The 60,948-nt window shown below is 37.5% G+C and overlaps 2 long non-coding RNA genes across 2 annotated transcripts; one reads left to right on the top strand and one right to left on the bottom strand.

The window, feature by feature from the left end:
- The first annotated feature begins 13,450 nt into the window (after positions 1 to 13,450).
- LOC147481352 (uncharacterized) lies at positions 13,451 to 23,929 on the top strand. Its single transcript, XR_015205228.1, has 3 exons — positions 13,451 to 13,755; positions 13,849 to 13,912; positions 23,339 to 23,929. It is a non-coding gene; the product is annotated as an uncharacterized LOC147481352 (long non-coding RNA).
- A 2,395-nt stretch (positions 23,930 to 26,324) lies between these two features.
- On the bottom strand, positions 26,325 to 32,676 carry LOC147481351 (uncharacterized). The gene is made up of 2 exons (XR_015206100.1): positions 32,429 to 32,676; positions 26,325 to 26,657 (listed from the first exon to the last, which is right to left on the bottom strand). It is a non-coding gene; the product is annotated as an uncharacterized LOC147481351 (long non-coding RNA).
- Between the last annotated feature and the right edge of the window lie 28,272 nt (positions 32,677 to 60,948).

Here is a 60,948-nt window from a genome sequence, read left to right as displayed (position 1 = left end):
GAATACACAATCAGTGCTAAAATATAAGGAATCATTGTATTCATACGTATTAGAGTATAAACAAATATTGTTCATAGTTCCTATGGGTATGAAATATGATTTTTCATAGCTATCTGATCATCTGATGCATGAAAAGTCATTGTTCATACCTATTGTATACCTAAATTTAGAGAGTACACAGTCAATTTAGAATACACAGTCAAATCACAATCATTTCTAAATATGACGAATCATTGTATTCATAATTTTTCATACCTATCTGAGGCATGAACAACCACTGTTCATAGCTATTTGAGGTATGATCACTCATTGTTCATACCCAATAGGTATGAACAATCATAGTTCACACATGTAACACAGGAGTATAAATAAATAATTACCTATTGTTTTGCTGCGGATATTTTGGTGAAAGTATTCTTCCTTTATTACTGACAAGCTGGATTTTCAAATCCCCCTTTCTGATAAGATTGTTTATTGACTCAACTAGTACCTTCTTCTGCAAAATTACAATAAGTTATTTCTTTTTATTTCAACATAAAAAATTTTATGTAATTTAAGTGTTTATTGTCGAACTCACAAATTCTTTTGCAACTTCCAACTCTTTTTTTTGTGTGGCTTAGGGAGTTGAAGTAATACCATCTTGCTTGTTGTCCCTCCACCAACTCCAACACAAGAAGAGTCCAATGATTGCCCGAACGAATTGGAATGGCAATGAATTTCAAAGAGAAGTTGATGCTTTTCAATATGGTTTCCAATCCTACTTCTTCCAACAATTTCTGTGTCAACAATTGTGTGAAATAATAAGAATGAGACAATAATAATAGATGAAACAATATTTTTTTGTAATAAAAAATTCACCTTAGAGTTTGTAGATACTAGACAAGTCTCTGATTTTCCAGTCTTCCTTTGTTGAAGTTCTATCGCCCACCAGTCGATGACCTGTCAAATGGATAAGTTTTTTTTTAAAAAAATTGGCATCACATAAATAGCTTATGACTATGAACAAAGAATGTTCATAGTCCAATTGTGGTATGAATATTGAATGTTCATACCCATTGTTGGAGTATGAACAAATAATGTTCATAATCCAATTGTGGTATGAACAATATATGAGTGTTCATAGCTACCAGATTCTTGGCAAGTTGCTCGAGTATGAACAATGATTGTTCATACCCATTGTTGGAGTATGAACAATGAGTGTTCATAGCTAAAGACTATGAACAATGATTGTTCATAGTCTAATTGTGGGTATGAACAATGAGTGTTCATAGCTAAAGACTATGAACAATAATTGTTCATATATAGTCCAATTGTGGTATGAATAAAATTTACCTGGTGATCAATTTCTCTATCAAAGAGAATATCTTTAACTAGAACACCTTGAGTTTCTAATGTTCCATTTGACCAAGCAATACCTCTTCAAAAAACCATAAGAAATAACCATTAGTCAAACAAGATATTTACTCAAAATATTATTTTTTGGTATCTTAAACTTACCCACTGTCCGCAATTTTGAAGAACGTGTCAATGACTTCTCGATGAGTTTCTTCCAAACCCACATAGTATCGACACGTCTTCAGGTCAAGCAGAGGATGAACGGTATTGTCATCAACAAGAGTTTGCTTGCCAATGTCACCTTTTTTTTTTTTTTTTTCCGACCATCTCCAGTGAAATCCTCACCAATCACTTTACTTTTCCTTTCTTTATTTTGCTTCACTCACTTTACAAGTGAGCAAGGTTTCTTGGCTTCCTCGACATCCTTATCCTCATCTTTATCTGGAGGTGACAAGGTTAGGCGTAGATCAAATGATGGACCATCAAAGGGTTCTGCGACATTCTTACTCTGTTGAACTTCATCCGCAACTTCAATTGTGACTTCGTCAGAATGCCCCTGCTGCACTTCAGCCAGGTGGACTGCATCCGTGACTTCATCAGGATGCCCCTACTGCACTTCTTTAGGTGGGTGAACTTCATCCGTTACTTCAGTTGTGACTTCGTCAGAATGCCCCTGCTGAACTTCAGCCTGGTGGACTGCATCCGTGACTTCATCAATATGCCCCTGCTGCACTTCAGCCTAGTGGACTGCATCTGTGACTTCATCAGGATGCCCATGCTGCACTTCTTTAGGTGGGTGGACTTCATCCGTTACTTCATTAGGTTGCAATTCAACCTCATCAGACATATCCCATTCTTGCTGCTCCTTTAACTTTTCCTTTAAATTTTTAATTTCATCTCTGGAAGACATAATTTGCTTTTCAAGCTCGATGACCCTCTCCTTCAATTCTTTGTTCTCCAGTTTCAATGCATCAATGTTTTATGTAGTAGACTGGATTGTTACTTCATTATTTGTGACTAAATCACTATACATGTCATGAAGTAAAGTCTTTTCAGCCTCCATTGCTACTTTAGCATCAACAATAATCTGACTTGTAGCTAGTTCTGTTATTGGTGTCTTTCGGAATGCATCAAGCAAGGTCTTCAAATTCCACCTTGCACACCTCGGGAATTTGGTTTCATGGTTCTCTACCTTCTTGATGACTACAGAGTGCTCACAAAACCAAAACTATAATGCCCGTGATGAAAGCCATATTAGTTCACACACCAATAAACCAAAACATTAAACCAATCAATGTTTATACCCTAATAATAGATATGAACATTGGTTGTTCATACCCACCAATAGCTAGACCATTGGTTGTTCATATCCACCGGCCAATAGGTATCCATGTATGAACATTCATTGTTCATACCCACCAATAGCTATGAACATTGATTGTTCATACCCACCATTAACTATCCACCAATAGGTATCCATGTATGAACATTCATTGTTCATATCCACCAATAGCTATGAACATTGAGTGTTCATACCCACCATTAGCTATGAACATTGGTTGTTCATACCCACCAATAGGCATCCATGTATGAACATTCATTGTTCATACCCACCAATAGCTATGAACATTAATTTATTGTTCATACTCACAAATTGTTATAAAAACAGACAAACAACCATAAATTAAGGATATTGAGTTAAAGAAATATACCAAAAACATTATAGTGCATCCATTGATCGTCTATTTTTTTGCTTCTTTGTATTCAATGGCAGCATCAATTAACTCCTTGTGTATGGCAGTTGGCTAAGACAGACTTCTAAGTGTATCCAAGCTGTCAACAGCCTTAATCAATGGCCATGATGCTCTGTAAATCTGTAATTGGCATTGCTGAAGAAACAAGTAACCAACATGAAAAGCGACATCAGCCTTGCAAAATCTTCAACTGCAGATTGCTCATCAGTGGTTGCCTAAGTCCTCATTATGCCATCTTCAACATGAAACTTGGAATACCTCATGTTGGCATCACCAAAATACTTTTTAATGAAGCTGGTTTTCTTTTCATCATCTCCAACAGTCCTATTTAACTGCACCAAAGTATCTGTGATAGGCAGCCCAAACATGAGACTAACCTCCTCTACAGTTAGCTTTATCATTCTTTTAACAATCTTAAATGCCTCTTCAGGTACTGATTTGAAATTGTCCAAGAGATAAAATATTTATTTGTTTGGTTTGAATTTGTTTCTTTCAACAATCCCACTGTTGTATAACTCATAAAACATAAACCAGAATGGTGTCTTCTTCATTTCATCGACATGTTTTTTTTGGAATTACCACTTCTTTGAGTTTTTGTACCAAACTTATCATGTGTGAGAAGGTACTTTGCACCTGTTCTACCTTTAACATTCTCTTTCTCATTTTCCTTCTCTTCCACCACCTTCCCTTTCCTAGTATTCTTGACCACAACCTTCCCTTTACTAGTTTTCTCTTCCACCAGCTTCCCTTTCCTAGTATTCTTGACCACAACCTTCCCTTTACTAGTTTTCTCTTCCACCAACTTCCCTTTACTAGTATTATTTGTCTTAAGTTTTTTAGATTGGCCTGCAGCGCTGCTCGACTCCGGTTTCCTTTTTTTGGATGCAGATCTCAAACTTAAATTTTTGTTTGGTGTGTCAGATCTCAAACATAACCTTCTACTCATAGGGGACTTATCGACTTTCTTTTTCTTCTCCATATTGCTTTTCTTCCTTCCTCGGATTAAGGACTTAAATAATTGAAGGTCGGACATGCAAATTATAAACATACTTTAGGTGGGTGGACTTCATCCGTTACTTCATTAGGTTGCAATTCAACCTCATCGGACATATCCCATTCTTTGCGCTCCTTTAACTTTTCCTTTAAATTTTAATTTCATCTCTGGAAGACATAATTTGCTTTTCAAGCTCGATGACCCTCTCCTTCAATTATTTGTTCTCCGGTTCAATGCATCAATGTTTTATGTAGTAGATCGGATTGTTACTTCATTATTTGTGACTAAATCACTATACATGTCATGAAGTAAAGTCTTTTCAGCCTCCATTGCTACTTTAGCATCAACAATAATCTGACTTGTAGCTAGTTCTGTTATTGGTGTCTTTCGGAATGCATCAAGCAAGGTCTTCAAATTCCACCTTGCACCCTCGAATTTGGTTTCATGGTTCTCTACCTTCTTGATGACTACAGAGTGCTCACAAAACCAAAACTATAATGCCCGTGATGAAAGCCATATTAGTTCACACACCAATAAACCAAAACATTAAACCAATCAATGTTTATACCCTAATAATAGATATGAACATTGGTTGTTCATACCCACCAATAGCTAGACCATTGGTTGTTCATATCCACCGCCAATAGGTATCCATGTATGAACATTCATTGTTCATACCCACCAATAGCTATGAACATTGATTGTTCATACCACCATTAACTATCCACCAATAGGTATCCATGTATGAACATTCATTGTTCATATCCACTCAATAGCTATGAACATTGAGTGTTCATACCCACCATTAGCTATGAACATTGGTTGTTCATACCCACCAATAGGCATCCATGTATGAACATTCATTGTTCATACCCGCACCAATAGCTATGAACATTAATTTATTGTTCATACTCACAAATTGTTATAAAAAATGACAAACAACCATAAATTAAGGATATTGAGTTAAAGAAATATACCAAAAACATTATAGTGCATCCATTGATCGTCTATTTTTTGCTTCTTTGTATTCAATGGCAGCATCAATTAACTCCTTGTGTATGGCGGTTGGCTAAAGACAGGACTTCTAAGTGTATCCAAGTTGTCAATGCGGCCTTAATCAATGGCCATGATGCTCAGAAATCAGAATTGGCATTCTTTGAAAAACAAGTAACCAACATGAAAAGCGACATCAGCCTTGCAAAATCTTCAAAACCGCAGATTGCTCATCGGTGGTTGCCTAAGTCCTCATTATGCCATCTTCAACATGAAACTTGGAATACCTCATGTTGGCATCACCAAAATACTTTTAATGAAGGTTTTCTTTTCATCATCTCCAATGGTCCTATTTAAGCGCACCAAAGTATCTCGTGATAGCAGCAGCCAAACATGAGACTAACCTCCTCTACAGTTAGCTTTATCATTCTTTTAACAATCTTAAATGCCTCTTCAGGTACTGATTTGAAATTGTCCAAGAGATAAAATATTTATTTGTTTGGTTTGAATTTGTTTCTTTCAACAATCCCACTGTTGTATAACTCATAAAACATAAACCAGAATGGTGTCTTCTTCATTTCATCGACATGTTTTTTTTGGAATTACCACTTCTTTGAGTTTTTGTACCAAACTTATCATGTGTGAGAAGGTACTTTGCACCTGTTCTACCTTTAACATTCTCTTTCTCATTTTCCTTCTCTTCCACCACCTTCCCTTTCCTAGTATTCTTGACCACAACCTTCCCTTTACTAGTTTTCTCTTCCACCAGCTTCCCTTTCCTAGTATTCTTGACCACAACCTTCCCTTTACTAGTTTTCTCTTCTACCAACTTCCCTTTACTAGTATTATTTGTCTTAAGTTTTTTAGATTGGCCTGCAGCGCTGCTCGACTCCGGTTTCCTTTTTTTGGATGCAGATCTCAAACTTAACTTTTTGTTTGGTGTGTCAGATCTCAAACATAACCTTCTACTCATAGGGGACTTATCGACTTTCTTTTTCTTCTCCATATTGCTTTTCTTCCTTCCTCGGATTAAGGACTGCAAATAATTGAAGGTCAGACATGCAAATTATAAACATAGTTTTGTTATTATAAAGGTATGAAATCAATGTTCATACCTAGGGACTATGAACAATAATTGTTTATAGTGTGTAACCAATGTTCATACCCAGTGGACTATGAACCCAGTGGACTATAAAATCATTAATTGTTCATAGTCCACTGGGTATGAACATTGGTTACACACAATGAACAATTATTGTTCATACAGAGTTATGAGTAATCACTAATATAAATGTACCTTTAATGGAACCTCCAAATCATCTTCTCCTCCATCTTGTTGTTGCTGTGCTTCTTGATTTCCAACATTCAAATCCTAACATGCAAAACAAAGTTAAGAAAAATCAGTATTCATACATATTTACTATCATGCTATACTACATGAATATGAGTATTCATAGTTTAATATGAGTATGAACAATAAATGTTCATGCCTATTTCCTATTCTACGCGGTCCTAACATATTCAAATCCTAACATGCAAAAACAGACGTATGAACACTCATTGTTCATACCACTTTCTTGCATAAAATAAAATCAATAATTAAAAAAAAAAAAAAACTCTAAATCTTCTTCTTCTTCTGCATCTTCTTCCCCTTGTTCTTCTTGTTCTTCTTATTTTCCTTGTTCTTTTTCTTTTTCTTTTTCTTCATCTTCTTTTGCATTTCCATCATCATCATCGGTATCTGTTTTCTTGTCATCTTCACTCTCAACAACTTCTTCTTTTGTTCAATCCTCCTCCTCATCTCCTCCACCTTGTTATTTAACAGTTTCATTTACAATACTTTGTACGACATTTGATATTTCTTGTTTGTGTTCTTCACAGTAAATGCCGTTCTCATACCTAGGGTTCTTGCAATTTTCAGTATTGCACAAGTTTTTGTGTTAGTTTTCTTTTTGCTTTCACTATTTTTTGGAAATGTGTGCAAAATGAGAAGTTAGTTTAAAAAGGAACCGTATTTGAAGTGGACACTAAACTTTTTATTTAGGACGTGACACATACTACCGTACCCTAAATTTAGTGGGTATGAACATCCATTGTTCATACACGAAATAGGTATGAACACTTATTGTTCATACCCAAACAATCACTGTGTTTCTCACTGTTTCATTCCCAAACAATGGTATGAAAAATCAAAGTTCATTGTTCATAAATAGGTATGAACATTAATTCTTCATACCTATACATGTATGAACATTGATTGTTCATACCCACCAATTGTTATATCCACGAATGAACATTGAACTTTGAATTGTTAAATGAACATTGATTGTTCATACCCACCAATTGTTATATCCATGAATGAACATTGAACTTTGAATTGATATATCAACATTGATTATTCATACCATGTATGAACATTGAGTTCATACCCTAAATAGGTATGAACATTGATTGTTCATACCCTAAATAGGTATGAACATTGGTTGTTCATACCTATCCATGCATGAACATTGGTTGTTCATACCCTAAATAGGTATCATTCAATCAAAATTAAATAAATGAATGAAATCATAAGAGACTTTAAAAATGGATTCCAAAACTGTATTAATAACTATCATTCAATAAAAAAATATTTAATACAAAAACATCAAATAGCCTCACTAGTGCTTCCCACATTAAAAAATTGCCAAGACCTTAATACCATATCACCACTACCACTAGGCAACTTATCCCTTGCACTAGTCAACTCATCCCTTGCTCTAGATTCCACATCAGCAGTGTCAGAAGTTTCCCCACGACAAGTCTTTCAATTCAGTCATGCCGGTCGGTTTTATGGCATTTTTTGCATTTGTGGGTAGTATAACGCATAGCACCCGTGCTCTCAATCCTCTTAACTCGTGGTCTATCCGGAGCCCTCTTCACATATGGAGGAAGAATTTCTACTTCATCATATACATCCGAACAGATCTCATTATGGCTAATTGCAGTGATGCCATGAGAGTACGTGTTGCTGAACGAAGTGGCGAGAAATGCAACTTCAATGTATGAATACACTGAATCCCCTTTGCAATAAATACTCGCAATTGCATGTCGGCAAGGAAACCCGTTTATTCCCCAATTCTTACAAGTGCAATATCTACTAAGCAAGTCAACTCGATACTCATGCTTCTCCGTAAACAACTTGATACACATGCTCATCTGACCTTGCCACAGTCACAGAACGAGCCTCTTCAATCCTCTCAGCCAATTTCACTTCCATTTTAGGACAAGGAATAGTTTTCCAATTCTTGCATTCCATCCTCCGGTCCGATGCCATTTTCATCATCTTCATGCAAATTTCATCTAACATGGTTGTGATGGGCAGCGCTCTTTGTCTATCCAGCTATTGAAACATTCTGCCAAAGAAGAGCACATCTCACCATACCAGGCACCACAGAAGTATGCATTAGCCTAATTATCATAAGGTGCCCTAGATAAAAAATTAGATACTGCATCTCCACCTATATTCAACAATTCAGCCATGTGCTCCTGAAATTCATGCGTGGAAGCATAAGCACATTTCTTGAATAAGCACACCAAAAATTTCGAAACACCATATGTCTTTGACAAAGCTGTTCGAAGGTTGTTCTCCATGTGCCACAAGAAGAAACTGTGATATGAATCAAAAAATACAAGAGGAATGTTCACAAGCAAACCATGATGTCTATCACTCAAAAAGGTATACCTTCTCTCATACCCAAAAACCTTCTTAAACATATTAAGAAACCAAAACCAATTGGATTCATTTTAAATATTAACAACACCAACAGCAAGAGGGAATAATCCTACAAACCCACAAAAAATAACCAAATATGAGATAACTGAAAAGTTATGAACAATACATGTTCATATCCAAAACAGATATGAACAATGAGTGTTCATACCCACAACAAACATAAACAATGATTGTTCATACCTCTAAGCATATATGAACAATAATACATGTTCAATAATAAAACATGAAAGTAAAAATAAAGGAACACCTTGATCTCCATTTTTGGCAGTAGCAGCCAACAAACACCCTTTACACTCTGATCTCAATAAGGTTCCATCTAAATACACCATTGCTCGACAGTATTTAAAACCATTAATACTCAATTCAAAAGCAACAAACACCCTCTCAAACTTCCCACTCTCTTCATTCACCTGAAGATCAACACAATTCCCAGGATCTCTTCGCTTCAACTCCTTCGTATACCACAAAAGTTCATTATAGGATAAAGCAACATCACCATACAACTCTGTCAATTCCAACTTCTTACCCGCATAACTCATATGTTTAGAAATCTTAAGCCTATACTCACGACTATAAAAAGAAGTAATATCTCCCAATGACAAAGATGGTTTATCTCTAGCAAAATCCAAAATATGAGTCATTACAAGATAAGAAGTGAGAGGAGGATGGTTGTAGTCTTTAAATGCAAAACCACAAGTGTGTATGAGATTAATCTTCTTAATTTCAAAACTTCCATATGTATCGCAAGAGTGTATACACCATTCACAGTTTCCCTCATTCTTATTCTCACAAACCGCGGTCACTCTAAACTCATCATTCTTGATTAATTCATATTTGTAACCACTGACAATCGAATACTCTATCAATTTACAGCGAAACTCAGGCGCACCTAAAGAAAATCACTGCCCAATACCACCATCAAAGTTTCTTGTCCAAAAATCAGACTTGTAAGGTTTATGAACAACAACCACACCACCACCACCACCACCACCAACCAAGAACTTGATGAACTTGAAGAACTTGTAGAAGTAGAACCACTAGAGGTAATCAACGAAGTGACACAAACAACCACTCTGATCTCAACAATTACAATCTTCTTTGCAAAGCAATAATACGCCAAAGAATGCAACTCCCCATCAGATTCAATCAGGTTATCTTTCTCGTCACGGTTGAAATACATATTATAGTATTTTAATCCCAATCAGGCCATTTCCCATGTAACTCTTGTACAACACCATTAATAGAAGAATCCAACCCGATACGAATGGAAAGACTACCACAATTGTAACAAAAAACTCCAATCACACTATGATCCATATAAACTGCAAAATCATAATAAAAAATGCATCGTCAAATGTATTTACAACTACTATGAACATTGGTTGTTCATAGCTGTTTGTGTATGAACAATGATTGTTCATACAACAAATATGTATGAACAATAATTGTTCATAGCAAAAAGCAAAATCAAAACCTAAAGTTCAATTAAGAAAAAATTCATCGTCAAATGTATTTACAACTACTATGAACATTGGTTGTTCATAGCTGTTTGTGTATGAACAATGATTGTTCATACAACAAATACGTATGAACAATAATTGTTCATAGTAAAAATCAAAATCAAAACCTAAAATTCAATTAAGAAAAGTACATAAAACAGCGTTTTCAAAACAAACATGATATAAAAACTATATCATTGTGTAAGCACAAAAATGTGTACCTAAGTCTATGCAATTGCTTTTAGAGTCGCCACTAACTTTATTAAGGAAAAGTTGAGTAAAACCTCTGTGAAGGACTAGCCCTCGAAACTAGATGATTATTGGGTTCGGGAGTCAAGGTACGATGTGGGAAGGTGTTAGGCACCCACAATCGCCTGGTAAAAACCAGCCTTACTTCTATTGAGGTGTAACGTGTTAAGATAGGCAGACGAAGAAAGCTTGAAAAATTAATCTATCAAGTTGGATGATCCTCACTAAATTATAAAAAAACTAATAACTATATGCTATAATAAAACTAAAAAAAATAACCTAATATGCAATGCTAAAGGAAATAAAAGAAAAGGAAAGATGTCACCTGGTTTGGAATGTTGCCTCATACTTGATTGTAGATTGATTGATTGATTGATGATAAACTTGATCTTGAATTGACAACCGGTGATTTTTGATTGAAATAGGTGATTTGAGGAAAAAAAACAACTTTTGGTGAAAAGAAGTTTCTACTCAAGATCGACAAGAAGAAAAAGAAGGATAAAATGAAGAACTAGAAGAAAAAAAAAAGAACACTAAAGAGAAGAAGGCTATTAGCTCTGAATAACTAGGTCCAGATTATTAACTCCGAATTCCTAGCTCTAGCTTGCTCTAGATTATTTTTTTATGGGTGAATGAGACCCATATTTATAGCTTTTTGGGATGGATTTCAATATGGTAATGAGTTTGATCTAATGGCTGAGTGTTGATGAAGAAAAAAATCCAATGGCTTGATCTCTTTCTGGTTGCACCTCCTAAATCTGGCCCTTGATTCAAGAGGTGGGATAAGGGGTGCGATCTTGGCCCTTGGTTTTTGGATATTTCAGATGGATTAGGGCAAAAAATCAAGCCCTACACGTCCTTAATGAGCCCATAATCCAGGGTTTCCAAACTTGGCTCCAAAATGGCATATTCTCTAGAATATTCTTGATTTTAGGGATCAAATCAAATCAAACAATTAAGGAAGGTTCTCTAGGTTTTTGGAGGCTTGAAAATGGGCTAGAAACCCTAATAAAAAGGTCCAACTCGAGCTGGATCCACAGTCCATGAGCACGGGTCCAAAATCCACAAAAAGGCCCACTTTGACCATATTTTCAAATACTGCAAATTCCCTTTGACTGGGTCAAAATTAGGCAAACTCTTCTTCACAAAAATTGTTAACTAATCCATTAGGAAGGTCCATGAACTCTTAAAAATACCCTTGGGTCGAAATCTTACTCCAAAAAAAACGTTGCACTCAACAGTCAACAATCCAAATTTGAAAACGGGATATGGCAAGATTAGGGTTTCCAAAATCCAAAAGGAACCTAGGAAAGCTTGTACTCATTTCCAAGGATTTTTCAAGGGGAATTCAAATATGAAATAATCTCATCCAAAGAAAGAGTGGAAAAAACGAGATTTGGGCTCCAAAGGGTTATAGGGGCATTTTGGTCATTTTCAGCTCAAAACTCAGAAAGCAACGAAACTTCAGCCATAGCTAGAACATGATGAGGAGAGTCTAAAGACGCTAAAAGAAGATGAAAAGAAAGAAGTTTGATATAGAAAAAAAAGACTCTAGAAAGCAAATCACCTTATATGATCAAATTTAATTAAAGGCAAAATCGTGAATGAATTATGCCTGGGGTGCAAAAATGGGGTGTCTACAGTTGCCCCTCTTTGGCGGAGGAGGTTGCTTTGCAACTGAACGGCAAAACCATGGAGACAAAACATTTTTGCCAAGCTCCGGTAAAAGATCTCATGCAATTTTTGAAAATTCATTTGAAAAATATTTTTTGAAATAGGGCTTTTCCCTAGATATTTGAAATCCTTGATTTTTTTCAAGTTGTTTGTGAGGGCTTAAAACTGATTGAATGTTGGTGGATGCATCGAACGGACTTATACCACGCAACATGGCAACTGGATTATCTGTGGAAGCATCGGACGGACTTATACCACAAGACAAAATATCAATGCTAGCGGAAGCATCGGACGGACTTACACCGCGTAACATGATATTGGTTGATTGAAAAATATTTTCTGAAAATGATGAACAACTTTTTTGAAATTAAGGGGCAAATTTTTTTTTTTTTTTTTCTAATATTTTCAAATTCATTTTGGAAAACTGGTGAAATTAAATGGATAGATCAATTCATTCATGATTTTGACTTGGATTAAAGATTCTCATATAATGGTGATAACCAAACACTGACGAAAGGAAAGACTCACCGGGGAGAGCAAGAAGATCCACTGGGGATAGGAGATTCTAAAGAAGATGGACGAAGACACAGACGAACACTGCTAGGGAAGATAAGAGATGTGCTGGAGATGAAAGATGGATGCTGGGGATGATGATATTCAAGTTCAATCAATCAATCAATCAATTACGTTCAAGTACACTTGGGTTGGAAAAGACTGTCACTATGAGTTCAGGCTGATCCATCCGTGAGGCTGTCAGTAAAAACTGACATTGTTCTCGCGAACAATTTTAATGTTGCACAAATGGAGTTACCGAAATGATATTAATGATCAAGTGGTTACCAATAGTGCGGTGTGAAAACAAAACTTGATAAATATTTTCTCATACTGGAGGGTAAGAACCCCATGGTACTAATATTTATCATTTTTTTATTTTTGAAAAGTTTTTGGAATTTTTTTTTTCAAACTTGGTCAACTGTCAAAACTGGTCAAAACCGGGTCAACTGGTGAGAACCGGGTCAAACAGCTCAAACCCGGGTCAGTCTAGACCAACCGGGTCAACCTGGGCCAACCGGATCAAACGGGTCCAAAACTGGTTGAACAGGACCGAATGATAAAAAAGGTTAGGGGCACCGACTTCCAATTCTGGTGCTTGCACCGAATCATTCTTTTGGGAAACAGTTGTTGGTTTAAAAGGAAGGAATCTTTGAAGAGTCAAATAGTTTTGTCTTTTCTCAAAATCAAATCATTTGTTTCTGAAACCCAAACGAACAGTTTTCTTTTGGAAACAAAATCCACCGACTTCTTAAACAAACAAAGTCACGTGTACTTTCTAATTGGACGGTCCAACCAAACCTATATAAACAGGACCAAAGGAGGAATAAACATACCTTGCCACCGTCCAGTGAAGAATGGGAGAGCCGTACCTTAGATGTCCAGGAGAGAAGAAGCGATGGCACGCCACACAGTACAAACCACGCGATGGTAACGCATTTTTTTCTTTTTCTTTTCGAACTAACAGTGATTCTTTGGGGCAATCTATAATGGAATCTCACTTATCTTATTCACCAATGGCAGCCTTGCTCTCACGTGTTCTTGGCATTTAGCAACTATAAATCTTGGAGACACTTTCTCGGCAAAGGTTAGACAATTTATTTCTCACTACACATATTACAATGGAGTGAAATATACATGATATGCATGAAAACAATGCAACTATGTTAGCGTGAATAGTTAGAAAAATTGTGGTGTATGCATGCTATGTTAGTAAAACAAGTACATGGTTTAGTTAGGAATATTGGCTTCAGAATTTTCTACGTGCTCGAAATCCTAGATTTTTCATCATAAGCCATCCAAAGCAAACCAAGTTTTCGAAAACAATTTTTTTTTTTTTTTTTTTTTTTTTTTTTTTTGAAAACAATGTAAAACAAAACATTTTTTTTTTTTTTTATCCGCAGAACAAAAAATACCACAAATGATTGAATAATAAGTAAATGTGTGGGAACGAGTTACCGACAAGAAGATCCTCACGAGAACGACCTCAGGATAGGAGTACGATTAATCTTAGCACCAAAAGTAGTAAGCACACACCACCCTTTTCCCTATCTGATTGCATGATCTCCACTATATGCTGAAAACCAACCATAAATCCTTTCCACCGCTCAACCCACTATATGCTGAAAACCAACCATAAATCCTTTCCACCACTCACAATGATCATAAAGTACGCATAGGACAACTTCTTAGAGACACTTCCGAAAACATCCCTTCTGGCCTTGATAACCTCTGAATGGATCACACTGTATTGGTGTATCTTCCAATGCCAAACCCCATTTTTTTTTTTTTACCTTGAACGTTTCTCAACTAGGAGACATAGTGGATCTAAAGATCAAAAGCGGACTTTCATGGGACTGTAATGTAGGCTTAGGTAGTGGGTTAAAAGAATAAGGATTTTTTTTTTTTTTTTTTTAGGGTAGAACTTGTCACGAAACGAAAATGATAAAGTATCCTAAACTTCCTATGAACCACCCTTTGAATTGATTTGTACTGCCCCTTGCATGGATTTTTTTCTGCCCCTTGCATGATTTTTTTTTTTTTTTTTTTTTTTTTTTTCTCTTGGGGGTAACCATTGGGGTAATCATAGCATATTGTAGATTGGGACCATAGTAGATACTTAACGATCAATAATTGGTGATGAAAATGATTTTCCTGATCATGACAAGTTCTATAAAATGGGATTGGGGTATCTATGGGTAGGCTAAGGGTAAAACTGGTTTCCTAAAGGACATAGGTCAAATCGTGGGGATGAAAGAAAAGGCCAAGGCTCAAAATGGCTTCTAGAGGAAACATACGACATTGGGTGGGCTTTTTAGGCTAATATATCGGGAAAAAAAAAAGGCCTGTCCCATCATTTCTCTAAGATTTCCACTATACTCTTTGTCTCAAAAAAAACAAGGTTGGGTCACAAAAAGTACCTCTTTAACTGGTCGGCATTGGTAGGATTGGAGAACTCAACACCGTCAAGATCAGTGAGGATCACAGCTTTCCCAGGTAGAATCTTCTTAATAATGAAGGGCCCCTCCCAATTAGGTCTGAACTTCCCTCGTGGGTCTGGCAGATGTTTAGGCCTAATTTCTTTCAGGACCAAATACCCTTCCTTCAAATCTCTCGGACGAACTTTCTTATTAAATGCTCGGGCGATTCTTTCTTTAATAGCTTCGTGCATGATGTGTAGCTTTAAAGTCGCTTTTTACGTGATTAGGTTCAAAGATTCCACTCGGCTTGGATCCATTCCTCCTCTAAAGGCGGCACCCTCCCCGCAAAACACGTAGAGTAGGCATTTCTACTTGGTGGCAAAACGGCCTCCATTCCATAGACTAGTGCATAGGGAGTAGACCACGTGGGTCGCATCTGGCCGAAGTTCGATAAGCCCATAGTGCATATGGTAACTTCTCATGCCGGTCTTTGTATGTCTCGATCATCTTCTCTACAATCCTCGACAAGTGTCTTGTTTGCCGCTTCAAACTGCCCCATTAGTGCGAGTGCGTAGGGTGAAGACAAATGTCGCCAATTTTGAACTGCTGCGATTATAGCATTAAACTCCTTCCCTTGGAAGCATGTACCATTATCGGTGATAACCTCATGCGGTATCCCATACCGACAAAATAATGTTGGTGCGCAAGAACTTCCACATTCAATGCCGTAACACTACTTAAAGATATAGCTTCGACCCATTTAGTGAAGTAATCAATGGCAACAAGGACAAAGCCGTGTCCGTTGGATCTTTGAAGGATTTAACTTGCCAATGACATCGAGCCCCAAACGAGAGAAGGGCCAAGGCGCCAGAAAATGGGTTTAACTTCGGCGGTGGTCGCGGCGCATCAAATTCCGTGAATCGACACTTATGACACTTTCTAACGTACTTGCAACAATCTGTCTCCATAGTTGTCCAATAGTATCCCAGTCTCATGATCTTCTTAGCTAACATGTGCCCACTCATGTGAGGGCCACAAATTCCTTCATGTATTTCAGTCATAACTGTCCGAGCTTCATTCTCATTCAAGCATCTGAGTAAAATCCCGTCGTACGACCTCTTGTATAGAACATCTCCACATATGATAAACTGGCAAGCTAAAAGCCGAAGTGATCGTCGTTCTCTTTTAATCAGACCATTAGGGAGTCGTTGATGCTGAAGATACTCACGAATGTCGTGGTACCACGGCTCTCCATCAGAGGACTCAGCCGCTATATCAATAGCAAAGCAATACGCTGGCTCACTTTGAGATATAATCTCGATGGGCCTAAACGTTTCACCTTCCGGAATCTTGAGCATAGAGGCTAAAGTAGCCAAAGCATCGGCAAAGCTATTGCCTTTCCGCCCGAAGGTGAGTGAAAATATCTGGTCAAACTTCGCCAACCGGTTTCTCTCAAGCACTTGTGATAAGGAAGGAGGTTGGCATGCTTAACTTTCCATTCTTACGTGATCCGGCTGATAATTAGCAAGGAGTCTCCAAAACATCAATCTCCTTTATCACGGAGCTGTAGTGCATTTCGAAGACCCGACAATACAAGCCTCATACTCTGCCATATTATTGGTGCACTCAAACTCGAAGTCGATAGAAACGCAGGTCGCGTACTCGCCGGGGAGATAAGAACTGCCCTACTCCATTTCAGTTGATTCATAGCACCATCAAAATATAGAGTCCATTTGGTTCTACCAATTCCGTTAATGCGGCTCGATTTGCTAGAATATACTCATCACGGGAACTTCGGTCTGGCGGCTGATAATCCGGCAAAGGGTGTGCTGCTAGGTGATCTGCCAATGCCTTTCCCCTGATAGATTTCTGTGTGTGACATCGTAATCTCGAACTCTGCCAAAGCGGTATAACGTGAGGTTGACCCGGTGATCATAGGCTTCTCCATCGGTACTTGGCGGATCTATCCTTGATAATAACAAAACTGAATATGCAAGCATGTAGTGTCTAAGGCGTTGTGTTGCCCGGACTAGTGCGGACATGTCTTCTCAATAGGAGTGTAGTTTGCCGTGCTTGTGAAGACACTTGCTCAAATAGTAAATAGCTTCGCTCAACTCTACTGTCCGTCATGTTGTCCAAGCTTTGCTCCCATAGAAGTTTACGTGGAGCCGAGATGTAAAGTAACAATGGTTTGCCGGGGTCGGGGAACAAGTACCGGCTTCAACAAATATTGCTTAATCTTGTCGAAGGCCCTTTGACCTCCTCATTCCATTCCTTAGGTTGATCCTTTCCTTAGCAACTTGAAGATAGGCTCACAAATGGGCGTGGTATGTCGCAATGAATCTGGCGATATCTTGAAATTAAGCCCTAAGAATCCTCTGACTTCCTTCTCCGTAGCGGGAGCGGGCATTTCCACAATGGCTTTGACCTTAGCCTGATCAACTTCAATGCCCTTTTTGCTAACCATGAAACCAAGCAACTTTCCGGACGTGGCTCCAAAAACACACTTCTGAGGATTTAACCGTAACTTGAACTTACGAAGCCGTTCAAACAACTTCTTCAGATTCACATAGTGGTCATCTCGACTCCATGACTTAACAATCATATCATCCACATACACCTCTACTTCCACATGCATCATGTCGTGGAGTAAAGCAGTCATGGCCCTTTGATGCGTAGCTCCCGTTCTTCAAACCAAATGGCATAACTTTGTAGCAAAAGGTCCCCATGGGGTGATAAACGAGGTCTTCTCTCACGTCTTCTTCTGCCATCTTGATTTGGTTATATCCAGAGAATCCGTCCATGAATGATAATAGTTCATGACCAGCAGTGTTATCTACCAGCATATCAATGCTAGGCAACGGGAAGTCATCCTTCGGGCTTGCCTTATTAAGATCTCTGTAATCGACGCACATCCTTACTCGACCATCTTTCTTGGTGACTGGGACGATGTTAGCCAACCAAGTAGGATAGTGAGTTACCATCAGAAAACCAGCATTGTATTGCTTGATTACTTCCTCTCTAATCTTCAGCATCCATTCCGGTCTAAGCCTCCTCAGTTTCTGCTTAACCGGTTTCTTTTCTGGAGATAGTGGCAACTTGTGAACTACTATATTGGTGTCCAGCCCCGGCATATCATCATAGGACCAAGCAAACACGTCTTTGTATTCCTTTAGCAATTCAATCAGGTTTCTGCGCTCAGAGAGGGTTAGAGTTGTACCAATCTTCACATCGCGTGGTTCTTCTGTGGTGCTAAGATTAATTGTCTCTGTTTCCTCAATGACTGGCGTCGATCGGTCTTCATAATGTTCGTGAGGAAGAATGGACTCAGCAACTTCATTGTCCATTTCTTCTTCATCGTCGGGGGAAAAGGGGTCATAACCTGCACAAATCATCCAATCATCTTGCCCTAAGGCAAGGGGGTAAATCAAATCTGCGGGAGTTTTAAAACTTTTTTGATTTTTTTGGATTTTTAAAATATTTGAATTTTTTTGGATTTTCGAAATATTCGAATTTTTTTGGATTTTTGAAATATTTGAATTTTTTTGGATTTTTGAAATATGATTATATACATGGGTTGAAACAGAAAGTCTCACGGGCTTTTTTTGGGCCATATCGGATTCATCCGAAGGCTCAAAGAGAGGACTATGTTGGCTGGGGACCGGATCGGTCATGGATATTTGGGTTCCCCAATCATCATAGTGTCCATCAATGAATGGATCCTCATCAGAATCTAAAGTATCTAGAAACCTTTCCCAAATTTCATATTATTAATGCGGGAATTCGAAAGTGGCATGTTCTCAACATCCACCTGGGCTGGGTCAATAAGAGATTCCATATTCAACAAATCATCCGAATCAAGTATGGTCCGGGGTCCAACTGGACATGATAAGGAGTGGCGATCTCGTCTCACAGGTGACATCTAACCGGGAACTGGCCAAAGTAAAAGATGGAGTATAGTCCATACGGCGAGGAGGATGTCGATCCAACCTCATTTATCAATTAAACCTGTCTAGCCTCATGATCCAACCTAAGTTGGCGATATCTGAATAGGAATTAACATCCGCTCTGAAATAGTAACCGAAGTTTGGATCACGGGTCGTCGTCTTAAGCCCCAAAATATATTGGAATCAATAATAGCCTCAATCTCTGCCCCTAGATCAGGTAGAGCCAATCTGAGATGATTCACCGTGGCACTAGAATTGATAAACAATTCTGACAGTCCTTCCACAACCTCCTCAGTATAGCCTAGTCCTTTTCGATCATCTTGACTAGGAATCTGCAGCGGTTCTAAAATGCCATTTTGGTTTTTTCCTAATCCAAGTCCTGGAAAATAGTTACGCTCCGCGGAACAACCGAAGTCGCCTTAGGATTTCCATTGCAAAATGGGGTAGGGAGCTTCTCCTTGTCGGGTGCCCTAAACTCCACAATCTCTAATGGTTCCTCGATTGTAGTTACACTTTTCTTCAATCATTGGTATTACCTTATGCTCTTCTGAAGAATCCAAATCATCCGAATCACCAGTGATGCAGATAATCTTCCCTTGCCATAAGAACTTAAGCTTTCTGTGAAGTGTAGAGGGAATTGCACCGGCCTGGTGTAGCCATGGTCTGCCCAAAAGGAAATTGTAATTAGCCTCGATGTCCATAGCCAAGAATGTGACTTTGAACGTGACTGGACCTATTTGGACGTCGGTTGTAAACTTCGCCAAGGACTTCTCTTCTCGATTATCAAACCCATGAACTGCTCTCTATCCTTAGTGAAAGTGAAGTCTTACGGCATGATTCCAATAGCTTTCGCATATAATTTGTAGGCAGATATTCAAACCGATCCATTGTCAATTAGTACAAATGGTACTTTATGGTTGTTACAATGCACCGTAATAGTCAATGCTTTCGTGTGGGTTATACCATCTGGGGTCAGATCATCATCAGAAAATGCTATGGAGTTTGTCTTCCTGAGGGGAAGCGATGGTACGCGCCAAAATCGTTAAATTTGGATGGAAGCCGGAACATGAGCTTGGTTCAAGGTTTGAAGAACTGCTTGCCTATGTTGGGGTGGCGCCATGAGTAAGCCCATATGGAAATATTGGACTTGGTTTTCTGCAATTGTTGGATTACTTCATTACCCTCTCCTGTTTTCGGTTCGATGGCGTGGGTGGGTGGGTGTTGTTGGGCCAAGACGATCCTTCAGTAAGTGTGGTGGCTTGTATATCCTTCCTCCTCTTGTCAAACCGTGAGTCTCAACACATTCCCCGCCAAATTAGGTTCTAATTGCTTCAACTGATGTAGTGAGATTGTTGAGTCATCCGTACTTTTCTCGCTCAATTAATTTCTTCCCTAGAACCTCCTCGGTATCATGACTCTTGGTAGCCTGGCCCGGACCTTGGGGATTGTGATCGGAGTTAGGATCACCTCTTCTTGCCGAGTTGGATTACGGCGAATCATGGGTCCTTGAGGTTGACCCCCACTCGTGATGTCATAGATTGAGATGTATTCAAAGGATCTACCCATTTTGTAATGGGCCTCTGCATCATAAAGGATTCAGTGCTCTCTAGTCAACTTGAATGGCTTTTGAATCTGTGGAGTATGAAGAAATGGTGCTACCACCTCATTTAATTGGATACCTCTAGGCTTTGTTTGCTCCATGCATCTTCTGACTGCATCTTGAAGATTAACAGGCCTTGTGGTGTTAACATTGGATGTCTGTCTAATCGGAATGATGAATGATGCTGGATCTTTTTTGACAGCTTCCAAACTATTAACTCTCCCATTATGCATTGGTAGTGGATTTGTCGATATATTGGGAGTGCCGAGACTGGACGCATCTATCTTACCCTCATCAATTAAGTTTTGGATAAGATGTTTAAGGAGCATGCACCTCTCCGTCGTGTGACCTGGAGCCTGATGGAAGTCACAATGTTTTGAAGCGTCATACCGTAGCGGCACCGGTTTGGAGGAGGCCTCCGGCTGCATTAACGTAATCAAACCCTGTTGGACTAAAAGCCTTCAATACAACTTGTAATGGAAACCCAATTCGTGAACTGCTGTCTCGTTTGCACAGGAAAACCCCGTCTTCTTTGTCTTGGAGGGAAACCCGACTTGATGGGAAAAAGGATGAGTTGTCACCTCATTTGAATTTGCGTATGTGGTGAGGTTGAACTTGTGCAAAGAACCACATTGGCTTCTTTGTTGTTCACCGTTCACGATGGGAGGTTTCTTCTTCTGGCGGTTAGATCCTATAGACATTGGTGATGGGAGAAATATTGCGGATGATAACCCATCTTCTATTTGTGATCCAGTGGCAACTAAGGCTTGATATGTCGGATGATAACTAGCACTTAGCACGGTTGCATACTCTTGGTTCAAACTCTTCATAACCATCCTAATTTGCTCTGTTCCGCGGGCCTATCGATGATTTGGGCGCTTTTGTCCTCCATCTTGTAATGTACTCTGTAAAACTTTCATTCGGACCTTGCTTCAAAGCTTCAAGTTGCCTTGGCCCATTTGGATGTCGGTGTTGTAAGAGAAGTGAGCTCTGAAAGCATTTACCGTTCAGGCCAAGTCTTGATTTTTTATGCTTTGGATTCATCCACCAAGTAAAGGGCTGCACCCTTAAGACTCCTCTGGAATAGTTGAACCATTAGTTCTGGCCCGATTCCCATCGGTTGTAGATAACTTGCATACATACGAATGTGGGCCTTTGGACAGCCGGTTCCCTCATATCGCTCCATCTTTGGAAATTCGAATCCATGTGGTACTCTGATCTGTGGATATGGACCGCATTATCAAGGTCCAGTCTTCACCTTTCATCTTGGTCATTGCTTCTTTCAATTTCTTAATCTCCTCCATTCTGAGGGTCAACCGGGTTTGGATTGGGTTTTGTGCTTGGTATTGTGGGTTCGTGTAGAAACGATGGTTGTGGAGTTTGTGGAAAATAGGTTGGGGTTGGTAACATAAATGGGTTGGACATCATGGTTGTAGTTGGGATTTGGTTTGGGCTTTGAAAAGTTTGATGAGTGGATGGTTGAGGCATGTAGGTTGTGTTATCTGAGGAAAAATTTGGGACGAGTATGGGTTGACATAGGAACATGCAATTGGGTTGATCTATGTGTCGCATATGGAGTGGGTAATGAGGTTGGTAGAATGGTAGGGTTAGGACTAACCATGGGGGTAGTGTGATACACGGTTGTTGTGGTTGACCCGGACTTGGAGTTATTGCAAATTTTGACATCATCTTGAGAAACATCTTTTCCATCGCCTTCTCCATCAATTCCTCTTGACTGGTAGGGATTGACGATTCACCAGAATTACTTGTATGTGGACCTCGAATGTTCGCTGATAAAATTTGTCCCTCGGATGGAGTCTTTGGTGGAGAACTTCCTTGTGGCACATACATCTGTGATGAAGGTATAGGTGGCAGCGATAACTCTTGAGAAGAACCGTCTGGTAGATTCTCCATTTGAATCAGTGAGTTAATGGTTGCACGAGATAACCTTAACCCTGGTCTTCTATTCCAACTAGCTTATGGATAAGCCTTCTTCTTTCCTATCTTAACTGAAACACCTCAAAGAAAATGTAAGTCGACTCTCTAGGGATTTCCCGGTGAGTCGCCAAAACTGTAAGCACAAAAATGTGTACCTAAGTCTATGCAATTGCTTTTAGAGTAAGCCACTAACTTTATTAAGGAAAAGTTGAGTAAAACCTCTGTGAAGGACTAGCCCTCGAAACTAGATGATTATTGGGTTGAGTCAAGGTACGATGTGGGAAGGTGTTAGGCACCCACAATCGCTGGTAAAACCGACCTTTACTTCTATTGAGGTGTAGCGTGTTAAGATAAAGGCAACAAGAAAGAAAGCTTGAAAAATTAATCTATCAAGTTGGATGATCCTCACTAAATTATAAAAAAACTAATAACTATATGCTATAATAAAACTAAAAAAATAACCTAATATGCAATGCTAAAGGAAATAAAAGAAAAGGAAAGATGTCACCTGGTTTGGAATGTTGCCTCATACTTGATTGTAGATTGATTGATTGATTGATGATAAACTTGATCTTGAATTGACAACTGTGATTTTTGGATTGAAACAGGTGATTTGAGGAAAAAAACAACTTTTGGTGAAAAGAAGTTTCTACTCAAGATCGACAAGAAGAAAAGAAGGATAAAATGAAGAACTAGAAGAAAAAATGAAGAACACTAAAGAGAAGAAGGCTATTAGCTCTGAATAACTAGGTCCAGATTATTAACTCCGAATTCCTAGCTCTAGCTTGCTCTAGATTATTTTTTTATGGGTGAATGAGACCCATATTTATAGCTTTTTGGGATGGATTTCAATATGGTAATGAGTTTGATCTAATGGCTGAGTGTTGATGAAGAAAAATCCAATGGCTTGATCTCTTTCTGGTTGCACCTCCTAAATCTGGCCCTTGATTCAAGAGGTGGGATAAGGGGTGCGATCTTGGCCCTTGGTTTTTGGATATTTCAGATGGATTAGGGCAAAAAATCAAGCCCTACACGTCCTTAATGAGCCCATAATCCAGGGTTTCCAAACTTGGCTCCAAAATGGCATATTCTCTAGAATATTCTTGATTTTAGGGATCAAATCAAATCAAACAATTAAGGAAGGTTCTCTAGGTTTTTGGAGGCTTGAAAATGGGCTAGAAACCCTAATAAAAAGGTCCAACTCGAGCTGGATCCACAGCCCATGAGCATATGGTCCAAAATCCACAAAAGGCCCACTTTGACCATATTTTCAAATCTCACAAATTCCCTTTTGACCGGGTCAAAATTAGGCAAACTCTTCTTCACAAAAATTGTTAACTAATCCATTAGGAAGGTCCATGAACTCTTAAAAATACCCTTGGGTCGAAATCTTACTCCAAAAAAACGTTGCACTCAACAGTGCGCATAACGGGCTGAAACGGGATAGGGCAAGATTAGGGTTTCCAAAATCCAAAAGGAACCTAGGCAAGCTTGTACTCATTTCGAAGGATTTTTCAAGGGGAATTCAAATATGAAATAATCTCATCCAAAGAAAGAGTGGAAAAAACGAGATTTGGGCTCCAAAGGGTTACAGGGGCATTTTGGTCATTTTCAACTCAAAACTCAGAAAGCAACGAAACTTCAGCCATAGCTAGAACATGATGAGGAGAGTCTAAAGACGCTAAAAGAAGATGAAAAGAAAGAAGTTTGATATAGAAATGAAGACTCTAGAAAGCAAATCACCTTATATGATCAAATTTAATTCAAGGCAAAATCGTGAATGAATTATGCCTGAGGTGCAAAAATGGGGTGTCTAGACATTGCTATAAACAAATTATATCTCAAAATCACAGATCTGATCTAAAATATGAACAAACAAAACATGATATAAAAACTAATGTTTTTAGACATCATTACAACACATAATATCATTGCTATAAATAATAGATGATTTCAAAACAAAATCAAATGAATATTTCAAAATACTATAAACATATAGGTTATAAATACAAAGTTTGAATAAGAACCTTTTTAGACGGCAAGAAGAAGAAGCTATAGATTGAAACTTTCAGTTGAGGAACCCACTCAATTTTCAATTGAGGCAGAAGAAGTAATCGATTGAACCGAGAGCGCGTTGTTTATTTCTAATTTTGAAAACATCTTGGGATAATTTGAGATACCCCCCTGTTTTGCATTTTTTTTTAGATACCCCCCTGTTTTCAAATTCATTTGATATACCCCTTACTGATGACACATTTATTTGACACAGTGACGTTGCAGATGATACATGTCTTGTATCATCGTGATATATGTCATGTATCATTGTGTAAGAGGATGATATATGTCATATATCGTGATGATACATGTCATGTATCATCACGATATATGACATATATCATCCACCACGTTAATTTCCTGTGTCAGTAGGGGGGTATATCAAATGAATTTGAAAACAGGGGGGTATCTAAAAAAAAAATGCAAAACAGGGGGGTATCTCAAATTATCCTAAAACATCTTCGATTTATATATTAACACACAAAAGGGTAAAAAGGGTATTTAATAAAATTATAATGGACTGGGCCAACTCAATTTGGCCTTGAGGGTTATTAAAATAGAAAAACTGTGTCCGTGAGTTGTTTGTATGAGGAAAATGGGTTTGAGAGTTATTATCACAAAACATTGTCCTCTAGAGTTGTTTTGAATTGAACTTGTAATATTTAATAATTTTTCAAACATATGCTAACACTTATATCCGTATCCGTGAGAAAAGTGTAAAAGTAGGCAACTGAAATTAAAAAATAAAAGAAAAATAATCTCGCCTTTTTTTCAACGAAGGAAACAAAAAAAAACCTGTGTCTAAACTCTAATGAACCTTAACTTCTGAAAAATTTCTTTTGGTTTTCTATTCACATCTTTTCCAATTTTCTATGTTTATAAAATCATAGGTTAGTTAGGTGAGACATTGCCGACGAACCGGAAGAACCAGGTTAGCTCGCGATCTGTTTTCTTTGATTTCGGTTTCTCTTACTTTAGATTCCCGATTACAAATGTTGTTTTTTTTTTTCCGATTGAAAAATCATTTCTCTCTCTCACATTTCTCTTGCTTGTTCGTAAACTTATTTATTTCCAGTGGAAGATATTTTATTGTGGGTAGCTCAGAAGTGGAAGATCAATTTGGTAAGCTCCTCAATCGGTTCTCCCTCTATTATTTTTTACTAGTGAAAGCCCGTGCCAGTCGGCACTCTAGACACATTGCTTTTGAACAACACCCCAAGAGACCATCTCTATGGTAGTATTGGATCGATGATATAACCATTTCCAACAGTTTTATACTTCATAATCATTTTATACACATACTCAAGTGAGCTTAATGATTACAATTCTATGCATTTCATTTCTCACAAACCAACTCATTACACATACCCTTACACATTCATTAATTCAACACATATCAGAATGAGAATGAGGAAAATAAGGGGAGAGAGTCTTCAATTAAGAGCATCATCATTTTTTTTTAAAAAAAATAAAAAAAATTAGCAGTGTCCTTTGTATTTTCAACATTTCAAAAACCTAAATCCTAACATAACCTGAAAATCAAATAATACAATTCTCATAGATCAACCATACCAAAATATATAACTTCATATTTATACATAACACAAATTACTTCTAAAACTAAAAGACAACTCATTAAACATTAAAGAAAACTTTGCATAATTTTTCACCTGGGGCTAATTCTAGTAACGAAAGGGAAAAATAAAATAAAATAAAATAAATACTCCATGCCCACTGATCAAGTTCTTCATTTATCTCATTCTCCCCTCTATGCATACTGTTCACACCATTCTGCTACCATATGGATAAATGCGCCATGGAGCAATGATTGCAATCAGGTCGCTGAAAAATTCTGGCAATTTAACTTGGTACCTACAAGCAAACCACATACACATGATTTTTTTAAACTTGATACATTTAGCATATTGTTTACAAAAGAGATGGTTCTCAAAATGAAATAATCTCTATTCTTACTTTCAAGTATCCACGCTATCATCAAAAAAAAAAAAAACCCTATCATAAAAACTTACATAACATATATATGGATACAACATATTCTTTAATTTCTAAACCAATAAAAGTAGCATTCTTTAATTTCTTACTCGCCTTTTCTCATTGGTATTGATGTCCTTAGAGAAGAACTTCTGGGTATACGACATTTGTGGTACAATTTCTTGCATTAGGTGGAAGAAAAACGGATATTCTTTTTGAAGAAGTACATCTGGACATTGCCACATAGAGCTGTCCATGACTGAAAATCGGTGTCCTCAAATCAATGCCAACATATTTCACTGACTGACCTTGCGACTTATTAATTGTCATGGCATAAGCTAGTCGAACAGGGAATTGTCGCCTTGATAGTTTGAAAGGCAACTCTGAATTTGAGGGAGCCAGAGATATTCTTGGGATGAGTACCGGATTTCCAGCTTTCTCTCCAGTCAAAATTTTGGCTTGAAGGACTTTACTTGCACATTGAAGCACCATAAGTCGTGTCCCATTGCAAAGGCCATCTTTAGGTGCTATGTTCCTGAGCAACATTATAGGGCATCCAGGTTTTAACTTGAGATTGAAAGGTGGTAAGCTAGAAGGGTCGAGGGAGTTGAGAAACTCGGTGGGATAGTGAGCCCCACTTGGATTATCAATACCATCTTCGATAATTTTATCTGCAGCCAAATACTTAAGCGCTTCACTAGGGAACAAATTCAGTGCAACCTCATTAATTGCACTCACATCATCATTACAAGCAGCAAGAATAGTACGATCAGTTAAGAAGTTGGAGACGGTGTGTCCATAACATCCAATTGGGGATAGACAGACAAGATGAGTTCTTGGATATTGGTACACTTGCGTATTCTATTTGGCAATTGTATCATTCTTTGGGATTCGAACCAATCTAAATAAATCAAAGCAAAAAATGAATTCATTAGTTTCTAAAATAGTTCGTTTATATATGGAACTAATAGAGAAAAAACATTCTAATTAGAAGGCATTAATAGCACACCTCCAACAAAAAATTGGCGAATTCGACATTCTCAGACTCTGCCATTTCAACTCTGACATTCTAAATAACTCCAAAGGAAAGAGCGTCGTAGTGATGCACCAACAAATTGCTCTCTCTGCTAACGGTATAGCCTAACGGTATAACAGGTAGTGTTTGTTGAAAATCACCACCAAGAACTGTAGTGATACCACCAAATATCTTCTTGTTTCTGTAGATATCTTGAAGTGTTCTATCCACAGACTCAACACAGTATCTATGTTGCATGGGCACCTCATCCTAAACAATTAGTTTTGTTTCTATAAATAGGTCAGCAAGGTCGGAATGTTTAGTGAAGCCGCAAAAAGTGGTATCTATCACATCAATTGGAATCTTAAATGTAGAATGAGCAGTGCATCCACCAGACAATAACAAAGATGCAATTCCCATGATGCCACCATGATGACAATAAGACCCATGTTGCAGCAGGCCTTTGCAATTGTATTATACAAAAAAGTTTTCCCTGTACCAGCTGCTCCATTCAAAAAGAAAAGTTTGCCCTTGTCACCAAATCTTGAATCGATCCGCGGATTAATGTAAGCATGAAGTTGTTCGTCATTAAGACGACTCACATCAACTGCATCCTCTTCTCCTATGCCTTCATGCTGAAGTTGGCGTTGCTCCCAAATGAGCCTATTGCCAACAATTTTGCTCCAATCCTCTTTTTGCTTTGGCATGGGTGGGAAATCTTCCAATGTCTTCCCAGATTCTAAAAGGATTTGTTCCACCAGATATAAGCCGTAATCTGTTATTTGCTCATCAGTTGGATCTGGGATGCCGTGCTTTGTTCAAAGCCAGTGTCCAAGATCATCACATATACTCGATGCAAATTTGCTCCAAAGTAGATCTAGTTGTAACGGATTACACTCTAAAAGAATTACACAAAACAACCTCCGCAGTTGATATCCAGTTTTCATTATCGCCGCCTCTTCTAGGCATTGTATCCACTCATCATCAGCTTCCAACAGCCCACGGGCAATACATGCTTATTTGTATGTGTTGTACATGGTATCAACGACTTTATAAAGATATGCAAAGGAGGTAGACCCTTTTACAACAGTAAGTAGCAAGCGTAGATAAAACCTTTTCCCGACATTAGGGCTTGCAAAATACATCCTACCAATGGAAGGTCCCTGAGTCCTAGGAGTCCACTCTTGAGAGTCTTTGTGGAAAACATAGTGTCGTGGAAATTCTTGATAAGTATATGCTCGTGTATCTAGATCTTCAGCACAACGCTTAAAGAAAGCTGTTAGTGTTGAAGTTTGGTCTCTGGCTCGAGCAAGAATTGCATCCATGGGCTCTTTGCTATTGAAAACAACCCTATGCATGCCTTCCAAATGAAGCGCCAATCGTTAGACACTTGGAAACTCTTTATGCATTGGATTCTAAAATAGATGCCATGCAGCTTCTGTTGGTCCAATATACCTTGCATCGATATATTGCTGAATCTCATCATTTGTTCCTGCCGCCACTACTATTGCTTTGTCATAGCCTTTGTAGATGTACTTGTTAATATATTTAACAGCTTGACCGCGATGCACAAACTTCAACATTGATATGGCGGTCAAACATTTCGACGGATATGCATTGTAGGGAACAACATCTCCATTATCAACTTTAACCATTTTATTCTTCCTCTTCACAAAATATTTCTTGCCGATTAATTCTTCCGGTAAATGGAGTACCCTTTTTTATCCATAATTGTTTCCTCCACAAACTCTTTTGGATAGCCTTTGGTGCATCGACCATTTTCCATACATGAAGCACTCGGATCTCGATCACCACAGGGGCCATGAACCATGCACTTCTTCACTATTTCAAACAATGCAGGGTGGGTGTCGAGGTCTGGGAATTCAGCACATACAAATTTATCCACTTGCTCACTGTTTCGGATCTTGTCATCATGCACGAAAAATAAAAGGCAATGCATATGTGGAAGACTGCGCTTCTGAAATTCAATAGTATAGACATATGCAACCACCCGGCGAAGATATCATTCTTCAAGATTTCTTTCATAATTGCTTTTCGTTTCAACTCGAATACCCGTGCAACTACTTCAGGCCGAAGTGTCGAAGTTTGGTGTTCCTTGAGAGCATCTTTAATTTTCTTCCAATTAGGGTTTGCAGTCACCATAAGAAAAATATCTGGGTGCTTATAGTACCGGGTGATAGCCATTGAATCTTGAAAAATCTCGTACATGTGCCTTGGACTTCCAACATGCGAGGAAGGTAAAATGAACCGTTGGCCAATTTGATTAAGACTTAATCCCTAAAGTGCAACATCTGTCAAGCACTTGTACACATCCGAACGGATGGTGCCTTCATTTAGTCTAATGTATCACAGCCAGTTCTGTTCATATGCAGCCCAAGCATCAACCAAAAATTCATGCAACAATTTACACCCCAGCAAGATGGATGAGTACTCTGTGGGTCGTTCAAACAAACGGTAGGCGTAATACAATAATTGGGTGAGTCTTGCATTGCTTGGAGCATTTCTCTTGACGTCCCACAACTTCAAATCAGGTGACTAACCCAAATCCCCATAAGGAAATAGAAGAACATAATGCAAAGGCAAATAAGCGGGATGATATTCGCTTATTCGTTCCAACTCATGCCCTCCTCTCAAGAGAAGTACAATATCACGCATGGCATCAACCTTACTCCCATCTCCAGGCAATATCACTGCAATCTCATCAGTTGTCGAAAGATTGTACCTTCGTCTATCCGAATGCGGATCATAGTGTAGATGGACCGGAACATTGTTATTCTTAGAAGCATTTTTAGTTAAAACCTCAAATGCTTGCTTATAGATATCACAAAACTTGTGGGTCTGCAGAAGAGTTTCTTGTACAGTTTTCAACACTTCCCTTGACAAATTTGGATTACGATTGTGGCGGTGATCCAAAGCAGTTAGGGGATCATAAATATAAAGTTGTGAAAACTTAGGTTCCATCCCTGGATCAGGCAACAATGAATCGATTTGATGCCGCAACTCCCCATGAACAGTGAATGAGGTAGGACCACATCTATGTAACACACGATCGTTAAATTTGCAACCAAGACTGGTAAAGGCATTACACACGTTGTATTGCCGAATCTGCTCACGGAATAATCTTGCACGTTTATTAGATCCTTCGAATAAAGATTTAAGTGCCGGAGGCAGTGGAGAAAGAAGCGGTAGCTCAACTTTTCCTTGTAAACAGCAAGTTCCAAATATAGGTCGGTTGTGCCTTGATTTCGATAACTGTTCATCTTTCCAATGAAGGGCCGAACAAAATGGACAAAGAACATCCATCTTTCCCAAAAAGTGACGGCGATTTGGAACTGGAAGCGCATGGCCTCTATGAGGATTAAGAATTTCTTCTTCACTTTTGTCAAATCTAGTCATATCATGATCACTGCAAAAATAGACCTATGATATATCACGCTTTAAGGTATGTTGAAACCTAACATAAGAGTGAGAATTTAAGCACTTGACTTACATAGTGTTATCCTTACAACTTTGCATTGTTATATCTTTTGTGACTAGAGGCTGGTTTTCTCTGTAAGAGATATCATACAATGATGAAGAGGACCTAACTTCGTACGTTGACCTCGTCTTCTTAAAGGAATCTGCTATGTAATCAGACATAACATCTTTTCCTCTCTGTCTCCGATTTTGTTGTGCTATAGTCATTTGATCGTGATCTAGAGGCACTTGCATTTCCCTTTCTCTTCGAAGACGTTGTGCAACAGATCTCTGATTAGGAGGTGCAATAGATCTTTGACTGGGAGGCATAACAGATAACATATTGGGAACCGCAATAGAACTTTGATTAGGAGGCACAACATATAGCCTAGTGGAAACTGCAGTGGATCTTCGATTAGGAGGCACAACAGATAGCCTATTGGGAGCTGCAGTAAATTTTCGATTACGAGGCACAACAGATAGCCTATTGGGAGCTGCATTAGATCTTCGATTAGGAGGCAAAACAGATGGAGAAGGAGTAGATCTTCGATTGTGAGGCACAACAGATGGAAAAGGAGTAGATCTTCGATTATGAAGCACATCAGATGGAGAAGGAATAGATCTTCGATTAGGAGGCACATATACCAGATTCGGGGGCATAACATATCTTCGATGGGGAGGCACATATATCGGATTGGGAGGCATAACAGGATGTCGTGCTATGGAATTGACTGTGTGAATTAACGACTCCTTTTCCCTCTCTTTCATTTCTCCAGTTTGTGGTAATAAAGTCACGACATAAGATACGCCCGTTAATATGTTGATATAGTTGTACTCATAAATAACAGACAATCAATATAATGATAGATATGTAACTGGACAAATATATATGTGTGTGGGTGTGTGTAAATCTATGTAAAAAAAAACAATTTCATTACTCGGGACTATGTTCAAGTGATATTTAAAAGTGGTTATGACACAAAGTGAAATCACATAATAGTATTTCATACTGTTGCAATTAAACTTTTGCGACTGAATTAATTCTCTTTCACCATGATTGCCTAGGAAGGAAATTATGCAAAAAGTTAAATGGTATCATAACTGAAATGATGGTTTAATAAGGGGAGTTCTAAGAACAAAAGCGGGTGAAATATTATACCTGGAATATTGGTTTAGGGGAGCTCTAACCAACTTCTGTGAAACTCAAGAGAAGCTCATGAATATCCTCCTGAACAAAACCATGAATACCATGAACAAAACCACACCACTATAATCCTCTCACTTGGAAGTAAAAAATAAAATTCAAATACTGCCTAAAAAATGGTGTTGACTAACAACATGAAGTAAAACAGTTTTCTATTCAGGTTCGATAAATAATTGACAAATATCTAATGAAAGCAGCACCAATATAAAGCAGTCCAAATTGATCCCCATGACCCATGTCCACTGTGAGACTGAGTACCTCCTTTAAGAGTGGTTATAAGCATAGTGACAAATCCAAATAATTTATACCACACTGAATAACATCTGACTTCCAATACCACTTTAAATTCTTGCCTAAAGACATCAAAACTAAACCTAGACAAAAAGTATAAAACCTTCTCCCAATTCGGAATTGTAAACCATGGGAGCGAGTTATCGATGTTCACCAGTAAATGGTCCTTCCCCCTATTAGTTAGCAGGGAATTAATAGAGACAGAAGTCTACTAGAGTTTACATAAAGTAGCATAAATTACTAAAATTATTCATCAAAAGGTAGCAATACTCTGAAACATAAGTTTAGTATTAGAAGTGACCGATGGAAAAAACTATTACTACTGAGGCTTTGACTGTTACCAAAAGTGACCGATGAATATTTGATATGGGATTCACTGCTACTGAATGTGTATAAACAAAATAGAGGTGAGGGAGCATAGAATTTGAACGGCCAGCCCACATGATACTTGAAGTACATTAACTAAACATAGAGCAATATAACCAAAATTGCATTATACACACCATCTATGATGTATAAACTAAGGAAAGAAAAAAGCAGTGTTTAGAAAACCGGACTGGTGGTTAAACCGGGGTCCGATCGAAACCGGTAAATTTTTGGTTCGGGTCAGGTATAATTTGAGTTTTTGGTTGGACCATCGGTTTAAGTTTAAACCGTGGTTGAACCGACAAACCTTTATTATTATTATTATATTTTTTTTTTGAAAAATTGATAATGTGGGGAGTTGAACCTAGCACCTAAACCAGATAGTCCAAACTCCAAACCAACATGCTACTATGTGTTTCTTGTATAAGAAATTCGTTTTGATATATAATACCAATTAATATTGAATTAAAACATGTATTTATTCATTTTATTATTGTAATTATTAAAAATTTTGCTAAATAAACATCAATCGGTCTGACCGAGTCGAACCATGGTTGAACCTGATTGAACCATTTTAACAAAAAATCGGTTCAATCACCGGTTCGGTTTTCAAAACATTGGAAAAAAGGCACGCACCAAAGGATCATACTGCCTTACTGTTTCTGGCTTTCAATCATCAAAGTATAAAAACCAAAATGTATAAGGAGAAAACAGTCTGAAGCAGTCTCGAGACTAATAAAGTTAGTGAAGTTCTTAACTCTAGCAAAAAAATGTTAGTTCTTGACTATGAAAGCTCAATATGTTTCCAAAACTAAACTATTTAAACTCCAACCAATAAATTCAAATCAAACAACAGGACCTAACCTCATTACCCCTATAATCCTAAGCCATTACACCATTAAATATAACATTTCAACGGCCAATTGATCAAAAACAACTTTGTGCCATTATACAATCAAAAGTTAAAACTCTACAACTCTAAATCAAACCAATGGCACTTCGTATACTGATGGCACTTCGTATACAAAAGTCAAAACTCTACAACTCTAAATCAATATAATGATAGATATGTAACTCTAAATCAAACCAATGGCACTTCGTATAAATCATATGACAGAGGATTACCTGTATACTGAGAGAATCAAGATAGCTCAAGCCTTCTTTGCTATTGGGATTTGGGGATTTTGGAATCGAGTAGATAAGGGGAGTTTGAGTTCTCGACGTTGAGGTGAGAAGATGGGTAAACCCAGCGACGATGAGGTGAGAAGTGTTTTTTTGGTAAAAAAAATCGAAACTAATGTTTTTTGGGTTCAAACTCAATAGCCGTTTGATTTCTTTCAAACAGATCTGGACCTTCCTTTGTGTATTATTTTGTCTTTTAGTGCTAAAAAAAACCCTAACTTATTAGACAGATTAATTTTCTATTAGTTAAGGTGGGGATTTCTATTAATTTTACTAATTTGGTGTTGAACAGTATGTGGATTGTAAAGATATTCTTTCTTCTTCTCTTGCTTAATAAAATTCATGAGTTTGATTTAATTTTGCTGATTTGGATTAGGAAATCGATACAAGATCAACACTTTCGTTAATTTTTTAACAGTTGAGAAAGATGGGGGTCTTGTATGAGTTATACTTGTTACTGATCTTATTTCAGTAGAAAATGATGGAATTAAAAAAAAATGAGGGTATTTTCTTTCTTGTTAGTTTCAGATCAGTGGAATTCCCTCTAATACGGGCTTGAATGCTTTAAGGGAGGGAGAGAAGGAGCCGCGACATGTTACTGATTTCATGTGTTGCATACTGTGCAAGGTCACACTAGCTAGGCAAGTTGTATGCTATCTATTTGATAAAATGTTAGACAAAGTTTTGCTTTCGGTATTCATTCATGTTTCAATCTTATTGGTTACTAGTTAGTTCCTGCACAAATGCATATATATAAAGGAGACTTCCTTGTGATCTGCCCTCATAAGGATGTAACGGCTTTCGTGGGTGTTAATACATGCTAATCTTAGTATATACTATGTAGGAAGGCATACCTACTTTATAAAGTGGACCTCGTAAGTGTTTATATCAAATTCAAGTGATACACAGTTGCTACTTTATGAATAATTGACATGCTTGACACAACACTATGTGAAGCACACACACTATGATGATCACCATGCATTAATCAATCTTTTCTATTAGTGGGATAAACTGGTTTTCTGGATTGCCTGTACGTGTTGAGGTGAAAGGTGACAAATATGCTGCTTTGGTCAACTTCGTTCTTTGTATGAAATTCCATTTAATTTACATGATTAATTAATTAGTAATGTTAATAGGATCTTTGTTTATTTCTGATCAAAGTGAAAATTCAGAGTTTTATTAGGCTAACTTTCCCATGAAGATAACCAATACCCCCTTGGGAAAGCCAAACAATTACTAGTTACTGACTAATTGGCTATGTTTAAACACTAACATATATAAATCCCACATGTTTAGACCTAATAAGAATGTGACCATGTCAACATGACATTTGAAGGTTATATCGATTAATAACTAATCAACGACTTGGGCTAATGAGGGATTGAAGTTTTCTGAATATACTAGCAACTCAAGGGTGTTGATGTAGTTACATCTAGTATATATATTGTTATTGATTGCTTCTTTCAGGCAAAACCATTTTAGCTCTGACTATGTAAACTTGTCCCGCTTTACATTGTTGGTTAGGTGAAGTCATTTCTAAATAAGTTTGATTTGTATATTTGGATTTGGATTTGGATTTGGATTTGGATTGGTAACTTTGTTTCTATAATATTTAATTGATTAGTGGCTTTGGATTTGGATTTGAACATACCTTTTGTTTTGTGAAAATGGGTTCTTTTACTACGTTTCAGTCTTTCAGACTGAATGTTTGAGTTGAGTTTGCTTTGCTGGATGTAGGTGACGAGGAAATTTAATGTAGTTGATGAAGGTGGAGGGTTATTGGTCCAATGGGTATGGTTTCACAAGTTGTTCAAGTCGGTGGTTGCCATGTCCGGCGATATGATTTGGATATGAGAGGTATGTTTGTTTTCCACCCTGAAAGTCCTTATGCTTTCCAACAAATCATGTTTATAAATTTATAATACTAGATTACTATTATAAGACTTTCCAAAAGCCCGTTTCCTTTTCTGTCAATCCAACTTGAACCATGGGTTTTCTCTTTTCACCGGTTATCGTTATTCAAGTGGTTTCGATCAGAAAGAAATGTGTCTTTTGCGGTTCGCCTTCTTTATGTTTGGTTAGCAGTGGATCTGAGAATCCTTTCGAAAGCCATTAGGGCGGAGGTAGATCCAAAATATATAAGTTTCGTAAAACAAAGTGGCTCGCTTCTGTTAGTCACAAAGAGTATCTGATTTCACACTTGCTTGTTTCTACTGATAGCGAAGGTAGTCGTATAGATATGCACCATTGGAAAGTTGAGAGGGGTGTAGGCAGTCAGATGCCTATTGGCTTAACTTATCTGGTTAGTGATAACTCATTTAAAACTTAGACTAAACATTATACAGCACAAATCTGTCATGCTCCTCAACTTTTGTAATTAGTTTTATTAGGTTAGGTAGCTTTGAAATGCTTGGAAGGTTATGTTGTTATATGTGGTTGGAAAGCAATAACAATGGACCAATTATGAACTGTAAGAGTATGACCTTTTTTTTACTAGTGTTGGTAATTCATAGCCTCTTCTTAAATAGTTTTTTTTTTTACTAAATCCATCTCTTCAAACTGTAAATAGTCATCTTGGAAGACAAGTTCGGGAGTTCAATCCTAATCCTGGAACTCCACAAGAACTAATTAATGGAAGTTGATAAAGCTTGTGAAAGTTTTTGGGACCAGCAATTTGAGATGAAAACCGTTTATTCCTCCCCTCTTGATTACCTATGTAGTGCACTTGCCCAATAATTCACTTGAAGTCTTGAATTTAGTATGGGCCGAGAGAAAAACAATCAAAGACACTTCTTACTGTTGTGTTCTCTTGTCATGCAATTATTGTTGTAATAACTTTAGATGGATACGATTAGGTTTTGACATTTCTATATATGTTTAGACTTGGGTTACAGTCTTATAGATGTTAGATGATATTTAGAAATTAAAAAGATATTGAGTGTGGTTCTAGACCCAGATGTTAGTTGTGTTTTTTTTTTTTTTACTGAAATTTGGCTTCATATTGTTCAGCACTATACAGGTCCGGAGTGCTTGCTATAGGTTCCTTGACGTGATTTCACTAATTTATCAAAAAAAGAAAATAAATGGACCTTACAAGGAAATGCATTTCTACCAACCTAATGAAATTGTCTTACAAAAACAATCATTTGTAAGAATAATTCGTTTGCAGGCCTTCCATAGTAATCTTGCCTTGCTAAGAAACTACATGTTCTTTTGCAAAACTCTAATCCATCAGGTTCTTATTTTTATTTTTTATTTTTTATTTTGTTTTGTTTTGTTTTTGCTTCATATCCACCTTCATAAATAGATATAAAGGTGAACTAGTATTACCCCCCCACTAGATGAGCCAATTAGGATTTCCCCCCACTAGATGGCCAATTAGGGTCTCCCCCTAAACACACAGTCAACTTGGTTTGACCGTTAACTTTTAAGTCAAATGGCTGAAAATGACACAATTGCCCCCACCTAATTAAAATTGAATATATTTTTTTGAAAAATAATGAGGGCATTTGTGTCATTTTCAGTTACTTGACTTGAAATTTAACGGTCAAAACCAAGTTGATCGTGTATTTAGGGGGAGGCCCTAATTGGCCATATAGTATAGTGGAATCCTAATTGGCTCATCTATTGAGGGGGTAATACTAGTTAACCCTAGATATAAATAAATACCGCCAATTCATCAATGACGTGCAACACACGTGCTCTTTGGCTACTTCAGAACATCAACACATCTATAAATCATTATCAACCTCCACATTTTGGAGCTAACAAACTCTCTTATCTTTCTTGAACATAAATGCATACACCCGCCCACACACTTGTTGTACTGGATCCCTTATGCTGGAGATCAGTTGGGTTGATTTTGCTGCTCACAATGTTCTTAGGGCATCTCCAATGGGGGGTGTAAACTGTATAGAGTGGAAATTTTACACCCCAAATGTCAAAAAACTCTTTCCAATGGGGGTGTTATACCCTAAGTAATAGAGTATTAGTTGATAGAGAGGGTGGGGAATTTCCCCTCTCGCTATCAGCTAATAAAAAGCCCGGGCGACACTTGAACAGACGTCTGAGTAAAAACAAATTCGGACGTCACTTGGAGTGTCGTCCCTATCTATTTCTAAAGTCACAATTTGAAAATTTTAAACTCGGATGACACTTGAAGTGACATCCCACTTTGATTTAAAGAGGGATGTCACTTGAAGTGTCATCCGAGTTTAAAATTGAACTTTTTTACACTTTTCCATTGGGAACAATAGAGTGGATATTTGTGGACTCTACAATAATTTACAATTGGAGTTGTAAAATCCTAATGGCATCTAGGTGGCGCCTATGTGGAGGTGTAATTTTACACCCCCATTGGAGATGCCCTTACGCACATTATCCTTGTACATATCAACTTTATCTAATATTTTACTTTGGCTAGAGGAGGTGGGGCTATTTGTTTTATTGTTTACTTGAACTCTTCGTGTGTTTGAGTCGAAGAACCTCCAGATTGTATTGATTAGTTGTGAGTGGTGAAGGTTGGGCACATTCCTATGCTATAGTTCCAACCCTAACGGTTACCTTATTACCTCAGCTGAAGGACAAGTCAGTTAGAAATATCTAGCCTTTTAAACTAAATGCAGATTTGAAAAATTAAATTTATGATTGTCCCTTACTAGGCTTCAAGTTGAAATCATACAGTGACATTACTCTGTCATCGTATGAATGAAGACATGAATTGTTACACAATTATCTCTTAACAAAAATCCATATATTGTTGTTGATGTTCTTGAATACATATATAGCACCAAGTTAAACTGGTATTCAAGGATCATGCATGCTAAGCTGTTATAACTGAAGTTATATGTAAGATGATGTTCTATAGCTATCGGGGCACCATGTAGATTCAAGGATAGATCTTCTATAGCTTAACTATTGGGGTACAATGAAGATTCAAGTTTAATGGAGATTCAAGGATCTTCTATAGCTTAATATCTTACCTTTGGCAGGAGTGAGTTAGCCGTTTCTTGAGAATATAGATGAGAAGCCAAAGAAAAGATCGAAAACTTAATCGTTTGGAGAATTATGAGAAGCAAGAGCTGAAAGTATATATTGAAATTCCAATTGTATTTCCATGTTCGTCAATGAGATACATATGGAAATTTCAATGATATATACATATAAAAAGAAAATTCCAAAAGAGAGGTTAGGTAGTTTCCAAATTGGACTTTTATCGAACACCTATTTTTTAGCAAGTTTCGGTGGTAAAAGCCAAGTTATTTTACAGTAAAACTCTCCAAAGAAGTTCCTCATGGCATGGTAAACTCAAAGAAAAGTTTATTTTTTATATTATAATGCCACCTAGGAGAGAATAAATTGCCCTTGGTGTACTTTACGTCTCTATCCTACCTACATTAATATCCACTCTCCCGGGATGCTCATAGTGAGCCACATCAGCAAAATTTTCAAAAAAGTACTCACTTAACAAATAATTAGTTGGTTGATTACCAAATTAACCTTATTATTGGTGCGTATAGTAATTTATAAAAGAACCTTTTGGTTTTTTCAATTGTGTCTAAAATGAAAAAGTAAACACACGCATGATTTTCCTATTCGCCGTTAGAAATACAAAACCCAATAAACACAATAAAAATGATGAATGCAAAAGTACATCTTCCCTCTTCATCCTCACTGAATTGATGATGATTACAAGTAATCCAAGCAAAAAGTCTTATAGTGGCCCTCCGGAAAAGAGTGATTGGGAAGGTTTCTACCTTGAAAATTAAATACTAAATACTGATGTTTATATATATATATATATATATATATATATATATATATATATATATATATATATATATATATATATATATATATTGGTTCTAAGTACTGTTATATAGCAATATATTAATATGAAATTATAATGTATGAGATGTTGAGATGTTTTTATCTTCTAACGATTACTTGGAAGAACCAACATTATACAAAGAGCAAATTGAAAGAAGTACTTTGACTGGTCATTGTTACTTTTTGTTGTTAAGAAGGATACGAATATCAGAAATATATTCACGGTTATCATCTCATCATCACCGTCCTCAACTAAAGCATTTTTTTCTCGCATAAATTGATGACATTATTTGTGAATCTCATTCTACATCAACCTATCCATTATAGTATGCATTGGAGCCTCGAAAATAAGATCAACCCGTTGTTATTGTTAGTTGCGGTTGTTCTCGATCCTAGGTTCAAGTTGGAATATGTGAGGTTTAGTTTGATGGATTTATATGAAGCCTCGAAGATCGATTCGATTGTAAGGAAAGTGAAGACTACATTACAGCGTTTGCATGAGTGGTATGCTGGGAATAGCTCAAGTATGGCATCACAGAATGAGAGTGAAGAAATTGTCTCTGACGATAAGGTCAACGACTTTGCTACTAAATGGAGAAGGTATATCCAAAAGCAGCAAAGGTTGGGGAGTGTGTCAGAGGTTGAGAAGTATTTGACATATCCTCTTGAAGAAGAAAGTGGACATAAAGCTTTTGAAATCTTGAGTTGGTGGAAAAATAATGCCACTGAGTATCCATTCCTCTCTCTCCTGGCGTGGGATGTACTGGCCATTCCTGTGACTTCGGTTGCATCAGAGTCTGCTTTTAGCACAACAGGTCGTATACTTGACATATTTCACAGTTCCTTACGGCCTAACACGGTTGAAGCCCTCATATGCATGCAAAATTGGCTCTGGTCTAATGCAAAGCCAATCGATCTTCAAGCTTCAATGAAAGAAATAGAACAATATGACGCAATGGATGCAGGTACACTTTTCAGCAGCTTTGTACTGATATCTTTTGTTTATAGCTTTAATTGGTTATTTATTTAATCAGAATTGTTTGAAGCAGCAACTTCATCGTTATTATTGCAGACTTCTTCTTCTTAAAAAGTTGAAAGTTCTATCTAACTCTATCGTTTCTTTTCAATATAGCCTTCAAGCCCCTGCAACGTTTTTTATATCGATCAATGATAAGTGACTATCTCATCCCCAAGACGCGGTTAGCGAGAATTATTTATTGGGGTCTTAGGGACAATATACACAACCAAACGTAGGAAAAAGGCTCAAGATCTAAATCAAATTAAGGTATATGATGACAAAAGGCTTAAGATCTAAATCGAATTAAAGTATGTGATGAAAAAAGGCAAGGTCAATATTTGTTATTTGAATTATTGTGTTCTCATTTTGTTTTTCTTTCTCTTCTCTTGGTTAGTTATTTATGATTTTTAGTTATTTATTTTTTGTATCTATTTCAAAAACATGCATGTTATTGTGAGGTTCTTCTTTGTTTTGCTTCTGGTAATGACCTGACTCTGTTTTGGCGTCTTTTTTCTATTTGAAGAAACGCTTATTAAGATGTATTGAATTTGGGCTAGAAAGAGCATACTTCTTGACCTTTTTTCTTGTCATTTAATTGTTTTTTAAATTGATGAAAGTATGTTTAAATTCTCCTTTTGTTTCTAATATATTTTTTCTAAAAACGTTTGTTATGTGTTGTCATTTTTATATTTTGATGGAGAAATTGGGACACATGAGGTGGAAGTTCAGTGGGTAATGCTACTGAGCAATGGTGCTCTCAAAGTGCTAAACATATGCATATTAAGGTGTTTATAACAATATTATAATTAAGAGATGGAATAGGAGACAACAGAGTGGATGACAAAATTTCTTAGGATTTAACTTCTTAAGCTCTTCCGGAATAGACAATGATACATACCATAGATTGTTGCAAAGGTGTCTAGAAAGGGAGTTGCTATAGTAACTATTTTGTCATTAGTGAAAAATCTGGCATCGGGCTAGCTATTATATAGAGATATAGCTAATCTAAATATGCCTTCTAGCTTAGTTGGTAAAACCTTTGGGTGACGATACTAGAGGTCTGGGGTTCGAACCCCGCTACACACTATTAAGTTATTGATCTCTTTAAAAACAGGCTTGCCCACACATATTTTTTTGCAAGTGCCGACTAGCAAAGTCGGTAAAACCTTTGGGTGATGATACCAGAGGTCTGGGGATCGAATCCCGCCAGTATCAAAGAGTTACTGATCTCATTTAAAACAGGCTTGCCAATCAAACAAAAAAAAAATGCTATAAGCATGACTTATTGTAGGTATTTATTTGCACCTTCCTTTAGGACACTAATGAGATCATTTAGTTATGTAAATGTATTACTCTCTATGTGAAATGTGAAAGAGAAATATAAAGTTGAACGTGCAGAATTTTGTCGTATTTTTGTGTCTATTGATATTTTTGTGTATCTAACTTATCTACTGATATGTTCAATGACAATGACAGTTCATTTTTGTGTTTCCAATGACCATCTTCTCTTTATTTCTTCAAGTTTTTTAGTCTTCCTTTAACTTTATGTTCTTTTCAAGGCAAGTTAGAAGTTTGCAACTACTCTTCAACATCAAATATCTCCTCTTTCACCAAGTTGCAAGCATTACAACCCTTACCTTATCTTTTGTTTCATAGTTAGGATTGCATCACACAATCATTAGGTGAGGTTCTTTGGCTAGCTATGAATAAATAATAGGAAAATAAAAGACCATTAATCGATATAAGACCATGTTAAGTTTTTAGTGATGTCCACGTCTTAAAAGTTATAACTCATGTAATTTCCGTTCATTGAGGAACTTTGAATACAATGGTTTGCTATCATTGTTAAATAACATGTGAGAACTTTCTTACTCTTAAAATTGTTCTTCAATAACATTCATTTTTCCCCATTGTTATGTTAATAAGTTTGGGATTAATTTGAAAGGAATCGAACTTATAATCTTTAGTTAATTATATTTGTAACTTCATAATGTTACTGTTTCGGCAAAAGCTAACACTAGGAACTATATATATATATATATCATACAAATGGGCTTAAGCACATCAACCAAAATCAAAAGCCTGAAAATTAACATGCCTACACATAATGGGTTTAAGAATAGCAGGCCCGACCACAGGTTGGGTTGCATGGCTAGTTTACATTAAAACTCCAAATAAGTTCCACGTGGCAGACCTCTCTCTCAAGAATGCGCCACTTAGAAAAGACATTGTTCACATAACATGTATTCTGCCTTAATATAGAGGAAGGTGATAGTAGATAGTAGATTTTATACAATATTTTATACTATAAAAAATGAATAAATGAATAATTCATAATAAATATTAGTTTTTCGGATTGGATATATCGTATATCCAATGCGGATATAGGTAGCAATATTAGAATCTAATATCCGAAAATTTCAAATAATATCCAAATTTTCAAAAACTTGGTTTCGAATTTTCAAATGTCCACATAGCCGCCTAATGTGAACCAACCAAACACGTGTAACCTATATGACTTGGGATATATGAAAATTAGCTTTCGTTATAACTAAAAATGTGAGTCACAGGGCATGTGTCGAACCCTACATAACAACAACGATACATGGCGGCCAAAGCTGCCAACGAAGTGATTCGTTGTTAGCCTACGATAATAAAGGCCCCTCAAATTCTCCCTCTCTTGTTCTTTCGCGATCAGAAAAAGGTGTAACGAAATTAAATTTCAGGGATATATACAATCAAATGTCAAAACAACGTACATAACCCACCACCGGAAGTTGAAGGCCCCAATGCCCCTTTATTTGGGGTCCTGTATTGGGCGCCACTAAAATTAGATTGGGCAGCCTCCAACCCAAGCCCAAACAACAAAGCCCAAACAAAAGCCCAGTACACCCCCACCAAATCGCAAAACCGGGAAAACCTACCCTAACCGGTCATCTCTCTCGCGCAAACCCTTTGAAACCCTAACGAAAAAACCCCAAATTTGAGTTTCAATTCGAAAAACCTACCAAAGATCATTTTAATTCGAGTTTCTCTTTGAGTGCAAACCCTTCGAGTGCCCAATTGAATTACCACAAATCAAAAATCTAATTAAAACCATTCGAGTTTGTTCAACAATTCGAGTTTCTCACCATTTTAACTCCTGTTTGGACAAACCAATCTAACCACATTGTTGTTAAATCACCACATTCGAGCTTTAGCAAAATTGAAAGTTGGGAGAGTGGTGAAAGCTTGAAATTTCGCCATTGAAGCAAAAAATACAATTCAATATCTTGCATTTATTTCCAATTTGAAGGTAAGAACTTTTGCTTGCTTTGTCCCTTTTGATTTTTGTATCTGTTTATTTGTTGCATTTCGTTGAGCTTGGTGTTTATTTGTTGCATTTCGTTGCTGTTCAATTTGTTGTTGTTAAATTTCGTTGTTGTTCAAAAGAGTTAGGGAGGAGTTTTTTAGTGGAGGTAAGGAGATGGAGTTTGTTTGTTTAGGTGGGTTTAAGAATGTTAAAGGTGTGTATGACTGGAATGGGTTGAATTTGGAGTTGGACAAGATGCAATATGATTTCAGTATTAGTTATAAGATTGAATGTGAGAGTGATGATCCTGAAAATGTTAAGATGGTACTTGAGAAGTTTTTGAATGAAAATGGCATGGAGTATTCGTATTCTGAGGTTTCGAAGTTTGCTGTTTGTCAATCTGGGAAGCTATCTGAGGATTGTAGTATATGGAAGTGAGAATGTTAATGATAACATTCTAGTTAAAGCTGCGTCTGTATATGGTGATGCTCGTATTCATGTCGAGAAGGAGCAAGAAGACTTGAATAGGTCACATTATCTTCGCAGTCGATATGAGTATAATGTTGCTTTCGGTTTAGTATATGTTTTATGGAGGAGAATCTTACAATGAATTAGTAGACTAGAACTTCCTTAGCCTCCAATAAGAGACTCCAGAAGCTTGTGGTATGTTTCAAATTTTAGTTACAGAGGAGATATCAATATGATAAGGTGCCCTTTAAACAACATTCTCAGTACTATTGGATATTGGTGTATTGATCTGAGAGATAACAGATGTCACAAGGAAACTCTTTAAAGTTGGTACCTAATAAGTGGTTAGACCTAAATGAACAAAGTTGCATAAAAGGCGAGAGATAACTAGAAGTGCTGGTGCTTTGAACTCAGAAGAAAATATATTGTGATGTGATAAAGCATGGCGTGTATGATGCTCACAAAAGCTGCTGTTTGTGGTGTAAATTGAAAGGTTTGGTCCTTGATGCAGCTATTCCAGCATCTTCAGAAAAAAAAGTTCAGGCATCATCTGAAGCCAAGACTCCCATGTCTTAATTGGTTTCATGTTTGACACTTCCACTTTATTTCCACGAAGAGGGAAAATAATCTAGCATGTTGTTTGGGCACAGATTGTTGACTATTCTGTGGAAAGTAGGATGCTGTTTGAGTTTGTTAAGCTACAAATATGAATGAATTGGTAATACTGCAGATAGCACCTTGTTGTGGCTTTAATGCAAAAATACCTAGTACAATGTTCAGAAAGAGATTGCACACTCTTTTGTGGATTTTGTATACTTGATTATCTTGAAGCTATGGTTAATTTGTAGTTCTAGACTCTTAGTGGTATCCTATGAGTAGAGCATCCACTCATGGTAAAAGACAGTTGAGGCTTCAAAGTTGGAATGTGTTTGTATCATGATCATCCGCCAAACAACATATATTTATATTTTTTTTCAGTAGAGCAGTGTTGACGTTTCACGATACGACAAGAACTCATCATTGTGTGACTTACAATTTACTCGGAAAAATAGTCATAAACATTGAGTTGGAGAATTTGGAGGGTGGAATAGGTTGTTACTGAGGAAAAATATTGATTGGTGGAAGTTGGTCGAGGTGATCAAATGATAGCAAAAGTTTATTGGTTCTTACAAAAATAAAGAGATGGAAGTAAGAAGAGAAGGCATTGAGCATAGTGATAAAAGTTAGGGGAAATAGTGAAAACGGCTTCATAGGTACTACACTCTTCAAGGCACATATCACAATCTTGCTTCAGTCAAACTCAAGACTCTTTGGTGTCATTTCACCTTTTCATTGTACACTTTTATAGCAATTTGTAGACAGATCCTTACGTTCACCCACTTGATTTTCTTAGAGATTAATGTATTTCTTCACTTTCAAAAGGTTCATATTTTATTTCTACACACTTAATTGTTACAAAATAATCATATTTTTCCAAGAAATGCCACTTAAAGGGGCCGTTTGGCAACCATTACAAGTAGAAATTTACTACTACAGAATACTAAACTACGAATTATGAAAATGTGTTATTCATTGTCTTTCTATGTCTAAATTTATACGTGGAGTTGAGATTGCTACGCTGCTATGTCTAAGCAGTGTTTCTAATCAATGTTACAAATGATGACATAGTTTTCAAAAGTGTCAATTTGAGATAGATGATGATCATAACAAAGGAATAAAAGAGAAAAAAAAAAGTTTTAACTTGAGTATTGTTAAAATCTTGTTATTTCTCCGCCATTGGATATCAAAAATAACTTTTTATGCCTCATTCTATTTCTTCATATATACTTGGAGTTATCATAGCAAGCTTATAAGTATATTAGTTTTACGACTGGGATGATCTCCCTTTTCTAGTGTTTTTCTTTGTACATTGTTTCTTTAAATATTGTTTATTTAAATATGGTTTACTAATACTTGTTTTAATTTTCTTTGTAGCGATGGGTCCTCGATCAAAGAATGTGAAGAATGTAGCGAAAACTACATTCAAGGGTGTGAAGAAATTGTTTGGTGGTGGTTCCTCTAGTGGTGACGTAGTTGGAAGAAAGATACAAAGGGCAGAGGGCTTAACGACATCAGCGCGTAGAGGGGACCATTTGGAAAAAGAGGTTCCCGAGGTTCTTGAGGTTCCTGAAGTTGATTCATCGAGTGAAGATAGTGTAGATAGTGATAACAATATAGGTTTAGATGTAAATATGGACAAATGGAATATTCTAGTGGAAGAGGATAGTGAGGACAGTGAGGAAGATGATGAGGAGGGTGAGGAGGGGGATGAGGAGGAGGATGAGCAGGATGATGATGTGGAAGAATATATGGTAGAAGACGTACCACCAATGGAAGAAGCACCTCCGGTATTGGATTTAGTAAGTGTAGGGTTTTTACCGATATCTCATGCATGATTCCTACGATATGTACAATTACACTATATCACATGCATAAAGTAGCGCAGCGGAAACATAAGATCGTACCTTGGTCACAACTTTCAATTCGAAGTTCCAAGCTTTGATCTACCAGAGAAGTTGATGTTCTTGGCACACTCAAGATCTTCTTCTTCTCAACTTAGCCATTGTCAGTTCTTGGTTCTTAGTTCGTGAACAAAGGTTGCTTCCCGTTCGTGGTTGGAACTTGACTCTAGCTAAGTTGAGAAAAAGAAGATCTTGAGTGTGCCAAGAACATCAGCTTCTCCGGTAGATCAAAGCTTGGAACTTCGAATTGAAAGCTACCAAGGTATGATCTTCTGTTTCCGCTGCGCTACTTTATGCATGTGATATAGCGTAATTATACATATCGTAGGAATCATGCATGAGATATCGGTAAAAACCCTACATTGGTAACAGAGCCAGGTTTTCCATGGTTTGCATGCTTTTGTTTGTAGTTATGATCTTGTGATCTACTAATTTTTTTTTGAAAAACTGCGTTTTTTTTCAAAATCTTTTAATTAATTTTTAAATAATCAGGTTGTTTAAAATCAATTAGAAATTGTTTAATTTTTTTTTGCAAAATAAATTATTTATGGGAAATAATTTGGATATTTTTAATTAAAATTTTAGTGGAAATTTTTTTCTAGGAATTTTTTTTTCTTAGAAATTTTTACATGGAAATTTATTTTATGAGATTATTTCCCTAGAAATTTTAGTATTTTTCACATGTATTTTTTTCACGATTAAAAATTGACATTAGGATGTTTATTTTTACCATGCAGTAATTATTTAAATCTGGATTTTTACTATTGCATGTAAATAAAATTGTCTGTTTTCTATCAACGGTCATATGAAAACTAAGGCACAATGCCTAAGTCGCATAGACCCGAGACTTGTAGGAAAACTGAACCAGATCTTGGGAGACAGGCTTCCAAGAAATGCATGACTGCAAGCAATATAGGAGAGCTTTGAAGCGTACTGTCTTGAAATCTGATAGGATAAAGACAGAGCCACCATCACCAGAATATACACCAAAGAGCCCCAGTCCTATTCAGGATAGGAATGAGGCTCGACCACTTAAATCTTTCCTACATCGGTTATGGGACGATGCTAAGGAACCAAATCCATATGATGTGTCATCAGGGTTTATTTTCCCACCTCACAGGGAAAAAGAGGAAGTGGTTAGTTTTTTCAAATAGCTGATAGTGACTGTGAGGATGAGGATGACCCCCTAGGCACCCAGGACGTTTCTATGTTCATGGTTGATTGGCTCTTTTTAGTTCCACATTGTTTTTGAAAGATAGAAAATTCCTTTTCGTCGAAACAATTTTATTAAATGGAAATTTAAGTAGTAGATTTTTTGCATATTCTATGTTAGTGATAGTCAAATGTATTGATTTTATTTAATGGCTAGAATCACGCTAGTAGATTATTATGATCATCTCATATGTAAAAATGTGGATTACTTAGATTTATTTTAAGAGATGATTCTTCTTCGCAGTATCTTTTTTTTTGGAATTCAAACTTGATAGAATGGCACCCGATGGAAAATCCCCGTTTACCATGCTACCTGAAAAGGACTTGTTAAACGATAAGAATTACGAACTTTGGTATAGGAAAGTTAGGCTAATTCTGGCAGATAGGAAGGTCATTGACGTAATAACTAAGACAGAAGCAGAACCTACCGCTGAAGGATTAACACAAGCTGCTTATACTACTGCACTTTGGAAGTACAATAAGTATACAAGAAGAGACAATGTTGCCCGAATTGCCATACTTGGCACCATGTGGAATGACTTCATGATGCGGTATGATGGCCTTGGATCGGCTAAAGAGCTATGGGAAGTAGTAAAGGCGGACCTTGGGGGTACGACTACTGCACAGCTGAGGAGGCTACAAATGAGCTTTGACAAATTTATCAAGCTGCCTCATACCTCTATGACACAACATTGCACGGTGATGAGGAACATGGTTGTTGAGTTAGCCCAAGTAGGACAGGTCTTGTCAAATGAACAGCAAATTCAAGCTATCATTAGGTCTTTACCTAAAACTTGGGAACAATTTCGTCTTATCTTGACGCATGATGACAGTATCACAAACTTAACCTAAAAATGGTTGGTTGCCAATTGTGGCATGCTAGACTAGGACATATTAGGCACAGTAGGATAGACCGCTTAGCAAGGGGAGGGTTGTTAGGTAACTTAACCTCTGTTAAAATGGAAACCTGTGAAAGTTGTCTTGCTGGAAAGGCCACCAAGAAACCATTTGGGAAAGCCCAAAGGGCAACTTGGGAGTTAAAATAACTTGGGATCGGCCCAAACGCTTGTTGTCTTTGTCTCAGGAGACATACATCAAGAAGGTTTTGGAAAGATTCAACATGACTGATTGCAAGCAAATGGATCTCCAAGTAAGTCTAGGAGAGTCTTTGAGTTCTGAAATGTCTCCTAAGTATCCTACTGAAACTCAGGCTATGAAAAATGTACCATACTCAAGCGCAGTCGGAAGCCTTATGTATGCAATGCTGTGTACAAGGCCAGACATCTGCTATGCAGTTGAGTTAGTAACAAGGTTCCAAACAAATCCTGGGGTCGCACACTGGAAGGCTGTCAAGAAGATAATGAGGTATCTCAAAGGCACCATGTCACGCTCCGAGACCCAACACACACATCCCGAGGACGAAGAGTGAATCTCGAGGCCGACACCATCCCAATTCTAATGAAATTTCGGCAGAGTTTCCTTTGTTTTATCGACGTTCGTATACAAAAAAAAACCTGTCATAACCTGGAAATCATATACTACAACCTTCCAACAACCATATCTATATAAAACCAACCTTATACACAATATTATATACATCCACCAAATGTTTAAGTGTAACTGCTACTCAAATACATCAAGTATTACATCAAAATGAGCGAAGCTCTCTCTATACAACCAAAAGGAGCAAATTTCACCCTATACCACAAAATAACTTGACCCTGTCCCTCGTCAAGCATAAGGAAATCCGCCCAAATCCCCATAACCTTCCTCACTAGTAGTAGGAAAAGCCTCTTCCGCAACTGGCTCGGCTGAAATGTTAATGTAGGATGAGCAAACAACTATGCCCAGTAGAAACGCACATAACCAATAAATAGTCTACTTATAGAAAACATTTAAAACATGCAGAGTTTCCATAATAATATCCAAATATCGTGACTATATAATACATCATTAACTAGTAGAAATCATTTCGACATGCTTCGTTAATATTCAAAACAGAGTTTTCACAAACATCATACAACTATTGTGGCCGCTGCATCCTATTAGAATGGTGAGGGTACGACTGGTACTCAGCCCCAGTCACAAGCATATCTCGGTTCAGTACTTTCCAGTGTGAACCATGCACCGTTGTTTTCCTGATTTTACCGGCAGGGAGCTGAAATGTCGTTGTTGTGTTCGTACACACAAAATCACCAAAGCTTTTAGGGCTCAGGTGGGCCCTGTGACCACGACCCCCATACGGGCTGTCACCTAACTTACGGTAGTCAACCGTTCGATGACTGGCAGACTGCTCAGGATCCTGACACACATCCAGGAGTGGACTAAACTCTCACTCCTCGCGTCTAAACCTCATCGAGGTAGCATGTAACCTCACACAAGCTAAGCACCATACAACGTGACACGTACAAACATGGTTATCTAGAAAAGTAGAAAAGGAATTCCCGGACTCCATCCTGTGATGCATCCCTTTAAAGATGGCCCACCACCTCGAAAGGTGTACACCACAGTTGGAATCCTAGAGCGAACTGCCGTCTCCTGAAATGCGACAACAGTTCATTCTTTATAGGAATTCACCAGTTCTTTTCCAAATCCCCTCGTGATAAGAATAGTATTATATACTAGTATTACCGATTATTTCCAAATACTATAGTTACATATTTAGTTTTTCTTTTAAAACTGTTGGTTATGTATGTGTGAGTTCTTGGATTTCCAACAATCGAGTAATGTAACCTATGACTCCCAAACGGGTCAGTCATAGTAAATGACAACCGATGATTCCCAAACAGCGAATCATCATAAATAACAACGAACCATCCGTGGAACAATCCAGAACCTCACACATAGTTACAAACAACCGGGTAATCCTTACCCGCATTACAAAATCCATCTCTCTGTCTCCTTACTGAGACAAGAGACGAGAACCCTTCCCAAAACCAGTTTTACTCTTTTAACAAAGAAAACAATCCCAACTACCCCGATTTCACAAACTCATTTCTTTTCACACAAAAGCTATCCATATACTTAGTTTATATCGAGGAAAAGTACAATGCAAAATATGAATATCATATATATACATGCATGGTTGATACGCAAACAATCTATTACTAATTTAAACAAATCAAATCATGCATGAAAATAAGCATGCTATATATTGGTATGTAGGTTCCTACCTTAGCAAGCTCCATTCTCCGCAAGCCCACTTAACCAAATCAAGCCCACTCAACCGAATCCACTCTTATTTAACTTCTATAACATCATATACGCGTATGTTATTAGAATTTATCGAACGAATGAGAACTTCTTATCTAACGTAAGTCGAGAAGAATCTCGACGCTACGAATTTGGTTTCGAAAAATTTTTTCCCTCTAACTACGGTTAACAGAGCTACAGGCCATCTCTAGCACTGTACCTCACATCAACACCAATCGTATCACTTCCAAATTTCCAACTACAACAACAACAAATTCCACACCCTTCAATTCACATTAATTCTATTAATAAAATCGGTGGGTGTCCCTTATCTCTCGATCATTTCTCAATCAAATCTTAACCAATTATAAACCGCGACATGAATTTCTCGAAATTGGAGTGAATATCCAAAAATTCTTACTAAGTCAGCAAAAATCACTCCTTTAGCTTTCTTCTCCACCAATTCGCTACGCCATATCCCTCCAATGAGCTATTGTTGACATGAAAACCACCCCATTTCAATTATTTTTCATCAATACAACCCACTCCATCGAAATCGAGTTTAAACTATCGATTTGAGAAGAATTTAACTCACCTGTCGCTGTGATTTCACTTCGGTGCGCTGCAAATTCGAACTCCCACGCTTGAGGTTATGGTTTCTAAGGATTGGGTGTTTGAATTTTTGGTTTTTAATCGATGGGAATTGAGAGAATTGGGTTTTCTCTCACCTAGGTTTAAGTTGTGAAAGGAATTGAAGAAATTGGGTGCGATAATTTTGTTTGGTGCGATTTTGTCAAATTTTTAGCCAAAAGACCATCCTACCCTTACCTTCTAATTTAGCATCCAACAAGGTTTTGAATCCCCGCCTCGCGCAACGCCCAAGTTTAAGCGCTGATCTGATATCAGAATTATGACGATTGTCGTCCGAATGACTTGTCCAGTTTTACAGTTTCCGGGTTTACAGGCGACAGACTCTTATTGACTATTAAATTATTTAGTTAGGCGCCCACGAGTTTACTATGTATCGAATTATTTTATCACTTATTATTTAACTTCTTTTCAATTTTCGTATATTCTAAGTAATCAATTATATGAAATCTTAGAACTTTTCAAGTGGTTTTCCGGAACTAATTTGGTTTCTCGGTCGGTGTTAAATTAATTTACGTTACGTCAGGCTAACCGTCTATCTGACTGGCCACGTATGTAATCAACCCTAAGGTTCAAGTGTCTTTTACTAATTTACCTTTAATAAGAATTCAGGACTTTACACACCGTGGACTACTCACTTGTCTACCAAGGGAAAGATCTTAAGCTGATTGGGTACTCCGATGCCGACTGGGCTGGAGACCTTGATGAGAGGAAGTCAACTTCAGGATGTACCTACATAATGAATAGAGGTACTATATCCTGATGTTATATTGCATGCTGCTCTGCCACACAGGAGGTTGTGTGGCTCAGACGATTCATCAAACACTTGTTAGTGTTCTCAAGAGTCACCGAACCAGTTCACATCCGATCGACAAAGATGGTCGCTCTTGCATATGCTAAAGATCCAAAGTACCATGGAAGAACCAAGCATATAGAGTTAAAGTACCACTACGTACGACAAATGATACTGAAGAAAAAAGTAGTTCTACAACATATATCCACTGATCAAATGGTTGCGGATCTATTGACCAAACCTATTCCAAAGGAACTATTCCTTGCACATGTAAAAATGTTTGGGTTAAAGAGGATGTGATTATGCTAAGAACACTTTGATGGTTTAATGAATAAACATGCATTCTTTCCAGATCGATTGCATTCTCATTATACTGTTTATCATCTTATATGTATGTCAGTAGGGTTGACTGGTTCACTCACATGAATAGTCACTTCCATTTTAAATAGTGGGAGTTTAGCTTGACAAGTCACTAAACCTTATGGGAAGGGTGGACCTAGTGCCGAGTCATGCCCTTTCTTATAATTGGATAAGAAGAAACAAGCTTCATAGGGAAGATTCTGTCTAAACCTACAAACGGTTGTTGCCAAGTGGGAGCAAAGTATCTTTGGAATTGTCATTAGGGATGACAACACTTGCATGGTATGAGTGGACATACAGATATCTATTGTTGAGTAAACAAATTAGATACTCTTGCCATGACATGTTTTCACACAACATGTGTATAGTTGACCACCTGAGAGCAAGAAAATAAATATCCCTAAAAATTCTTGCTATGTGAGCTCAATTGATAGGTTTTTTGTTTAAGACATATCGAATGGTACGGTACCCTCCTTAAACTTTTGACCTTGTTAAGAAAATAAGAGGACTACTCGTAACTTTGGTTTGCTCCCCACAAGCTTTTACTAAAAGGCTGACTGGATGCATACTGGGAAGTTGGTAGAACTCTGATGACAATGACTTGTGTGCAAAGGGTAAAAGAACTGAAGGTTTATCACACAATCACTGGGATTCTACCTGGCCAGGACAATTGATGATAATTGTGAATAATGTGATACGTTTTTGACTTTATGGTGTGGACTCATAGGGATGAGTGCTATTTGTCAAAGTGATGAAACAAACAGATCTTGGGGTATACACACACTCTCCGGAAATTAGGTTTTCAGATTCGTCTTCTTTAAGATCACTTTCATGGTAGATCACTGTGTCGTGTTTTTCATTGTGACTTACTACTTCACAGATATCATGATACGTGTACTAGGGTCACACGAACCATTTGCCATGTTAGACACATGAATGCTGAGCATTCTACTTGAACGCTTCTCTTAGAAACCTTCTTCGCCGTTGTGGGCGAGTGGGAGATGTTGGAAATAAGGCTGGGTCAGACCTGATATGGATAAACGCCCACCAAGATAAGGATAAACCACCGGGATAAGGATAACCACCAGGTATTGGGATGAGTATAGGACTCTATCCTAGCTGAATTTGAGGAGGTGGGAGAGCTCTATAAATAGAACCCCCCCACATCACATTAAACAGGATAGAGTCCCATACTTATCCAAAATCGGCTAAGGATAGAGTTCTATACTCATCCCAATACCTGGTGGTTATCCTTATCCCGGTGGTTTATCCTTATCTTGGTGGGCATTTATCCATATCAGGTCTGACCCAACCTTATTTCTAACAGTAAGAAAATCCAATGATGATTTGGAGTTTAAAAGAGGTGTGTATGGGGGTGGCCCGTATGAGTCAGAGTTGTTATATGAATATGTGGTGCATGTCGCTCGCAATGTTTGGGAGAGAAGGGTAATATTTTGTTTTTCTGTAGTACTTTGTTTTTCTTTTACAAAATCTTTTGTTTCTGCTCATATATTTCTAATGCGTGCTCGGTTGTTTCAGGAGGATCGCGGAGCGTTGAAGTGTGTTTCGCACTTAACGAAGTTATCCCAATGAGATTTCAAGAATGAATTTCAAAGGTTTTCGAGATTTGCCCAACAGTTGAGAAGGACTGGGTTGTTTGATCTCGTCGAAGGTTATCACGAGCATATGGATCCACCATTGATCTCTGCATTTGTGGAGAGATGGCATCTGAAGACCAACACCTTCCATATGCCAGTTGGGGAGATGACTGTGACTTTGGACGATGTTGTCCAAATCTGTGGAGTCACAGTTAGAGGAAGAGCGGTGCAAAGGGACAGTGAGCAGAACTTAAACGAATTGATAAATCTCCTACATATTGCTCTGGGCCTCCCTATTGATTTGATTAGGCCGGAGATGGAAGCTAGCAGGTTCACTTCAAAAGTAAGGCTAGAATTCATCCGGAAGTATTTTGCGAACAAGGTTCATGATAGCCCCATATGTGACGCTGCTGGGAAGGTGGTGGAGAAGGCCTCGAGTTTCCAGGAAGTCCAACGGGCTGTCAGAGCTTTTATCCTATTTTTCTTTGGATGTACCATTTTTACTGACAAATCTGGGACTGGAGTGCCTATATGTTATCTGAGGCCGTTGTTGAAATTCGGTGAGATAGAAGAGTATACATAGGGTGCAGCAATTTTGGTGTATTTGTATAGAGGTCTTGAGGATGCCACATGTGCGAAGGTGAAAGGGGTTATAGGCTATATGACTCTTCTACAGGTAAAACTTGAGTATTTTAGAGTTTATTTTTTTTAATGTTAATTTTATTACTCTATCAATATGTTAACTATTTGTGTATATCTAAGCGTGGTTCTATGAGTATTTTCTGGTACTCAGAGCAGTCCCAAACTTTGACTATAGCTCGTCCCAGCTGCGTGCTTATAGACACACAGTAGTCGCTCCACACTATTACGATACAACGCATGCATTGCAGTATTATCGAGCGATACTTGATGATTTGAATTATTTCAATGTAAATATTTAAGTTTGTTTGTATTTTTTTTAGTAATTGATCATTGGAGTTGTTAATGACACATTTGATTTTGTTTCAAGTTGATTGGCATCCCTACAAAAATGTCAGAGATACAAACCCGATCGATGACATTGCATTTTTTGAGGGATTGCTATGTTTTTTCAACATTGTCGAGCTTTACGCTGTCGCAAGGGTGGTGCGTCAGTTGGGTCACATGCAGCTTATACCTGTAGATCCTCCAACACCAAATTGGAGAACAAGAACTGTGGCAGGACGCGGGTATGAGGTGAACTAGAGCAATATTGGGTCCACTTTACTGGGAGTCATGATAGAATCATATGATGCAACCCTGCAATTGAGGACCTATCTCGTTTTATCCATGGGAGTGTCATCAAAACTACATGACTTGGTATGTGAGGAATTCTCATATAGTTTTGGTGAACCCTGAGCGTTTTCCTATTCATCCCTCCCTGGAGACACTGCCTAACTGTTCACCGATTGTAAGTATTGTGATTTTTAATTGAGTTTCTCTAACTATGATTTTTTGCATTCGATTGGTAACTTATCTTGATTTCCCTTTTTACGTGATCCACGCCATCGATGAAACCAAAAACTTGCTAGAGAGAGGTCTGCAATTGGCTGAGAATAATATTCCAGAGGAAGCAAGGTCTTCCTACGAACGGGCGTACAACTTGACTAGGTGCAAGTACAGTGGTAGGCGTTATAGTTCATAATTTGTTTCAGTTTAGGGTTTGTAACATTTTTTTAACTTTGTAATTTGTAACTTTGGAACGAATGAATGGATTATTTGATTTGGAATGAATGGATGAATATGATGTTTGAATGATGTTTGATTAAGTGGAATTTTATGTTTGATTAAGTATGAATATGATGTTTGAATGATGTTTGATTAAGTGGAATCTTGATTTTGAATGATGTTTGATTAAGTGGAATCTGATGAATATGAAAGTGTTGTAAAAAGGAAATGAACTTTCAAAAAAATTTTGTCCAAACGACCCAGCCACATCGTTTGGTATAAAGGCCAAACGACCTCGTTAGATCGTTCGTCCTTTATACCAAACGATTGCGGCAGATCGTTTGGCTTAATGCTCAAACAACCCAGCCACATCATTTGGTATAAAGGCCAAACAACCTCGTCAGATCGTTTGCCTTAAAGCCCAAACGACCCAGCCACATCGTTTGGTATAAAGTGATAGGGTTATATACTAAAAGCATTACTTTTGTATTAACTCTAATTTTTTATATTTTGAATGAGAATCATATGGACAAATGTTATGCATATTAGTTATATGCATGTGTCTAATACTTTATGTTGTAGATGATATAGTGTGGACACACAGAATATCATATCATTAGTACCTTATAAAGTATAAGTAATCGTTCACAACCTAGATGGATTTGGACAAACCATTGGTATGGTTGTAGTATAATCTGGTATTAGTCTATCTTGACTATAGGATTACACTAGTACACTTTTGTGTGTATTGAACAGGACCAAATGAGGTTGTTTCTCATTATACTGACTATATAAGAGAACAAACGCCTCTGTTATTATGAATGTTTGTCCTCTTAATCTAGATATAATAACGGGCACTTACGTGCATTATACATTGCTTTAAATCATCAATGAGTGAGATTCATTTGTGAATCAACAAACTCGATGGATTGGGTAATGACATTGTATGTAAGGTGTGTTGTTGATTATAGAAGGAATTCGTGTCCCGCAAGAAGTCGGGTTGATGATGTCCCCTTGAGGAGCTTAAAAGGATTGTCATGTAAACCCTGCAGGTGGATTTATTCCGACATGACAATGAGGTTGAGTGGTACTACTCAAGGACATAAGAAGTTGATTAATGTAGTTGTCAGTAACTTGACTTAATCAATGAACATTCGATATCTTAAACACGGGGAGATCAACAAGCATATAATATGGAGCCCATAAACGCTGACACGTAATTTGGGATTAGGGCGGTAGTGCAACAATGGCCTTTAATGGAATAAGTCATTTGTTGATGGACTTGGGCCGTGTGTTCTGGGCGAACATGGGAAGCCCAAGCCCGTCAGGAGGCCTAACCATAATTTCTCCTCATGGTCCCTGTTGTAGTCTATAAATAGAATCCTTTCTCTCCTGGCCGAAATTACTATTCACTCTAGATTGAAAAGAGAGGCAAGGAAAGATAGATCCAAAATTGGATCTAGCTTTGTGAGAAAGAAGGGGGTTGGTAGATCGTTGCCCACACAACGTCCAATCTATTGAAAGGAATACAACAGAAGATCAAGGGGTTGATTGTTGATTCGGATTCATAGCTATTGGATTCTCAGAGTTAGATTAGCCGGATCTACAGGTATGTTTTCCAATCCAAAATCGTGAGAACCATTAATTTCGCTGTGCGTGGTTTTCACGATTTGTAGAAATGTTCATTCTGAAATAACGGTTCCTACATCAAGGCCAAACGACCTCGTCAGATTGTTTGCCTTAAAGCCCAAACGACCCAACCACATCGTTTGGTATAAAGGCCAAACAACTTGACCATGTCGTTTCGGTCATTATTGACAACATATGAACATTATTTCCAAATCACTCGATTGCCGTTCGATTCAACTTAGTCGATCATGATAAGTACCCAAAATTGTGTTTTAAACCCCGCAGAGACATTACATTTGGGTCAATTATGTGTTTAATAAATGTAAATTAATTGTATTTTCATGTTTTCACAGGTTTCAACAGTCAACGATAAAATACACACAGAACCCGCGTTTTAGCATGAAATACTGACCGAATAAAAAGCTGGACTTGAAATCTTCAAGATGTCGGCTCATTTAAAGCTCCAATCTGCCAAAAAAGCTCATGGACTCGAAAACCATGAAACAAGTTGAAGAATCCAAACTTGAGTTCTTGAGCTAGCCAAAGGAGTCATGTTCGGTCAAGACTTGGTCAAACCGACTTGTAAATCCAAAATCGATTAGAAAGTTCAAATGGTGACATCTTCCGCCTCCTAACTCCGATTGAAGCATATGACCTGTCAAAATGATCAGCTATAAAAAACTCTACATAACGGTATATTGCTTTTACAAAATGGACGATGGTTTGAAATCGAGATAAAGCCAAGCACATCACTATTCATCGAAGACGACGTAGATATTTTAGATTTTTATTATTTAACTTTTTGAAAGTCAAAAGATTAATAGTTCCAAATAGTGTCAAATAATGTTGAATAGTGTCAAATAAATGATTACTATTCCTTAAAGTCAAAAGTTGAATAGTGATAAAATCTCACCGTTGGATCGATTTCGAGATTCGATCACGATAGTCCATTCAACTATAAATAGAAGGTCTAGTTTTAGTTTTTCTCATGGAATGGTTAGCAAGATTCCATCAGAGTAGTAGAAGTTTTCTTCGCTTTCCTAAAATGAATAATGAAGAATTTAATTTCCAGTTTTAATTAAAATGTTTTAATTAAAAAAAAAAAACCAACAAAATCTGCCATTTTGTAGTTATGGGCCTAATTTTGGGCCTTTCTTTACTCTTTCTTCTCTTCTTCCCCTCCTCTTCTTCTTTTCTCTGACAAACTCCTTCTTCTTCTTCTACTAAACTAAACTTTATCTCGCCCCTAAATTTGCTTGTGTTTTCTTAAATTCTCTTCTCTTAACCATTAATTACTTGCTTCTCATCTATATTTCCTTTTGTTGAAGGTGCTGCTGCTGCTGCAACTGGATTGGAGTTGGGTTGTGGCGATGGTAAATAACAAAGAAGACGGTGATGGAAGGTGCTGGCTGTGTTCGCGATCTTTGAATGGAGACAATTGTTTGGTGGTGGTTGATTTGTGACAGTTGGTGGTGACGGTAGATGCAAGTTGGCTGTTTCGGTGGTGCTGTTCGGTAGTGCTATATTGGTGGTGTTGGTTTGAGAAAAAGGTGAAGGTCTTGCTGTTGGATGAAGCTGATTTTAATGGTGCTGAATTGAAGATGGAGGTTGCTGCCTAATGAAGGAGGCGATGGTGGTTTGAGGTCAGCTAGAGGGTGTTTGTGTTTGTGTTGGTGGTTGTGCTTTCGGTGTCTGTTGGTTATGTTTAGGTGGTGATGCGTGGCTGGTGGCTTGAGGTAAGTTAGAGTGATGGTTGTGTATAGGTGCTGCTACTGCTTCCAATTGATGTTGATGCCGCGACTGTTGCTGCACGCTCCTTGCTTGCCGAGAGAGATGTTGCTGCTGGTGTAGGGAGCCAGGGACAGGCCCAGTGAGTTGTTGCTATTAGCACTGGCGATTGAGTGCAATGTGACTCCAAAATGTAAAGTGTGCGTAGCGTATGAAACAGTATGAAAAAAAAAATAGTACATGTTGTCTATGTGAGTATTGATTATGAGTGATAAAACATGTTGACTTTGAGGTTTGGTATGGTTGGGGATGTTGTTGGTGGTAGTTAAATAATTAAGTGGATGGGGTGTTTACTTTAAATTGGGTGCTGATGCCGCGTGCACAAGACATGTGGACGTTGCTACTGTACTTCCTGCTACTAGTGACTGTCTTGGTACTAAAATGCGGTGAGTGTTCGAGTATGCGTGCTGGAAACTTTTTGTGATGGCTGTACTCTGTACTAGTGCTAGCATCTGTACTAGTGCGGTCTAATAGCCAATGATGTAAATACGGTAAAGAGTTAAGCGCACGCCCTATGGATTATTGTAAATAACTGTAATCAAATAAGTTAAAATATAAATACACAATAATAATAATAAATAATAATAATAATAATAAATATTTTTTGTGTGTGCTTAGG

The sequence above is a fragment of the Coptis chinensis genome, chromosome 8 (assembly GCF_015680905.1).
Source record: "Coptis chinensis isolate HL-2020 chromosome 8, ASM1568090v1, whole genome shotgun sequence".
Classification (NCBI taxonomy): Eukaryota; Viridiplantae; Streptophyta; class Magnoliopsida; order Ranunculales; family Ranunculaceae; genus Coptis; species Coptis chinensis.
This window is presented reverse-complemented; position numbering and strand designations above follow the sequence as displayed.